At 32.8% G+C, this 61859-nt stretch overlaps 2 protein-coding genes across 4 annotated transcripts; one reads left to right on the top strand and one right to left on the bottom strand.

Annotated features, from left to right (window-relative positions):
* Positions 1-13897: 13897 nt before the first annotated feature.
* LOC132743284 (acetylcholine receptor subunit beta-like 2) lies at positions 13898-49434 on the top strand. 3 transcript variants are annotated; one of them, XM_060731821.1, is made up of 9 exons: positions 13898-14119; positions 19768-19907; positions 20686-20730; positions 21267-21376; positions 22760-22865; positions 24293-24417; positions 25637-25752; positions 26207-26398; positions 48306-49434. In XM_060731821.1, the coding sequence occupies exons 1-9, from the start codon at positions 14059-14061 to the stop codon at positions 48800-48802; spliced, it is 1392 nt and encodes a 463-aa protein (XP_060587804.1). In that variant the 5' UTR covers positions 13898-14058; the 3' UTR covers positions 48803-49434. The 3 variants fall into 3 exon arrangements, with proteins under 3 accessions (XP_060587804.1, XP_060587805.1, XP_060587803.1); XM_060731822.1 differs by lacking the exons at positions 22760-22865; positions 48306-49434 and adding exons at positions 22371-22476; positions 27039-28397; XM_060731820.1 differs by lacking the exon at positions 48306-49434 and adding an exon at positions 27039-28393.
* Positions 49435-55105: 5671 nt separating this feature from the next.
* LOC132743275 (uncharacterized) lies at positions 55106-60757 on the bottom strand. Its single transcript, XM_060731808.1, has 7 exons — positions 60658-60757; positions 59833-59994; positions 58815-58891; positions 58433-58504; positions 57449-57656; positions 56823-57003; positions 55106-55730 (listed from the first exon to the last, which is right to left on the bottom strand). Exons 1-7 carry the CDS (start codon positions 60677-60679, stop codon positions 55346-55348), a joined length of 1107 nt encoding a protein of 368 aa, XP_060587791.1. The 5' UTR covers positions 60680-60757; the 3' UTR covers positions 55106-55345.
* Between the last annotated feature and the right edge of the window lie 1102 nt (positions 60758-61859).

Raw genomic sequence — 61859 nt, 5'->3', positions numbered from 1 at the left:
AAGCATGATCAGTATCAAGTTCAGTTTTGCATATCATTGAGACATTCGGGTTCAATGGTATTTGTCCTTGTGTCTCTAATGATTTTGTTTTCGTATGCCCAAAAAATGGTTTGCGTATCCTGTTGTGCACCTGATCGTCAGTCCATCTGTTAGCAGTATTCGTTTTTGAACTGGTGGAAGGAAATTGTTAATACGATTGAAACGATGTGCGGATGCAGGTTTGACCTTTGTCAGGTCAAGGTCACAGTTTTTGTATCACTTTCAAAACTGTCTGCTTTGTATCTTGAAGCAATAGAATGAAATTCAAAAAACATTTTGGCAGAAATATTTTTTCTAATGAAGCGATGTGCACGGGTATGGTCCGTGAACTAGAACTTGGATATGTAGGATTGCCTTATTGATCTTTACAAATCCAATATGAATCGTGCCCCTGGGTTCAATATTAGCTCAGCCCAAGGGGTCACATAGATTTATTATGCTCCTCGAAGGGTGAGTATATAGTCCCAGCTTTGTCCGTCCGTCCGTCCGTTATTCTTGTCTTGGACAAACATTATGTAACTTTGAAACAACAAGAGGTATCAACATGAAACTGTGTAGGTAGAGAGATCGTGTTGAGTAGATGTGCAGTGCACAAGAACCGTAACTCTGCCTTGTCAAATTTTGGAATTATTGCCGTTTGTTTATTTTTGAACTTTGTCCCAGACGTAACACTAAAATTATAAGAGATATAAACATGAAATTTTGTAGGTAGTACATATATTTCATTGGGTGGAAGTGCAGTGCTAAATAACCATAACCATAACTCTGTCTTGCCTAATTTTGGAGTTATTGCCCTTTGTTCATTTGTACACTTTGAACCCGGACATAACTCTAAAAGTATAAGAGATAACAACATGAAACTATGTAGTTAGATAGACCTCATTGGGTGGAAGTGCAGTGCTAAATATCCATAACTCTGCCTTGCCTAATTTTGGAGTTATTGCCCTTTGCACATTGTCAGGAGCGCAAGTCAGTCATTATAAGTTGGATTGCCTTCAAACTTGGCATGCATGCTTCGACCCGAAGTGCAGTGCACAAGAACCGGTACTCTGCATTTCTTCTTTTTTGAGTTATTGCCCTTTGTTAATTTTCATACTTTATTTTTGTCCGGGCCATTTCTCCTAAAGTATTAAAGCTATGGACTTGAAACTTCATAAGATGATAGGTTCCCATTAAGAAGAAGTGCAGTGCACAAGAACCGGTACTCTGCATTTCTCATTTTTTTTAGTTTTGCCCTTTGTTAATTTTTATACTTTATTTTTGTCCAGGCCATTTCTCCTAAAGTGTAAAAGCCATATAGACATGAAACTTCATAGGATGATAGATCTCATTAAGAAGAAGTGCAGTGCACAAAAAACGGTACTCTGCATTTCTTTTTTTTTTTGAGAAATTGCCCTTTGTTAATTTTCATACTTTATTTTTGTCCAGGTCATTTCTCCTAAAGTATAAAAGCTATTGTCTTTAAACTTCATAGGATGATTGATCTCATTAAGAAGAAGTGCAGTGCACAAGAACCGGTTCTCTGCATTTCTTCTTTTTTAGCTCACCTGTCACTTTGTGACAGGATAAGCTTTTGTGTTGCTTTTCGTCCGGCGTCCGTAAACTTTTACTTTAACTTTTACTTTTACTCTTCATAAACCACTAAGCCAATTTCATCCAAACTTCACAGGAATGTTCCTTTGGTGATCACCTTTGAAAATTGTTCAAAGAATTTAATTCCATGCAGAACTCTGGTTGCCATGGCAACCAAAAGAAAAAACTTTAAATATCTTCTTCTAAGAAACCCAAAGAGCTAGAGCTTAGATATTTGGCATGAAACATCTTCTAGTGGGTGTCTACCAAGTTTGCTCAAATAAAAGCCCTGGGGTCAAATTTGCCCCGCCCCAGTCATTGATTTTTCCTATATGCATATAGTAAAAACTTAAAAATCTTCTTTTAAAGAACCCAAAGTGCTTGAGCTAAGATATTTAGCATGAAACATGTTCTAATGGATGTCTACCAAGTTTGTTCAAATAAGAGCCCTAGGGTCAAAATTGGCCCTGCCCCAGGGGGTCATTGATTTTCCCTATATGAATATAGTAAAAACTTAAAAATCTTCTTTTAAAGAACCCAAAGAGCTAGAGCTAAGATATTTAGCATGAAACATGTTCTAATAGATGTCTACAAAGTTTGTTCAAATAAGAGCCCTGGGGTCAAAATTGGCCCAGCCCCGGGGGACAATGATTTTCCTTAAATGTGTATAGCAAAAACTTAAAAATCTTCTTCGAAAAAAAACCCGAATAGCTAGAGTTTAGATATTAAGCATGAAACGTCTTCTAGTAAGTGTCTACAAAGATTGCTCAAATAAAATCCCTGGGGTCAAAACTGGCCCTGCCCCAGGGGTGTCATTGTTTTTAAATATATATGTAAAGAAAAAACTTAAAAAACCCAACGAGCTAGACCTTAGATGTTTAGCATGAAACATCTAACGGGTGTCTACCAAGTTTTTTTCGAATAAAAGCCCTTGGGTTTAAACTGGCCCCACTCTGGGGGGCCCGACTTCAGGGCCATCATTGCCCTCTTGTTGAGTTATTGCCCTTTGTTAAATTTCATACTTTATTTTTGTCCGGGCCATTTCTCCTAAAGTATAAAAGCTATTGTCTTTAAACTTCATAGGATGATTGATCTCAATAAGAAGTGCAGTGCACAAGAACTGGTACTCTGCATTTCTTATTTTTTGAGTTATTGCCCTTGTTAATTTACATACTTTATTTTTGTCCAGGCCATTTCTCCTAAAGTATAAAAGCTATGGTCGTTTTTAAACTTCATAGGATGATAGATCTCATTAAGAAAAGGTGCAGTGTACAAGAACCGGTACTTTGCACTTCTTTATTTTCTTCATTTTTGTCCTGGCCATTTCTCCTAAACTATAATGTTGTTCACAAGGCGACACGTCCGACTCGCGGAGTTCTAGCTAGTAATTTGTTTCACTTTGAACTTTGTCCGAGACATAGCATAGCTCTGAAACCATAAGAGGTTTGTAGGTAGATTGATCTCATTGAATAGAAGTGCAGCGCAAAAGAACCTTAACTCTGCCTTGCTTAATTTTAGAGTTATTCCCCTTAGTTCTTAATTTTGGAGTAATTGCCCTTAGTTCATTTTTGTCAGGGACATGACTGAGACTTCAAGAGGTATACTTTTCTGTGTCCAAAACCTACTCGGGAGGGGGGAAGCATCACCCGGTTCTTGTTCAGACTTGTATTTGAAAAACATCGGAAACTCATTATGTGAAACTATGAGGCGCAGAGCTTGGATATTTAGCATGTTGCATAACTTTGTGGACCACAGAATAACTGGTATAAATCATGTCTCTTTGGTTAATACTGGCCCCGCCCCTGGTCACTTAGATATACTCATGTTTGAGAAAACACATTTCGGTCTTTATTGAAACTACAGTGGTAGGAGCTAAGATATATAGCATCACCTTTGCAAAACTGATCATGCTTCTGGGGTCAATATTGGCCCGCCCCGGGTCACTTGATTTATATAAACTTAAATAGGAAAACATATTTAAGTCCTATGATGTGAAACTAAAAGCCAAGAGCTTATTTGCCATGTAGCATCAATTTGTAGATTTTTATTTAAGTTATATTCTGACCCTGCCCCTGGAGTAACTTGCCGTATGTAGACCGGGGTATAGGAAAACACATCTTATCTTTTTGTGGATACATACTATGCCTCTATATTTGGCATAGAACCGACTGATCAATCACCCCTCAATACAACTACTTAATAAGGCTATCAGCAGATGACATAATCACATATTGCTCTTGTTTGTGAGTTGCAGACATTTGGACCGGTTAAAAACGTGGGCAATGATCAGAAGTTTAGTGTATGCTGGAATTATCCGAGAAACATTGTATTACAGGTAGATTATGAATAAATTCAAGTTAGAAGAATTCCTTTACTTTTATTAGTCACAGATTTCCAAAGTGACAAGCTGCATTTAAAAAGAGAACCTATTGTTTCAGTAGGATTAACCACTATCATTTTGCCGAATGTTAAGTAGGAAATAAACTCTGAAAATTTCCTCTTTATCTAAACAAATTTTTGATGCTAAATGATATGCATTATTATTAGTTCGTCTTGGAATCAAATCTACTAAGAACGTTTAGCTTGTTTTTCATGTAGTGGTTTTATGAAGCCTCCACTTAGAAGTAAGAGCATACCGTGATAGAAACAATCTGTATATTACAGTTATCACTTCATGTAAAGAAGGAATAAGCCAGGATTTATTTTACTTGAAGGCCGGTAGATGATCCCTATCTCTTTTGAGGTCAAAAAGTCAAGGTCACTGGCTTTGAGCACTGAAAGCTTGTCCCACTTATAACTAGATAACGCATTGGCCTACAGTCCTGAGATTTGATGTGGAGGTTGGTAATTACCAATAGATGACCCTCCTTGACTTTGACAGAAATATGTCAAAGTTATAGGTCAGCGTAACCTTGACCACAAAACGCATGTCGGACACGTGACTGTTAAACACATGGACTCAATTCACAAATGATGGTGTGGAACCACAATAACTAGAGAATACTATGGCCTAAAGACCTTTGATTTGATGCAGGTACTTTACAATGACTACATGTAGTAGATTTTCCACAAGGTTTTTTAGGTCAAGGTCATTATGACCTTGTCAACACAAAACGTTCATGAATAACCATAGATTTTATGGTCAAGAGCACAGTGACACCTGTAATACTTGTCTGTTCTAAAACTACTGGAGACCTTTCCAACCACTTGTGTATAGCAACAGATCTATTATAAAACCCCAGTTTCCTCATAGAGTTTGTTAATATTTTTACTATGTATAGGTTAGTGTTTGATAAAAATAATTAGTCAAGAGTTCCACAGGCACACGAATGAATAGTACTGTTAACCACACACTTTATTTGTAATTAGTGTTTGAAATTATTTCTTGTCCAATAGGATTGCAGTATTTCAAATGAATCGCTACAAATTTACTTTGGTAAATCGGAAAACTGTTAATCATATAATAAATTGACTGTTTATAAAAATAATTTAAAACACTAGGCTGGTTAAAATTTATTAGTACGAATTTACAAAATGAAATTGGTCGCGGTTTCTTTGAAAAAAATTCACTACAATGATATGGTCGTCTATGGGAAAAATCAAAAATGGGGCGTTGCAATCGCTTGGTGGTTGCTTTTGTATTTTGATATTTAAATCTCATAATTTATGACTGGAATGTTCTATAGTTTAAACTCGGCGAATAGATTTTGCAAGTAAAAAGTTCTAAATAATCGTCTAAATTACTTGGTATCTCTGCCCGATGCCTTATGCCTTCTCAGCGTCCATGCACTCCTTTCCGAGGGAAGTCAAGTCATTATCTATGAATATTTATTTTATGTCACGAACCCCAATGACGTTAAGCCGTTTGGAATCACTATGATGTTCAAATTTTAAATTAAATTTTTGGATCCAATATCAATCCAATTTTTAGCCTCATTTTCAGAGTCCAAAAATATCTACGTGTATATCAAATACATATTCATACTCCAGTAAACATTATATCAAATCCTTATTGTACTTGAAGTTACAAACTTACACAAAAAGTATGTCAAATATTAGAAGCAATGACGGTGTGAAATAAAGAGGGAACAATACTAATTCTATTGGACTCGAACACAGCTATAGCGTCATGTCCAATGTAGGTTTGACAGCTGTGTACTCGACCAATTGAGTTAAGTATTGAACTCAACAATATATGATAACCTTTTCAGTTTGACGAAACTACGAATAGACACAAACGACCGTAGCAATCAAATGCAGATAGTAAAGTATGAAGCAGTGTCCTATAGCCGCTGCTGTGTTCAGTTGTTGTGCCGAAAAATATTCATCAATACACATCTTTTGTGCCTTAGCATTCGGATCTTTGACGACTTGTAGATTGTTCAGTCCAAACTCGGTTGTTTCATTCTCAGTCAGCTTTATTGCAGGACAATACAATAATATTGTCTCGTCTATAGACTCTTTACGAGAACAGAATGCCGAAACTTTGCTCAAATCTTTGGAACTAGTTTTGACATCGATTTCCCCAAAAATGATGACTAGTGCAATGCGAAACTTCTGTGTCCCGTAGCTCAACTGTAGATAAACGTTCTTCCGGATAGCAATCTGCCTGATCCTTTCTAATAAAATATTGTACAGACATTTTTCATTTGCAAACACTTCAAATCTAAAAACCATTTGTGTTGTTGAATTTTCCCCGGCAAATATTGTTGACTTACATATCCCACAACTAATGTCGTCTCCTATTTCGCGAACAAGACGATTTTCGAGAGCACGCAGAAGAAATGCGTTGGCGGTTATATTTCCATAATTTTAATCGTTACTTTTAAAATTCACCCAAAAGCTCCCCCTTTCTATTTACTTAAAGAGTGTTTTGCAACTTTCCGTTTAGGGAATGTGTCCGGGGAAACAAAAATTTGTTTTCCCAAGTCACTGAAATTTATACAAATCCCTTTAAGCAACCCCGGTCAGTTCCCTTTAAAATTAAAAATTTAAACGAAATGATAAAAATATAAATTCAAAAAAACCCTTTCGTTTTTGTTTAGAGAAACCCTAAAAGTTATTTTTAAAACTTTGCCCCCCTCGGCCTAAAAAAAAATTTCCAAAAAGGGGAAACCTGAAGTTTTTCCCCGGGCCCTTTTCCAATTTGGACGGAAGGGTTTTGAGGGGGCCCCTTCCGGGCCTTTGAAAAATTAAAACCCATTTTAAAAACACAAACGGGAAAAAACCCTGGGGAAGGAAAAACTGGAAGCTAAAAAAATAACTTGGCGGGGGCCAAAACCTTAAAAAAACCCCCCTTTAAAATTTAAAAATCCAAATGGATAAAGCCCCCGGGTTGGAAATTCATTCTCCAAAAACCTTGCCTAAAACCAGGAAAAAAAATTTTATTTTTCTTGGGCAAAATTTTCCCTTTAAATTTTTAAATTTAACAAAAAGGGGAAAATTTCTGCGTTTCCATTACCTTTAAAACATTGCGGGGAAAATTTTGGGACTTCCCTTAAATTTAATTGAGGGTTTAAAAAATTGTGACTCCCTTAAAAGCAAAAAATTTTTTAAATTTAAAATTTTGGATCCTACCCCAACCATTTTTAACACAAAATTAAACATGAATAAATTTTTACATTTTTTTTTCATAAAAAAGTTTTACTGTTTTGATACACTTACCTTTATAAGGATCCCATATATTGGGGAAAATGACAGGGCCCCTTTTTTCTTCTGGCAAAGGGTTCCTTCTCCCCAAACATTTGACTCAAAATCAAGAATAAAATTAAATGAAATTATTCCAGATTTAGAGCCTTTGTCGTCTTCTAGAATTTCGCAAGTATCAACTCTCTGTACTTTGGAGTTTACGTTACATAAAAAGCAATAAACGTTTGCAAAATAGAAAACGCCGCTGTCTGAAAAAGTCTTAAAAATCTTATTCTGGTCGTAACTGTTAACAACACATCTTTTTCTCATTTCCTTTTTCATAACATCCCAAGTCCTTAACATTTCACGTGGACATTACAAAGTGACGAATACAATATGAAAACCCCCCATACGTTTTGGGCTGGGGGGAAATGACGGCCCCAAAAACAATTTTCCATTACAAATTTTTTTCTCTCTTCAAATTTGTTGAGAGGTTTTTGTCCAAAAAAGGGGAAATCCTTCAGTTTACAACAAACCCTTTTTCATGACGGGAGCTCCAAAACGTCATTACATTTGGCACAAATGTTTATTTTCGGTTTCACCTTTTTTCCCTTTTTTGGGATCATAAAAAATCACAAAGTCCTGAAAACCCTGAAAAGGGGGGGTGGCAAAACTTTGATAGGCTAGAGGGTTTTTTCCCAAATTTAGAACAAATTTCCAAAGACATGGTCCAAATAACTGTCAATTCCTTCTCCAAAAAGGCCCCCATTTTTTCCAAATGCCTTTAAAAGGCCCACAAGGGACCTTGGCTCAACCAACCCTGACAACGGCATGTCCGGACAGCAACTTCCGGTCTCAAAGCAATCACTTTCACAAGAGCATGCCTCGCAACAAGGCTCGTATAATTCATTCGGTATTTCCTATAAAAATGTTAAAGTATTTAATTATAGCATTTCAAATAATTGTATGAGTATTTACAAAAAAACTTGTATATTTTATTCGCATAGATTTTACCATCCATAAGCATCCCTACTAAACATGACAAAAATGTTAGATACGTCAAACTTTGAAAAACAAGCATGTTCTTTTAAATCGGATATTTTTAGGAACTGACAAATTTTACAAAGAGTATTATATATATTATAAAACATGCCTGTTAACAAGACAATTGTATTAATTTTTGATTTAAAAAAATCAAACTTGGCAACTTACCTTCAGGGGCGAAGATTGACAGAACTTGCTGTATGGACAAAGGTTCCTCAAACTCAGCGGATGGTCAGACGACAAAGTTGTTTTGTTTAAAATTTTCCCTTTTGGCAAAAACCCCAATAAATCAACGTAAAGTAAAAGATTTAAAAAAAAATTCAAGTTTAAAACCTTTTTAAAATTAAAAATAAAATTCATTATTTTAAAATAAAAGGTTTATATTTACCAAATTTAGGAAAACATACCCTGGGGATATAAAAAAACAGAGTTTCCGTTTGAAATTTGCCAATCTTTGCTTAAGGTCTTTTTTTAGCATTCCAAATCCTGTCTCCGGCCCGGTTTTAAAATTAAATTTTGTATTCCCCCAGGCTTAATTTTTATAAAAAGGGGACAAAATAAACACAATATCTTTTGGAACACACCAAAACATTTGAAAATTTTTATGGTGACACGGGTGTAAAAAGACGAGGAAAACATTTTTAAACCGCACCTAATTTGGAAACGTTAAATTTTTGAATTTCAAATAGCATTAAAAAATAATTTAATTTTTGAAAAAATTTTTAAAATTTTTTAAAATTTTCTTTTTATTGGCCCCGCCAACAAAAATGCAAAAAAACCCTTTGGAAAGGGGGCCCCCAAAAATTTTTTGGGGAAAATAATTTAAATTAAAATTTTTATTCATGCCCCCTTTTTGAAAAGTCCCTTTTAAAACCCTTTTAAATTTTAAAAATCGTAAAACTTTTTGACTTATATTTTTTAAAAAAATTAAATCTTAAAATTGTAAACTTAACGGGGGGAAAAGGAAAAAATAAAATGTTTAAACAATTTTTTTTTGTTTTTTTTCACAAAATCAACACAGTAGTGAGTAAAATAAGAAAAACTTTTATTTAAAAAAAAATTTAAAAAAATTGTTTGTCGTTTGTTTTAAACCAAAAAATTTTTTTGATACTATCTCGGCGGTCGTTTAACCTAATATAACCGGTTTCCTGGATAACTAACCAGTAAATACCAATTTTCCCCCGCAAGTGCTTAACTAAATTACGTTATGCCAAGTTTTAGAAATAAGTTAATACCTAAATACCATTTAACTTTTTATTCAATGTGCAGAAATCTTAGCCATAATAATGGGTATTATAAAACATTAAAGTACTAACCTTTGATGGCATTGATTATAGGATATTCCTGTTAGCTGAGTCGATGTAACATTCGGTTAAACAGATCTAAATATATTTCCTACCTTCGACTTTGATAACATATACTTTTGAATGGGATTCATGATTTATAGTAAACTAAAGTTAAGTTAAATAATACGCATTTCTTATTTTAAAAATGGTTTACGTTTTGAATATTATTAACTTTCCTTAATTTGTGTATTACAATGGACTTGTAATATTTCGAATATGAACTCAGTATTAATGGCACACAATTAGCAACCTATAGTATCATAATGTTTAGTAATGGAGAGGGTATGCCACGAGCCCTTGATACCTATTTACAAATAAAATATAAACTGTCAAATGTTCTCTTCCTGGCTTCCGGAATAGATGTAAATTATTATCTATCTTTGAAAAAATATGCTGGCAACACAGGAGAGAAAAAATCGAGTACATAAATTGTGTCTAAAAACACAAGTTCAATTTAAGTTCGGTCAAAAATTGTATATCACTTTATCACAGATTCGCACATTGCAATTTGTTATAACATTTGAATATTTACAGTCTCACATAATCGCAAGTGTTTTGTCCATGTATCGCCCTAAGTGTCATTAACTTTCGTATGGTGCACTGCTGGGTTCATGTCGTGGAAGGTTTCGCCTTGTGAAACTTTTTTTCTGTCACGAAGGTATTTTTTTCTGTTGCAATTTTACAAAAGAGCTAGACATAGAGAAGACAACACATAGACAGTGATATTTTATGAATGCCATACCTTTATAAAGTTGTCTCGCCGTAATGGCACCATTATAATATAGATAAAATGTAAAATAAACTGTTATATAGTGAAAAGCGATATATTATAAAGTTCGGATACAAAAATAAATTTTAATGTATAATATTATCTTACATAATCTTAGCGTGTCGGATTATGGCTATTACTATATTGGATTTCCATTTTTTTCCACACACCTCCTCGATTAAAATACAACTGACCTGGTTTGAACTAGCAGGGAAATCAACACTTACTCATTTTAACAATTTTTAGGCGCCGGCGGACATCAGGTGTGTACTGCAATGTTTTTCCTTTTTCGCCTGAAATCTGTATAGCTTTTTGACTGTTCCCTGGATATACAATATCATTTTAAATAAATTAAATGAGGGATAATTCACCTTATTTCAAGCAGAGGCACGATGATGCATTTAAAGCCGGAGCCCGTAAAAACAACGAAAAATTAAGTAATGAAAGGTATTTTGTAACAAAATAGCGAGGATCTATTTGAAATTAAATGTGTCTTCTGTGACAATTATCGTGTTTGTGTGTTATGTCGTGCAACTATAACGGCTGTAAAATGCTGGCCAGTTCCTCATATCTTTTCCAGTTGGCTTTGAGGTTATTTGCTCATTTATATAACTTTCAGGAGCAAATAACTTTATAACAAGGGCAGATTCTCTCCACAGGAAGCTGACCACCACACGCCTTAACTGTTTTTCATCAATTTGTTTCAATCACGAGTTCAACCGTCCTCAAGTTCGCCGGTTTGACATTTTTATGCAATTCAGATATCGCTATTTTGTGTAAGTACAATACCGGAAATAGTATAACAACAATGCCTATAACGAATTCTATTGAATGTTGCCCTCACTTACATACATTTAATAGATCCAGCTTATATACAAATATACTATTATGTAAATTAGAAAGCCATTATTTTACATTTTACTGATCTTTTTTAATACATGCGCAAACAAATTTGAAACGTGAAATATTAAACATAAAGATACTCTTTAAGCCTATGAAATAACATATATTCATGAGTGTTTCGACAAACATATGCATAATTAAGTTTGACCTTTTAACCCCTTAAACAATGCACTCAATTGATGTTTGTCTTTGAACGAGTTCAGATAAATTTTTTGGGCATTTTAGGAAAGGCGCGTTCTTTTATTGATTAATTATGGAATGTATCGAGCTCCTGAGAAATGCTACAAAGAAAATTGATATGAAGAAATTGAATGATTGATTGGTTGGTTTGATGATTGACTGGTTTGTTGATTGATTAATTGATTGATTGATTGATTGATTTGGTTCAATGCTAAAACTAGTGAATGAATTAATGATGAAAATGACATTTTAGAATGTGGTTTATGAAGAAGTAAAATAAGTAAATCTTTTTTCCATGCATTAAGTAAGATTACTTTAAGAGATATTGTCTAATTGATTTTTGATATCAGTTTTGATAATTAGTTAATAATTTATAGATTAAAAATAACTGTCTTTGTAAATAAGCTGATAAAAGGATGCTAAGAAAAGATCAAATTATTATTCCACAGACATGCAATAATAATTAAGTCAGTTTTAAATATAAATACAAAATCTAAATCATGATAACACATTAAGCTATTTACATTATGTTGTAAAAATCTCTTTTTTGACTTCTGAAAGTATCCAATATCAGTGTCAATAATTAATTGGTCAAATTTAAGTCACGTGGCATTTTTCCGAGAAGGTATACCTATAAAATATGTCAGTAAACATATTGTTATATTTGTGTATATTACAAAAAAAGACAATTAATTTGGGTCAACACTAATATTTCAACATGACTTACAATGGGACAATAATAAAGCCGTACTATTAAGTGTTTTGCAAACATTGCAAACATAGAAACTGCTTACCAAGAAGTGTGGGTTAAACAAACGTTTTGAATATAAAAACGTGTTCAAAATTTTACTGTAAATAATTTTAAAAGGCTCTATATAGACCTTAGAACTCATGCGATACAATCCTTAAAATATGGTAACTGAAGGAACGGACATTTTCGATCAATTGGAATCATGACATCCTGACCTAAGACACTAAAACTTATTCTGAGGCTAAGGAAACCAACTCTTGGTATAAACATTCCATGTAGAGTCATTTAAGACAAAATAGAGAAAATGCTCCATTCCAATTGGCTAAAACGGCGGTGTTAGGATAAAATGGTCAATTCTGTTAAATTGTATCACCGTTCAAGCATGGCGGCAATCACTGCACCTAATTTCACAGCATGTCAGTCTTTGGCTTGCACCAGAATTCAATTCATAATAAAGTAAAGTTCTCGGGAAGCTTTTGAAAAAAAAATACGTTTTGAATCTTTGCATATTCAAACAAATCAGTAAACTGTTCAATTCTGGCTTTCTAGTTTACAAAAATTGACAAAAAATAAAAACTCAGTGGAGTCTCTTTAAAAAAGTGCAAAATTAGTTTATGTTCTTTAAATATTGGATTTAGAGCATGTTTAACTATCACCACCTGAAGAAAGTAGCACTGAATGTAAAATAATTTGTCATAAACGCAGACAAATGTAAACAAAGTGGTATTTTGCTTTCCATACAAACATATTAAGTCGCAAGTGATTTCATTTTTCATGATTAAAGCCTTAAAGGTAAAGCATGTTTTGTTCTAGTAATGCAAAAAAAATCTAATGCAACTGCCGTACCTTGCTCATTATGGTTCAAAGTAGAATATCTTTTCAAATCGATTTTGAGCCGGATATTTATTTTACAAAATAATATCTAAACGTTTGATCGTTAGTGTCTTTTTCCTGTTTAAAATTTAGAAGTTAGATTTGAATTTTAATGCTTCGATTTTTGTATCGAGTATCTATCATGCCACGGATCATCGTGTTAAGTTTGCGCTGTCGTATAAAAATAGATATTTCATTTTGTATCCCAACAGTTGCAAAGCAAACAATAAAGTCAATCTTTCTTTCAATACACTAATCATCTGATTGCATATATGATTTTCTTAGTCGCCCATATAAAAGTTTATTTCTAAACATTCCTAATTTCTTAAACTTCCAGCTTCCTTTATTTTAAATTGTTCATCATGAATTTTAGGATATTAAGATGAAAATTTTAAATTACTCGCTCAACAATAAAAAAAATCAGATAATTGACCACACTGCTTTTTATGGCTTTGAATTTTTAGATATTATTTAATTTACCTATCTGTTGCACAGAAAACCGTATATTCTGCATTTGTGTTACTGTTTAAAGACTGTTTAAGCATTATCAGTGAAACTCAGAAGAGACAAATAAGTTGATTTTTCTTGCTCTGGGTTTCTAATGTATCCAAAAAGTAAGATAAATTTTACTGAAAAACGCATGTGTGGAACTTAGAACACGATGTTTTAACAATTGATGATTTAAAATAAAAATTAAACAAAAAGTAACAATGAAACTACTAACAATTTTAGTGGCCTCATATTTTTGTTTTGTTTCTATTTACCAGACATTTATCGAACACTCCTGTTTGGCTCCCGTTATGGGTTGAAACGATTCTGCGCAATGATTAGTGGAGGGTCGTCAATCCACCGGTTTGAATGGCTTTGTATTGAAAACATTTTAAAATTGTAAAAGATTTCGAATCACTTATGTTGAAATTTAAAACTATCACAAAATTAAAAGAAAAAGAGCAATGTTTCTTTCAACCCTTCTAATGTGTCTGATAGGACTTCTGGGATGGCATTCTGGCAGAGGTAAAATAAACGTTTTCTTTTTAACATTTTTTTTCTCTCCTGAATTCTTTGAATTTCCATTGGTTACGAACAAATGTTCTTTTTATGCAGTTATATTTTTATTTACTCATCTTTTTTAAGATTAAAGAACACCTAGATTAAACTCTATATTATTATTTTTCAAAGAATTTCTTATATAAATAAATTGTTCTATAATTTTAAAAGGGAACAGTTATAATTATTTGGTGTTAGTATTTTCCCCGATACTAACTTTGATTTGAATAAGTAAATGCTTCATTTAAAGCAGCACGCCTCCAGATTCATGCTTATTTTCATAAAAATTTTGAAAATGTAGATCTATTAGAATTTTTTTTTTTGTAAAATGAACAAAGAAAATAAAGTTTACATTGCATGTAAATTATCAAAAAGATTTCAAAATATGTATAGATCGCTCTTACTGCGTTAGTAAAGCAGTAAAAATATGGTAAAAATACTGCAAAACCGGTCAACAATCACACATAACATGGAAATTTTTAGTTTGAACCTTTTTGCTTTTCTTAAAATCTCGGTACTTATATTCTCAAGTTTGATTTTAATGATATATTTTAGTTCATCTGGAGGCATGCAGGTTTAATGATTGATTGAACTTTCAATCATATCGTATCAGCCAATATAAAAATTCAGTAAAATTAACAATTACATAGCATGAAAATTGAACACATATATTGCATGTTTTTATATATAAATAGAAACAAACATTAAACTTTTATTATCAGTTCAAGAACGAATGTTTCTAAATATCAATATAACCGAGTTTGAAAAGGTAATTTAATGCAAGCATGTCCCTTTATATATTAATGATTGGTAAAATAAAGTGTAAATAAAATATAAGCTATAGCAAAGAGATATAGATAGCAATTAAAGTTGATTCCCTCCAGGATATTTTCAGGTCATACAGAATTCCTTTTTTTTTCTTCCCCTTTTTTTCCATACATTTTTCTTTAATTTTCAATCTTTTATTAAAAGTGAAGCCTCGAGCTTATAAACGTTATTAAAAACCATTTCATATTTCAAAAAGAAACCTTTTTATAAACTACGTTATAATTTTGAATATTTGTATCGATGTATGAAAATAATATTACACTTTAATCTTATCATTATGCATGTAAGATTGATATTTAGATTAATAATTGTAATTTCAGACAAATGTGATTTTTATCAATATATGAATATACTGGGAAGAACTGATTCTTATTTTGTCGAACATATTTGGTTTCACTGTGCACCTATTACTTGTATATCAATTTTACACGTATTTGATGCATTATAATTTTAAACTAAATTATATATTTCAAAACGAGTTGTTTTTTTTCACCCCATTTGACTACATGTACTTTCGGGACAGTTAGGCTATGTCGTTTTTATTGCTTCCGAGTGATCTCACCTCTTTACCATATTTTATTACTGCAAAATTGCAGCGGTCAAGTGCTGCGTGGAGGCGATAAAATATGCAAAATTGCCCCGTACCTAACTTCATTGTTGTTATATTTTTCTGGTCATTTGCAGCGCATTAAGTGATAAAGATTGAATACCGCTGAAGCCTGTACTTGAGGGTGGCGTGAGGGATTTGCACTTTTCAATTATATTGGATCCCTCATTAACAGACTGAATCATTTTGTTGCTTTTAGTGATTCCGAAGTGTTTTCCCTTTACCAGATTTTATATACACCAAATAAATGTTGCAATTAGACTGTCACAGCTGTGAGGCAAAGCATTGAACTATTTACATACGATATTATAAGTTACGCAATGAAGTTATCTTTACTAACGCCAAAATAAGAATATCTATCATTTAGATATGATTAAAATAAATGAATAAACAAATAATACATGCCATTTTGGCTATCCATGTCTGTGATTAATATAATTATAAAATAGAATAAAATTATAAGAAAAAAAAACAAAAAAACAAAACTTGAAATCATACGAGTAAGTATTACAAAGATTTTTTGTTATTTTCTAAGGGCCATTATGCATCCGAAATGTTATCATTTTTTTCTGAAAAACTTTTTTAATTTTGATTACTTGTATTATTTGAAATATATATGAGCTATATTTTTGCTTCTTTTGTTCTCTTGGCAATTGTAATAATCATTGTGAATCAGTACTAGTCATAAAAACTCAAAATACTATTTTGTTTACATTACATTACTGTATGGTCAGTGCTTCTTTCTTCAGTTGCTTAGTGAAATAATTTTTAAAATTAAAAAAAAAAATTCTTAAAACGCAAAGTTTGACATTCAAAAACAAAAAACTATCCCCTTCTCATAATTTGCCTTTTAATATTAGCCCGCAAAACATAACTGAATGACAAATGTATTCGTTGAAAATTTAAAAAGATAGTCGTTATGCTTTGAGAAATACTATTAATAGAAGAAGGCATTTTGATTTACCCCTTCGGGAATTAACGGGGGGTTTAAAATCACAAATGTTGATTTTTTGAAAAATGTTAATTTGACTAAACTTAATAGAAAAACGTATAAAATCACAATTTTTATGAAAGAAGAATTTACATATCAACTAATTTTAGAAAAATTCAAATCACTTAAATTAAAAAATTTTAAAATGTTTAATTTCCAAACTTGAATAATAGGGCTCTTGTCCAAGAGAAAATTGCCGATCACTTGGATGTTTACAACAGCAAAAAACAAAAATGTTTCCATCTTTTTTAATTTTCTGGTTTTGCCCTATTTGAAAACTTTATGTTAAAAATCAGCTATATACCAAAAACTTTTGAGATAGTTTTTTTTAAAGAAACAAAGTTAATTTATGATTACCCGTCATTGGATCAGATAGAACAGATTGTGGGCTGAAGCTGTGCCTTTATATCACTTAATTTTTTTCAGGAGAATGAAACTAATTAAAGTCCAAATCATAGACTAAAAAAGGGTAAAAATATTTATTGAAACGGTCTTAAGGTAGCCCTATAGTTGGTCATTAGTCCTAGGACTTAGGACACAGTTAGAACTTTCTATGAAAAAGAGCCTTGTATTCAATCCATCTATAGCCAAAAAAAGATTTTTTAGTAAAGAAATCACAATGTTTACAAATAAACAAACAAAATTTCCCTCTCATTTTTGTCTCAAAGATTAAGCCATGCATGATGAACAATGGTATTTCAAGAAAATCAAACTTGTGAAAAAAGCACAGAGATTTAAAGAAAAGTAAAACTATTCATGATAAAAGTAATATTTTAAAAGATATGTGGCGATTAATGACAGATTTTGCAGTATTTTTTGACCATATTTCTATTACTTTACGAACTCTGTAACGGCTATTTTTGCATATTTTGACCTCTTTTCGGTAATTAACATGGGTTGTAAGTGCTAACTGCAATCTTTGTTCACTTCACAATAGTTTACTTTTTAATGCATTTTCAAAATGTTCTTGAAAAATGAATCTAGAGGAATGTCGCTTAAAAAAGAAAAGAAAAATCAGATAATTATATAAAAGTAGCACAGATAGTAAGATATGAGTGAATTGTATCTTATATCTTTTTACATCTAATATACTTGACAAAACGTTGCAATATCACTAATTTAAAAAAAAATGTAAAATAAATGAAAAAAAAAGATTAAAGTTTACTGTGAAATTGAACATATAGTGCCTTGTCAGAGAGAAAACCTTTGAGCTTTCAATGAAAAAAAATGCACTCAGTATACCAATGAAATCTTTCTGATCGATGTTATTATTATTAATATTAACAAATGTTTTAAATTTTATTATTACATTTGAATCTTTGATCCGTTAGATACATCGATTTTTAAGTGATGACACGTACCAATCATTCAGATGTGCTAACGTAATATTTAAAAAAAGATGCCGGAAAAGGATTTTCGATAAAACAAACCATTGGATGTATTTTTGTATCAATATTTACATATTCGAACGCAAATGAGCACACCCTGAATTTCTCGCTGACAGATATCTTTGAATACCATCCGTATGAAAGAATTCGGCATTTACAAATAAAGTATATGGCTTAATGGATTAAATATTTGCTCTAATATAATCTATAGCAGCGACAGTGTTTGCATATCACGCAATATTGCTTCGGAAAACAACGAAGTTGGTTTAGATATTAAAGATTTCTAAGAAACGGAAACTACCAGAAAAGGAGCTATTTGTAAACCATGTTGAATTGTATAAGTTTAAACCTTTAAATGCATTGTTACAGAAATTGTCTGAATTTGTTTAGTAGCGAAACATATACATAAGTATAAAAGTACCAAAACAACATACTTATACTATAGATAGTCGTATTAAAGCACCAGGCCTCCACATTAATGTTAATTTTCATGAAAAGTTTGAAAATGTTTTAAAAAGTAAAATATTGTGAAGTGAACAAAGAAAATAATTTTAACATCGCAAACAACATTAACGACCTATGTATTAAACAGTAAACTATTGTGAAGTGAAGTAAAGAAAATAATTGTTATATTGCAATTTGCACTTACAACCAACCCATGTTACCTAAAGAGGTCAAAATATGCAAAAATAGCCCTTACTGCGATAGAAACGCAAAAGAAATGTGGTGAAAAATACTGTAAAAGCGGTCATTAATCGCACTTAACCTTTTATCTTGAATATAGAGTGCTTTAATTAAAAGAACTGAAAACATCAAAGCCAACAAGCAGCTGTTGTGCTTAGTATAAACAGAAATAGAATTTACGTAATAACGTAATGAAAAGTCCATTGAATAATTATGTATTTAATGCATATAGACGGGTTTTTTTTATTTACACTAAGAACATTTTTTGTGACAATACTAACACAATTATGAACAGTCTAGACCATTAATATTCCAGCTTATTTGCATAATGATGATTGGGAATATATCTTATCGGTTTACTTATTTGCTTACAAAGAAAAGTAAATATTTGGATCTTAAAAAAGTATGTTTGACCTCGTCATTTATTTATTTTCGGTCAAAAAAATGTAAAAAAAAAGAAAGAAAAAAGAAAACTCGGACAAATATCAGATCTTTTGGTACCATTGCACCAGTATTCGTGGATATTTTCCCCGAGTGATAATTAAATCATCATTTTAGTTGATTGTGCTTTGAAAATCTGCAAATGCATTTGGAATTACTAGAACAGAGTGTAAATACATTTCAAGCCTAATTATACTAGTTATAAGCAAATTGTTCGGTGAGATTTTAGAACTAATTGCACTAATTACATAAGGCTGATATGCATGGCAAATTGTGTGCAATTAAATTAATTGATGAAATTCTATATATAACATTCATCGGGTCATTAAAATTGTATTTATTGAATGTGTGTCACTAGTCTTGTCTCAAAATAGATATTTAAAATTGATATTTAATTGATAGACATTCCAAGCTTCCATTATTGCAACTGCTCTCATCAGAGTTTGTGAATATCAAGATGAAAATCAAAGCTCCAACAGTGTAAAGCCTGGTCAGATTTGGACAGCGCGATTTCAACATCGTACTTTCGTGTTTTCATCATCGTTTCATCAGGACGAAATAAAAGAATCCCAATTGTCCAAACGGAACACCGTATTAGACAAATCAATTTTAGAAATTAAGAAAGATAATGGTTTATACATTATATAATAAGTACTTATATGATTTTATTTTACAGTGAGTTGTTCTTATAGCACAGGTGGAGAAACGAAAATTCGAAAAAGTCTTATATATATTGACTCATATGATCCTGTGTCAAGACCTTCATCACAGACCCACATAAAGGCTGGACTAAATATCTTCGCTATAGACGAACTGGTACGTGTTTTTAGAACGAAAAAATAAACCCCTCTGAAAGCGCCATACACGAAACTTTTGACCTTTTACCGTTTATTGTTTATATTGTTATTAAAATGATTACAGAATACCTAGAATTAAACCGATTGGACCATGCAAGAAATCACCGTCATACTAAAATAGCTCGGTTAATGTAAACGAATATCTAATCGTATGCATTCTTTGTAAATTTTATTCTTTTAAGAAACTACCATAAGGTTATGAAATCAAATTAATTTTACTTCTTTAATTTTTTATAAAATTATTTTATCAAAATAATATAGCTCTCTTATTTTAGACTATTACCTAAACTTCCACACATCTTGGTATGAGTCAAAATATATGTATTTAATAATGAATGAGTCTGTGCCTTTTCAAATATTTTAATGTTTTGAATTGCTATATAGTTATTTTAGTCAGGTACGTAATTTTCTTTTCTTTCTATTCAATACTACAGAGTGTTCAGAAAGTTGTATTGGAAATTTCAGGAAATATGTTACACGCGTGCAATCAATACAATATATTTTCATTTTCATTTTGCTTTAATGTATTTTGCATCGTTGTCTGTTGTTGTTATTGCTGTAATTATTATTATACGAGCTAAATGGGCGAAATGATATTCAAAGTATAACAATAACGTAAAGATAAAACTAGGAATCATTTCCATTTAACATGCATTATTGTATGAACTTGTGCTTAAAAGACCTGAAGAAGTTTATCTGCAAGAAACAAATTTATATAATATGAATTTTACTTTTAGAATTTACAAGATCAAAAGCTGACCTTGGCTGGATGGATGACCTTTGTGAGTATGCTTTTTTGTCTGAGACATTGGCAAGAAAACATTACGCTTCAAGGCCGCTACAAAATGCCGATTCTTTTATTTTGTTATTGCTTGAATTACATAATAACTAGAAGACTATGTAACTTTAAAATTTTATTTATGTTTCAAAGAAGTAATAAAAAGCCTGAATTATTTCTTACATTGTCCTATGTAACTACACTTATTTGCTTTTGGATCCATTCCAAAATCCTCGCTGATCGGACAGGTTTCAACCTTGGTGTTGTAATTTCTTTTGGGGAGGGGATGGGTGGACCGGTTTAACATTTATATGATGAATAACAATGATCTGTTCTACTAGTAGAAAGATTGATTAAATCATATGGTTATGCGATATTGCATCAATTATCTCACATCTGTAAGCAACAACATCTAAAAATAATAATTACCTGGTTTGCTGTCACGTATGATACTAAATACTATTAACTTTACTCTTTGTGGTAGAACAAACCTACCATTATTGACTAAAACTAAATGCACTTAAAATTTTGTGGCAATAGGAATGGCATGACGATAGAATTATGTGGAACACCACCGAAAATGATGATATAAAATACATTTTTGCAAAGCCAGAGAATATTTGGAAACCTGAGTTGATCATTGATAACGCGTAAGTAACAATCTAATTCCTTTTTAAATCAAAGCACAGAAGGCGCTGAATTTGTTTGAGTCTCAGAATGTCAGAAAGGTGAAGGTTGTGAGATTATAAACCAATTTGTTTTTATATAGTGCCACCAATGCTTTCCAGTGTTTTAACTGTAGTAAATTTGCAATAAGACTAATTGCAACACTGATAGTCAATTCAATGTTTATTTGACTTATTTTTTTTTTTGCCTCAACTGGGATTTGAACTCCAAACCTCTCGATTCAGAAGCGAGCGTGCAAACCCCTCGGCCACGGTGAAGTTATATATTAAGAAAACCATATTATTCTAAATTAGGGTTTGTAACTCTTATTATTTCGACGCTAAACCTGTTGTTTAACACAGATGTAAATAATCATAGAGCTTACTGTAAGCATGTATATCTATAAAGAATGAAACAATATTAGAAATCTTCGACCATTCGGGAACTACTTTGCTTGAAAATAAATGCGCCTGTCATTTCACAATCTTTACGCTTTCATCTCCCCTGAATTTTTCGGCGTTAGTGTACATATAAAGGGAAGTAACCGCATCAAAAAAGTGGACTACTTTAGGCATTTGCAATTAACAGCATTAGGCTCTGAAATTTCGCTACCATTATTTGTTTGGTCTGACGACCCAAACAAATAAAAATTCTTTTTAATGAATACAAATCGATATTAAAACAAGGTATCGTTGCCTGTTATTGAAACAACACCAATAACTGGTGTACCATATCCCATGCTGCTAGCACCTATTTTAGAACGGTGGCTGTATTTCAGGGAAATTTGAATACAATATAGATTTAAAACGATATTTGTGCTGCTTTTAAAGGGTGCACAATACTTATAATTTTGGTTGCATACTTTAAACAACCATTGTTTCTTTTTTTATAAAACATGCAATGGTATTATGAAACCGACATTCTTTTGAAAGTTCTGAGTAGGCTTCGCCAAACCTTGATGTTTTAATATCGTCATAGATTGGAAGATCTTGGACTGATTAGAGCAGAGGATTTGTTGTTGCGGGTGAAAAATACCGGAAGCGTCGAGTGGGACCCGCCCGTTTTGTTTATCACACATTGTGAGGTAATAATGTTTGGAATATACCTCAAAATAGCATTGCAGAGTGGTGTAGTTAATTAATGTTTAGGGAATGCGTTGACCACTTGTTCGCAAATTTCCGCATATTCCGCCATATTCCATATCTTATACAATTCAAATGAGCGTCGCTATGACCTGATTAAACAACAAGTCTTTGTCAACCGAACGCTTTCATGTAATGTATCAGATACGGAAAATGAACGGAAGTTTACGGAATTTAAATTGTTTAAAAATGGCAGGAAATAAAATTTGATATTACATGTTACAGACTAAAAGATCTGGATATTATTGAAAGTCAAGCACTTCTTCTGCGCTTGAAATACGATGGTACGATAGACTGGGAGCCCCCAAAGTTGTTCATTACACACTGTGAGGTGGGTTCTTCTTCAACATTATGAAGTCGTTTTCATATATAAATATATTTCCCAGCGACCACGTTCTTACTGAATATATTATGCCAATTTTGATTTGTGTCAGGCTGTTTAGAGAAAAGCAAAGCTGAAATTGATAAATAACTTAAATGTCAAAAGTAATAAAAAAGAAAACTTACTTCTATTCATTCAAATTACCAATCACCAAATATCGTCAACAATTTTTTGTTTGTTTCATTTTAACAGTCTAAAAAATACATTCCTTCCACATGCAAAACTGCTTTTGACATTTGGGCATATTTAAGTATCCTACGAGCAATAAATACCGCATGCTTTATGAAAACTTGAAGAGCAATGGCATCCATAAGCCCGAAGAATAAGTAAACAACCCAGCGTTCGTAAGAATTCCAAGTTTTCCAATTTCCTAGCCACTTTTTGAATGTTTACACATCTGTCAACACTTATTCATTGTCTGTTACAACCCTCAAATAAGTTTTCTTCCTTTTAAAAAGGTGTATGACTAACAAATCCAAATGACATCCCTCTGAATCAAACACAATTAGTTTCCTCCAGTGAAATACACAACTTTTAAAAATGGCGGCCGCTAAAATTTCACAAAGCCAGGTCTAATATAAATTCTCAGTAAGTAACAGAAATATGGATGGATGGTTGGACTTTTTCTCCTACTATAATTGTTTGTTTTTATTATTAAAACAAGCGATCATTCATATTTCCTTTTAATAAAATGAATAATATCACCGCCATTTAACATTGATTGTCGAACTTATTTTCGGCCCAAGACTTCTTGTATTTAATGAGAGATTTGTCTAAATGGGACTCACAATGGGGGAAACAGATTTTAATTTTAACGTTAATATTAAGGAAATTTCGTTTTAACTTGTTTTTAAGCATAAAATAAAAAGAAAAAAATTTGTTTGTTGTGCAAGATGTAATTTTATTTCATCTCCTGAACTTTAAAAACAGTATTCTAATACTGTTTTTAAAGTCCACTAGATGAAATAACAATGTATGAGTAATAACAATATTAATAAATAAATATTACTATAATTATGAATATTGCACCATACAAAATTATTATGTTCATGTTCGTTTTTATGTTTTTTTTTGTATTACTATTGCTTTACTTTAAAATAATAAGCACGTGTGTTTTTGATTTTTAAAACTTTGATATAAACAAAGTTATAATCTAGCTATGTTCTGACCACTGCAAAAAATGTCACGTTCAAAAATTGTGTGATTTGCACAGTATGGCAGAATGCTCAGTCCGTTTTTGCAATTCTACCGACTATAAAACATCTAGTATATTCACGTATAAATGCAATGGTTGACTTTTTTACCTAATGGAGTATTTATAAAAGCTTTTTTTTCTTACATTGTCTGCACGAAATTTAAATTTCTATTATCTTCAGGTGGATATTACCTACTATCCGTATGATACACAAAAATGTGCCGTGGAACTGTTGAGTTGGTCTTATACCATTGATGAAGTCATTTTAGACCATCTGTTTGAAGAAGTTAACCTCGAAGACTTCCAGTGAGTAATTTCCTATAATTTCACTTGATTTCGGGAACATTAAGTTTCGTAGTTTTGTCACAAAGAACGTGTTCGTGGGTTCTTGTCAGGGGCTGCGTACTGTAAACGTTGCCTTTGCCTTGTTGATCTTTGTTCTCATTTTTTAACTGAATGGACTGTCTCGTTTTCCAAAAGATAAAATGTAGAATATATGATGCAAATAATCTTACAGCAGACGAAATGAAATTTCGTTAGATCTTTGATTCTTGGAAAAACGTACCCACCGAAACCACGAAAATAAGTGTCCCACGGATAGTATTAATTTTGCAATACTAGAATGGTCCAATTTAAAATACAACATACTTGTAAAATTTCTAACGGGAGAAGAGTTTGGAATATATTAAACAGATATGTTAAGGGATAGTTTTTGAATGAGTAGTAAGTTGGACACACCCAGTCACCTGTCTTCAATCCTCAAAAAATAATCCGTGATTATGCTGGACGAGAAAGGATAAATTAGATATAGATATCCTTTTGAGGATTACTTTAGTAACTAATTATTAACCACCCAAAAATTTTTATGTTTTTATTTTTTTGCTAATTCCTATAAATACTTGCTGTGTCTATTTTTATATTTACGACCAGGTTTATATTATTATTAAAGCATTTAACAATACAGTTCCCAATAAACAAAATTGATGTCAGTTATTTTACTGTATTTCTAAATCTATTCACAGGCAACAAATTTCTATTTCAGCGGAAATAAAAGTATTGGTAGTTGATTTAAAGTTACTTAATTTTTTTGTCATTTTTATTTATGTGGACTTTTAAAGTATTGACAAAAACTTAAAAGACGGACTTGATTGAGCTGACAGTTGATTTTAGTGGATTTTACGGTATTGTTTTTTTTCTTTGCAGAATGAATAAGTATCAGTAAAAGGCTTGAGCATAATTACCGCCAGCAAACAAAAAAAATATATTTCAGCGGACATTTAAGTACTGGCACTTAATTTTTGGGTTGGGGCGGAGGGGGCTTAATTAACACTATTGACCGAAAAATGCTGGCGATCTTATATGTAATGACATATAACTTAGAATTGTTACACTAAATTTCGGTGAACTTAAAAGTATTGACTATATATATATATATATATATAAACAACAACAATGTCATCGAGAAAAATACTATTTACAGAAGATGTAATTGTTCTAATTTTAAGTAATTATTCATTTATATCAGGGAACACGGGGAGTGGCAGATTTTGTACACGCGTATCGAAGACAGAAACTTGACCGAGCATCTTCCTGATGGAACGTTGAGAGTCTACCCTCAGCTTAACTTCTGGATTGCACTACGTAAGTGTGTGTGTGTGTGTGTGTGTGTGTGTGTGTGCGTGCGTGCGTGCGTGCGTGTGTGTTTGAGTTTGTTTATGCTCGCCACAGGCTGCCCGTATGGGCGACTTCCCCCGAAGAGTGCTAGTATTAGTCATTTTATATTTTGGAGGAAATTGCAAGATACAGATACAGAAAAATGTTGCCTTAAATAAATGTCACGTGATCACCCATGTTTTGAGAGGTTTTGTTGTTGTTTTTGTTGATGTCTTTTTTTAAACTGTACACATCTTTATATCATTCTTTACTTACCGCAAATGCTACAAACATATGGTGAAAACTTTACCATATACAATTGTAATAAAAAGTGCTGAATATCAAAAAGCGTACGAAATTCGCCATACTGAATTTCTTATAGCTCAAATTTGTTTTTACTCTGTTATTTTCACTCTCATTAATTAATGTTTATTTATTGCAGAGAGACGAGCGGGATTTTACAACTTAAATGTTATAATGCCGATTGTCATGACGTCATTTTTGGTCGATTTGGTGTTCCTGGTACCCATAAGTTCGGGGGAGAAAATCACGTACATTCTCACTGAGTTTCTTGCACTTCTGGTTCTTCTCACAATCGTCATACCCCCTACCTCCATAACCGTTAGTGTGTTAGGTAAATATTCTTCTCTAACCCTTTAAGCTGCATGCCTCCAGATGAGCCAAATTATTTCTAAAAAAATGTGCCAAGGTCTTAAGAAGAACAAAAAGATTCAGGATTCAAGTAATAATTTACATGTTGTGTGCGATTAATGACTGATTTTGCAGTATTTATCGCCATATTTCTACTGTGTGATTAAACGCAGTAAGAGGTAAATATTTGACCTCTTTTTGGTAATAAACTTGGATTTTACCTGCCGTTAGCAATGTGTAAATTACTGTCTTTTGGTCACTTCACACAATTTTGTACTTTTGATTACACTTTCAAAATTTTACTTGAGAATTGGCGTGCTGCTTTAACCATCACACAAATTCAGCAATGGATATGAAAAAGTTCATTCTAAGTTTCTGGGATTTCAGTATAAAAATATATATAAATTGAGCTACATATATGTACTGATGGCTGGCAAAGACTGATCACTTTCGGTTTATAGCTTTTTATCTTGGAGGCGCACGAAAGATTATTTGTCCTATCCAACTTAAGGAGAAAGATAAGAAGAAAACACTTTGATTTATATACATTGTCTACATGTTTATTTCTAAACAATTTAATGTATCAACTATATCTATCTATGTCAATGTTCTTGTTATTTCAGCGCTATGGTTGGGCTTTGTGCTCATTGTTGCAGCAAGTGGTATTATGTCAACAGTCATCGTCTTGTATTTATACCACAAAGAGGGCTCCCCAGCAAAGGGCTCGTTGATATCAAGGATATCAGTATGCTTTGCTAAAGTACTGTGTTGGAAAATGGCAAGCGTCGGGCTCGTGGACAAGATCGATAAATCTGGGGTGCGTCAGATATCAGTTAAGTCCATTAAACTTAGTGATATAAGGCCACCAAGTTACCAGGACTTGAAGAAGAGAGGTCTGACAACGGCAACGAAACCTGATGTTAAAACAGCGTCGCCAAAAGTCGCAAAGGCCATTAAAGATGAAGACGACAACGAAGATGAAGAACGTGACATCACATGGAAGATGGTCGGACTGGTTTTTGACAAGTTCTGCTTCTATCTATACCTTATATTTACAATTGTAATGAACTTCACCTTTGTTCTGGCACTCTCTGCAGGTGGCCAGACATCTGCTAAATGAACAAAAAGACGGTCAATGTTCTGCTGTAAAAAGCATTTACTGGTATTACATGTTACGGAAACTTAAACAACAATCATATATTTTTTTAGTTATTACATTTTAGTATTGTAGTAGTTTCGTTTTACATGTATCTACGATTTTTGTACTGAATAGGAAAGCCGGTTTGGTTGATTAACCAAACATGTGCTAGAATCGACGTAAACATGTGATTTTCTGCTATTGCAAATATAAACATGTTCAAATTTTAAATTTATTGAACTGTTAAGAGAATCATTGGTTTAACGGCAACATATATAATATTTATATTTCTGGCTTTGTGTGTCTCCCTTTTTCTGAGAGAATTTGTTTAAATAGTGAAAAGAGTGCATTTACTTAAATACACAAAAAGTTTAAATATTCTATTGTTTGCAGACGGCCGGATATAGTTTTATACAATGCTTAATGTAATACATTTTTAGCATGTACTCTAGTCTTTATTATGATAGTTATCAGACATTTGTATTTGTTAGCTGTAACAAGAATTAAAATGATAAGACTATTAAAGGAACTCCACGGAGGCTCAAAAAAATAAAACGTTTAATTTCAAATGTTTTCATATATCAGCTGGGGCACTTAAAAAAGAAAGATATGTAAAAGAAAATCAAGAAATAAACTCAGAAATGAATTGAAAATCGTATTAAAATGCTATTATTAGCCTGAATGAGTGAAAAGCGTTGCAACGTTTTCAGGTTTTATGTCATTCTTTACAATTAGGTTAATTAACTGGAAAATTGAGTGAGCGATAGGACTGAAACTTTGAACACAAGTATTTGGTCTAGAACTTCATTAAATGGAATATTTATCTTGTAATATTATTTCAAGTTCCATCATGTAAGTGGTGATGTCCTTATAAAGCGGATAGTGGCTCTTTTTGCATCAAAATGTGTCAACAAGTCGAATCTGTGTTAATTGTAGGACCTTGAATAAAGAAATGCATTTTACATCGCTGTTGTAATTATAAACGCTTACAGGATTTTAAAGTACTTTTTAGTACACTTTTTATACAATATATAATGCCTTGACAATAAATTTTAAAGGTGATCCTTTTATCACTGCTATGACACAAATGTTACATATAATTATTTATTTTTGATTTTGTTTTCGCTGTTTAGGGTTGCTATTTTGGTGCGTTATTTTCCAGCATTTTCATATTTATTTTATGTTCGTGAAGTTGGCAGCCTAGCAGCCTAACAGCCTGAAGTTGGCAGCCTAGCAGCTTAGTAGCCTGAAGTTGGTATCCTAGCAGCCTAACAGCCTGAAGTTGGCAGCCTAGCAGCTTAGTAGCGTGAAGTTGGTATCCTAGCAGCCTAGAAGCCTGAAGTTGGCAGCCTAGCAGCTTAAGAAAACTAAGAATAGTACAAACATGAAAATCGTCGGAAATACATTAGTTACACTTCTTTAAATAATTCCAAGCCGTTTTCAATATTGTGATCTTTATTTTCTAAGATGTTGAACTTTATCTAGACATAATTTTTTCATTCTGACGCTTCGAAATTTGTGAAGTTAGCAGCGTAGCTGAATAGTACAAACATGAAAACCGTCGAAAATGAATCGGTAGCACACAATTTCACGTCTTAATTCAGTATCGCGTACTTTATTTTTTTTTTCAAAACTGAACTTTGTTTTTTTTTATTTTGACACTTCGAAATTTATGAAATTAGCATCCTGGCAGCCTGGCAGCCAGAAATACAAAACCAAAATCATGGTAACACATTAAGCTATTTACATAATGTTGTAAAAAATCTGTTTTTGACTTCTGAAAGTATCCAATATCAGTGTCAAAAATGTATTGATCAAATTTAATTCACGTGGCAATTTTCCGAGAAAGTATCTTTAAATTATGTCAGTAAAAATATTATTATAATTTTGTATATTAGAAAAAAAAGACAATTTATTTGGGTCAACACTAATTTTTCAACATGACTTACAATGGAACAATAATAAAGCCATACTCTTAAGTGTTTTGTAAATATTGCATAAAAAGAAACTGCTTACCAAGAAGTGTGTGTTAAAAGTTATAAAAAACGTGTTCAAAATTTTACTGTAAATAATTTTAAAAGGCTTAAAATAGACCTCAGACCTCATAAGATACAATCCTTAAAATATGATAACTGAAGGAACGGACATTCTCGATCGATTGGAATCATGGCATCCTGACTTTTGACCCTAAAACTTATCCTGAGGCTAAGGAAAAAAATCCTTGGTATAATGGTATAAGTGACGATAATGATTACTTCCCTGCAAATTTGTAAGAAGATAAGAAGACATGTCAGCCATTGTCGTTTTAGACGAGGTTCAACGTACGCGAATCAAGTCAAGTGGTTTTAACTGCCCCATTCCAATTGGCTAAGACGGGCGGTGTTAGGATAAAATGGTCACATCTGTTTAGGGGGCAGGGGACATATTCGAATGATGGCCCCGGTCAATTTTTTTAATAACTCAGACATGGTGTTTTGAAGGTACTGGCAACTTCTGATATTTCTCTGTCATTGTAATTATTTCTTGTTCGTAACTAGCAAATGAACATAATTTTTAGGTTTTTACCCGAAACTAAGCATTTTGTTAGCTTTGTATGTATTTGTGACTCTCCAAATGGAGGTGAAAAGTTAAAAATCAAGCTTTGACAGTTGGCGCCAAACAAGTAAGAAATTTCGGATAAATTTTGTGAATAATCTAAACGTATGACAGACACTTTATTGATCATTTTTATTGATCATTTTTGAAAATACCATAGCTTGCACTGCGTGTTAGTGATACGTTTATAGGAATCGGGCGCATTCTGGGGTATGCTGCACCTTCATGAAGATTGCCCATGTTGGTTTATTTTAGGTGTGTTTTTGGCTGGGTGGGGGTAAACATAATGTGTGGCACTACCATAACGATCAAACAAAAAAGTAACGATGAAACAACAGAAATTTTAATGGCCTCGTATTTTGTTTTGTTACTATTTACCAGACATTTATCGAACACTACTGTCTGGATCCCGTTATGGGTTGAAACGATTCTGCGCAATGATTAGTGGAGGATCGTCAAATCCACCAGTATGTATTGAAAACATTTTAAAATTGTAAAAATGAAATTTAAGTGAAATTTAAAACTATCACAAAATTAAAAGAAAAAGAGAAATGTTTCTTTCAACCTTTCTAATGTGCCTGATAGGACTTCTTGGATGGCATTCTGACGGAGGTAAAATAAACATTTTCTTTGATCATTTTTATTCTCTCCTGAGTTCTTTGAATTTCCATTGGTTAAGAAATAATGTTCTTTTTTATGCAGTTTTATTTATTTAATCGTATTTTTATAGTAAACAACACCTAGATTAAACCCTATGTTATTTTTTTCAAAGAATTTCTTATACAATAAATTGTTCTATAATTTTAAAAGGGAGCATTCATTATTATTTGATGTTAGTATTTTCCCGATACTATCTTTGATATGAATAAGTAAATACTTCATTAAAATTTTCATATTCATATCGTACCAGACAATATAAAACTTTCAGTGAAATTAAGAAAAAATGCATACATGTAGTATGAAAATTGAACATATACATGTATACATTGCATGATTTTTTATATATGAATAGGAATAAAAGTGGTCAAACATTTAACTTTTATTATCATTTCAAGAACGAATGTTTCTAAATATTTCTAATATAACCGATTTCTAAAAGGTAATACAATGCAAGCATGTCTCTTTATATGTAAATGATTTGTAAAATAAAGTTTAAATAAAATATAAGTCATAGCAAAGGAATAGAAATTAAAGTTGATTCCCTCCAGGATATTTTCAGGCCATTGAGGAATTTTTTTTCTACACTTTTTACTTTAATTTTTAATATTTTATTAAAAGTGAAGCATCGAGCTAATAAACCATATTAAAACCGTTGCATATTTCAAAACGAAACCTTTTTTATAAACTACGTTATAATTTTGAATATTTGTAACGATGTATGCAAATAATATTACATTTTAATCCTATAATTATGCATTTATTATATATATTTAGTTTTATAATTGTAATTTCAGACAAATGTTATTTTTATCAACTAATGAACGTAAAAAACCGTGCAACAAGCACAAGTAGATACTAGGAGGCACTGATTCTTATTTAGACCATCGCGTTTACCTATTATTTTATATCAATTTTACACGTAATTGGTACTATTAATTAAGTTTAAACTAAATAATATATTTCAAAAAGATTTTTTTTCACTCTATTTGACTGCTTTTGGCTATGTTGTTTTCATTGCTGCCAACTCTTTACCAGATTTTATTACTTCACAATAGCTGGTGTACAGTAAAATGTTGTCCTGTATCTCACCTCAGTGTTGTAATTTTTGCTTGTCCTTCGGGACCTTTGATTGCAACACATTATGTGTTGAAGATTGAATAGCGCTTATTTTGTCATTATTATATCATTCATGAACAGACTCTGCAATTTTCATGTAATTTTGTTATTTTCATTGCTTTCAAGGGATCTACGCTTTACCATATTTTATACACATCAAAGAAATATTGCAAATGAATTAGACTATACGTATGTATAACATTTATGAGGCGAAGTATTGCAACTATTTACGTACTCTTAAAACATACGAGTATGTAAAATAGAATTAAATTAAAAAAGAAAACAACAACGACGACGAAAAATAATAAATAAATTCAATAAATGCAAAACAAAAATATAATTCACACAATTCAGGCAGATGCAATATTCGTTTCTAATGATTTGCTATTTTTCAGTGCTTTAATATTATAGGATGATTAATTTATTACACTCAACTATTTCATATCGTGTGGTCTTAATTCTTTCTTTCTATTTATCCTTTTTTCCTTGGAGGGCTTCGAAATAAAATGACATTTTACAATCACATGAGTTAACTAAAATAGGATACTTGTCCAATTAAATATATCCCCTCCAAAGACTCAACAAAAGGTTCCTGATGGACTCTGTCAATTCATTCTTTTAAATATTTTTGTCAAACAAATAGTTAATTAGACAATATGTCACGTGAAAAACTCATATTACTTTGTAAAAGGTCAATGTCGCAGCAGGGGTTTATCTTTCTAATATTTCTGATAATTTCTTAATATTAAAAGTGCAGTTTCGGCCTTTTGTTCATAACGTTTGCATAATTATATTAATATGATACGTCTAAATATACGTAAAGGTTATCGATTAGAATTAGTAAGTACCTAAAGTGCGTTTGACCCCAAAGTGCGGTGTTACACTGTACGTTTGTTCAAAATTTCTAAATCCAAAACAAAATACGAAAGATTTAATTAAAAACGTTAACTTAAAACTAAAAACGATGAAAATGGTTGGAAATGTAATTAAGTGCTTATATTGTAAAAACAAAAGTCCTCAAGCTTTATTTTTTTCTAATTACATGTATGTTAGTGTGTTAACCATACATATATTTATATTTTTCAAAGCTGTATGCCTCAAGATGAACTAAACTATTAAAAAAAATAAAAAGGTATTGAGATTTTAAGAACAGTGAAAAGATTCAAGATAAAAGTAATAATTTACATATTATTTGCGATTAATGACCGATGTTCAGCATTTCTTACCATATTTCTATTGCGCTACGAACTCAGAGTCGGGTAATTTTGATTTTATTGTATATCACCTCTTTGCGGTAATAACATGTGTTGTAAGTGCTAATTGCAATGTAAAAAATATTTTCTTTGTTCAATTCACAATAGTTTACCTATAAATACATTATCAATATTTTTATGAAAAATGGATCTTGGGAAATGCTTCTTTAAAAAGAAAAGAAAAACCCGTTGTATAAAAGTAGCGCAGATAGTAAAAATCTGAGTGCATTATACCTTGTGGCGCCGTTATATGTCGCAACGCTGCTAAATGTCGCACATGCCGCTAAATGTCGCACGATTACCGCTAAATGTCGCAACCGCTGCTATATGTCGCAAAATCGTCTGCCGTTAAATGCCGCAAAGGTAACGTTAAATGTCGCACAAATTTCAATTTCTGTTAAATGTTGCAGCGCTCTATTATTACTAATAATAATAATAATTTTTAATTTTTGTTACAATTTAAAAAAGTGTTTTCAGTCATACACGTTTCTGGTATGTTATAGATGTTTGAAAATAAATATGAAAGTGGGCGGAGTCAAATTCATATTTATATTTAGTGACTACTATCAGATGTTTTTTTTCTCTGACAGTTTATAACTTCAGTAGTTCATTTCATTATAAGAAATTTATCTTAAAATAATAATTATGTTATCTTTTCTGATGAAAACATGAAATTGAATCTGACTGATGAATAATAAAAATGTTATTGCATACATTTATAACCTAGCACATGCTATATTATTCCAACACAAAAACAAGAAGACAAATTTGATTTGATATTTTATTTAAGGTTTGGCGAAATTTTGTCAAATGGCTGATGAGGAAAATTATGACTTCGAAATATCGGTAGAACTTAAAAGTAAATGTTTCAAGTATGCCCCGACATAGGTCACATACTTTTATGATAGAATATGCATTAAACCTATCATTATAAAACACCTTTTATTTTAATAGAAATAAATCACCTGTTCATTAATGTTCAAACAATGATCACCCGAATTTCACAAACGTGTAAATTTAACGTCAGCGTAGTCAACAGAAGCTTTAAGTGTCTATGTCTTTTGTAAGCATACTGTGCGTATGGTGAAGCTCTTAACGTCTTCCAACAACATGAGCATCATCTACGTGATTCCAGTCATGACGAAACTCCCAGAATATTTTAATCTGAAACATAAATTAAACTTTCGGCAGTATATGACAGCACATAGTTCATGGAGGGAGGGTGTGGTATAAATTGAAATGATCGAAATTGACGTGCTACCTTCTTCGACGTTGCTATCCGAGAAAGAGGCAGATACCACATTGTTCGGCTACTTATACATGTATAGGAGAGCCAAAAATAACTCATAAATTTTAACCAATCGAAACAACCGTACTAAAGTCCGTTTTTGGATGGAATAAAGAGTTCAATCTTTGGCGATTGAACTGTATATTGTGTAAGAAACGAAGACCGGTCAGTAGGACCCTACTGGTCAATGTCTAGGATCAGTAAGTTTTTATACCAAAATGTTCACAAGTGACAACAGAAAACGAAACTGTATTTTGTTTTTACCCAAATGGTCGGATAATCAAGAATTCCTAGACAGCGTCCAAGATGGCTGCCAAAATTTCGCAAAAATAGTAATTATCATTATTTGGCTTATTTTTTAGGAATTTCGTAGTAACTGTTTTCACATATAAATATGATAGAAAACACATGTTGACTGTAAATATATGGTTCCGACTCGTGGAAAATATATGGAACTTTATAATATTTCGTGAAGATAAATTCCAGATGTCATTAAGTACAACAATGGCATATTTATATCAATCGCATTGACACGTACTTTAATTGTAGCACACAACACTTGATTATATTGGAAATTATGTAATATACAGGATATGCTTTATTCATTTCCCATTGGATTATTTTCATTAAGATAAAGACTCCTTTGATACTGTTTTTATAAGTCTATATTATTCTATATAAATAATGAAATGTACAAAAAAGTGTAATTGTTAACATAGGAAAATTTGTATATTAAGCGATGCAACTGAGAATTGAATCTACGGTATACTTTGTTTGAACAAAGAAACATATAGATATGTATAATTTATATTATTACCCCTCACTTTTTCGGTAATGTTAATTTCCCAAAGGCTTCTGGGGGTTATTTTTACTGTTAATGCAAGTGTACTACGTGACTCAGAATTTTGTAATGTTACAGTAACAGTATTTTTTAACAGTATAAAATCTGGTCACGTGGTCTATTTTCTAAATAAAATGAAATAAAATGGCTTCCAATTTTTCTCGATTCATTACTATTTTCTAAATTTATCACGTTATGTCACCACCGAAGTAACTCGTGAAATATAGTTCTTTGCACCCTATAGTTCTTTTCGCGTGTAAAATATCTTTTTGTTGAGTAGTCAAAAAGTAACCATCCGTTTTCAACGGAAGTAATTGTAATGTGAATAATGTTGTGTCAAACTGGAACATGCAAACGATATAAGCATGCAACAAAGGATTATTTTACAATTTCTAACCAGTGAAACGTAACAGATATGGTGGACAAACATAGGATATCATCCTTGTAAATGCAAAGAGAGTGTTCTGAATAAAAAGGATCAGATTTCACAGATCATAACCGTATAAATGGGTTAGTGTTTTGTTTTTTTAAATAAAACGCAGCTCATTGTATGTTTATGATTTGTAGATATCATCGCTTGCATAAAGACTAAAAGAAAAAGAAAGTAGACCTACAGTACACTTTTAGTTACAGTTAAGTAATTGTTACTCTTGGTTTATTTTTGAAGGTATTTGCAACCAGCGAAGTGTTATGAACTCTTTAGTGTTAATAAGCTGGTCATTCACCACAGAAGAGCAAGGACAGCCAATTTGAATCGCAAATCAAGTTCTGATAGCTGTCGAATGAAACAAATATATGTTTTAAAAGGTTCTAAAGTTAAAAGTGTTTAGCTGACAATGAAATTTGTTTGCTGTTATCATTATATTTCAAAGCATTCATACTATTGTTTTTCTACACATGTCACTTCTATTAGTAATATACATTTAATAAACTGAAATGTATTGTTTATTTCTAATAATGTCAATATACACACCGCTGTGATATGTCTTGTATATATTATGTTTATGAAACTGCCTAAAATTTCAATCCGTCTTAAAATACAAGTAATAAAAACAGCATCGAAACACAAGGACACTGATTTGTACGATTGAACGTAGTCCCCGAGTATTAATCAGATTGCCGAGTGTTTTTATGTTCTTTCGTCAAACATTAAAGCACGTTCCCTGTTGTCACAATATGAAACCCCAGAAAAAAGTTACTAATGAACGAGCATCTGAATATGATATTTCTGTGGCTTTCCCTTTCTCTGACGTCACAATAAGTAAACCTCAGCAAAATGACCCAATCAATGGGCATGCTTTGGAGTGCGTTTGACTAATACCTGCACTCAAGTTTACGTACTGTGCATGTATATGTATACGATTTAACTGCATGTATATGTATACGATTAACCAACTTATGTTACGATCACTAATAATGGCTTTTAATACTAATTATACCTCATTGGTTTCAGAACTTTTAAGTGTTGAAAATTGAGTAACTCTCACCGAAGCTAGGGGCATGAGGGATGTTGCACATGTACAGATTCAATCAATTCGAGACTGCAATTTTCTTGTAATTTTGTTGTGATTATTGCCTCTGAGGGACACCCTTTTGGACTACTTTTCTGGAAATTAATTTCAACAATACCAAACTAGCAGAAACGGAATACAGGATGTTAATGCACTAGATATATTTTAAGGTGGATCACTGTTAATTTCTCTCTTTCTTATTTAAAAGCCAGTTTGAAAACAAAGTGTGAAAGTTTGAAAATAAAATGATGCTTTTTTTTTCTCACTAAAAGTACTATGTGACTTGGTCCATAAACTTTGATTTACAAATACGAATGGGTCTATTGTGAGCATTGTCTCGCAAACAGATTGTCTTAGTGAGCATTTGTGCCAAGTTATTTCAAATGCTTTGGAGGTGTAGCTATTTGGCATGATAGGTCGTCCTAATTTGGTGAACATATGTTATTTCAAAAACCCTTGATGATGAGTTACTGACCGGACAGAGGGGCGAGCCTTCTTACGTATCCCTCATTTTTCTTCAAAAAGGCGGGAGACAAAAATGTAAGCAAATGTGTTGAATCACCGAGGGGCTTTTTGGCATAAACTGTGGTCGTCAGTTTATAATAACGACTTGTATCATAGTTTGGAAACCTTTCTGTTGAAATTGTGTCTGGGTTAAATCGTATACATATACATGCACAGTGCGTTAACTGGAGTGCGGGTATTAGTTACCCGCACTACAGAGCATGCCCATTGATTGGCTCATTTTTGCTGGGGCTTACATATTGTGACGGCAGAGAAAGGGAAAGCGACAGAAATGTCATATTCAGATGTTCGTTCATTGGTTCATTTTTGCCGGGGTTTCATATTGTGACAACAGGGAACGTGCTTTTATGTTTGGCTATGATACAAAAGAGAAAGAACACCAAAACACTCGGCAATCTGATTCATACTCGAGGGCTACGCCCCCTCGTACAAATCAGATAGCCTCGTGTTTCGGTGCTCTTTCTATTACTAAGATGACTTCATTCCAACCTATTAATTTAGATACTGCAAATCATTTCCTTCAAGATAGATAGTTTGTCCCCAGATTACCATAATGATAATATTAACATAATACGACCAGCTACTTGTTTTACATGTACTAAAATTTTGCGACATTTAACAAAAGTGTTGCAACTTTTAACGATAAGGGAAAATCGTGCGACATTTAACGTTACCATTGCGACATTTGACGGCAGATGATTTTGCAACATTAGCGGCGGTTGCGACATTTAAGGCAATAGTGCCACATTTAGCGGTAAGTGCGACATTTAGCGGCAAGTGCGACATTTAGAGGCGTTGCGACATAAAACGTTGCCCTATATAAACCTTTTATCTTTACATCTAATTGACTTGACAAAACATTATAACATCGCTAAATTAAAAATCAAAAAAAAATTAATTGTAAATGTCAAAAACGAAAAGGAAGCGGAAAACATGATAACATGATTAAAGTTTACTGTCAAGTTGAACATATATTGCATTGTCAGAGAGGAAACCTTTGTCCAGGACACAAATGATCAGTTTTGCACCAGCACAGGTAAATGAGCAAAATATTTTGATTCAGGATTTTCGACCTTTTCATTTTCGGCCTTTCTCATTTTGACCTATTCACTGTGCTCGTAATTGAGCTTTCAATGAAAATAATATGCCAAACCCTCGCTAGGACGTAGACATGACTTTAGAGTTCAGAGACAACTATGATATACAAGTCCTAGCTTTTATTAAATAGACCCCTTTGTTATTTTACATGCCCAGATTTCTTACAGGTACACCTCTAGGTAGGTGGGAAACACTGAACGTGTCTCTGAGGGTGTTGCCAAGGATCGAACCCGGGACCTCAGGAATGACAGTGGTCTGACCAAGCGAGCTTTTACACCACCTACTGCATATCTACACAATAAACCAATTAAATCTTTATTTAAATACAGAACAGAACAACATCTTTATTTGTAAACTTGAGCTCTACGCTCCTCGTCTATAGAAATACAATAGATATAATACAAAAGTCAATTCAATTAAAGCATGAATACAGAGTGAGATATATAAACTTTGTACATGTTTTAACAAATGCTTCTAATTTTATTAAAAAAAATAAAATCCGTTGGATACATCGATTTTAAAGTGATGATAAGTAACAATCATTTAAATTTGCTAACATAATATTTAAAAAAAAAAGATGCTGAAAGAGGAATTTCGATAAAATCAACCATTGGATGTATTTTTGTATCAATATTTACATATTCGAACGCAAATGAGCACACCCTGACGTCCTAGCTGAAAGATATCTTTGATCTTTGAGTACCATCCAAACGAAAGAACTCGGCATTTACAATTAAAGTCTATGGCTTAATGGATTAAATATTTGCCCGTTTATAATCTATAGAAGTGACAGTGTTTGCATATCACACATTAATGCTTCGGAAAACGACGAATTTGGTTTATATATTAACGATTTCTAAGAAACGAAACCTACCGGAAAAGAAGCTATTTGTAAACCATGTTGTATTGTATTAGTATAAATCTTTAAATGCATTGTTACAGCAAATAGCTGAATTTGTGTAGTAGCGAAACATACATAAGTATGAATGTACCAAAACAACATACTTATACTATAGATACTCGTAATAAACCACCGTGCCTCCGGATTAATGCTGATTTTCATGAAAAAATTGAAAATGTATTAAAAAGTAAATTATTGTGAAGTGAACAAAGAAATTAATTTTCACATCGCAAACAGCACTAACAACGAATGTATTAATCTGTCAACTATCGTAAAGTGAACAAAGAAAGTAATTGTTACATTGCAATAAGCACTTACAACTCATGTTGAAATGTCGAAATATGCAAAAATAGCACTTACTGCGTTAGTAACGCAAAAGAAATATGGTGAAAAATACTACAAAAGCGGTCATTAATCGCACTTATCCTTTTATCTTGAATATAAAGAGCTTACATCAAAGACAACAAACAGCTGTTGTGCTGAATATAAACAGAAATAGAATTTACGTAATAACAAAATAAAAAGTCCATTGAATAATTTTGTATTTAATGCATACAGAAGTTTTTTTTTATTTACACTAAGAACATTTTTTGTGACAATACTAACACAGTTATGAACAGTCTAGACCATTAATATACCAGCTTATTTGCACAATGATGATTGGGACTATATCTTATCGGGTTTACTTATTTGCTTGCAAAGAAAAGCAAATATTTGGATCTTAAAAAAGTATGTTTGAATTCGTCATTTATTTATTTTCGGTCAAAAAAGTAAAAAAAAGAAAAAAAAGAACAGAAAAAAAACGGACAAATATCAGATCTGTTGGTACCATTGCACCAGTATTTGTGGATATTTTCCCCGAGTGATAATTAAATCATCATTTTAGTTGATCTTTTTCAAATCTGAAAATGCCTTTTGAATTACTAGAACAGAGTGTAAATACATTTCAAGCCTAAACAAGCAAATTGTTCGGTGAGATTTTAGAACTAATTGAACTAATTGCACTTATTACATGTGGCTGTTGTGCATGGCAAATTGTATGCAATTAAATTAATTGATGAAATTTTATCATAACATTCATCGGGTTTAAATTGGTATTCACAGTTGTATTCAAAAGTGGTAGTCAAAAGTGGTATTTAATTGTTATACCTTCCCAGGTTGCATTTCTGCAACTGCCCTTCATCAGATTTTGGGAATGTCAAGATGAAAATCAAAGGTTAGTCGGCAAACAGTGTAGAGCCTGGTCAGATTTGGATACTGCGATTTCACCATCGTACCATCGCGTTTTCATCATCGTGTTATCGTACCATCGCGTTTTCACCATCTTACCACAAGGACGAAATAAAGATCTCAATGATTTTATTTTACAGTGAGTTGTTCTTATAGCACAGGTGGAGAGACGAAAATTCGAAAAAGTCTTATATATATTGATTCATATGATCCCGTGTCAAGACCTTCATCACTGACCCACATCAAGGCTGGACTAAGTATCTTTGCTATAGACGAACTGGTACGTGTTTTAGAACGAAAAAATAAATCCCTCTGAAAGCGTCATACACGAAACTTTTGACCTTTTACCAATTATTGTTTATATTGTGATTAAATTACTTCATTCATTCAGGGATGTTATATTTCCGATCCTTAAATATCATTCATCACAACCTAATTGTTATTCTTGTGGTATTTTAGTTCTTTATATTCGGCATTTTTCTTGATGGGTGGTTCCAGTATTCCTCACTTGAATACTGTTGAATCACCCTTAGGATATGCGGCCTGCTTTTTAACTTTGTCTTTTAGTTTATACAAATCTATTTTAGTTCGATTGTGTTTGAAGCTATAAGCTTATTGAAACACTCTCGAATCCGTTCCTGGAACCAACCAGTACTAAGCAATGAATGTAAAGTTTATTGCCCCTTGAAACAACGGCTTTACCCTGACAAAGTTTGAACCCACGCGGTCAGCAATCCTTAGATTACTAGTCCGACGCGTTAATCACCCGGCCTCGCCGCCTCTTTTGATGTCTTATCTGTGATATGCAGGCTTCATAACCTCTGTTCCCTTTTCAAAATTCAATTTTGTTTAGTTTTGTCCATTGTTTTCTCGTTTAGGACACAAGCGTTTTATTACTTGGGGACCATACGCCGCTTTTCATTGAATGGCACTACTGTGTCACATTGAAGGTTCCATGATAACCGCCGTATGAACACATCTGCGGATGTTTAAAAAATTTACGATTTCATGTTTAAATGTTGAATTCTGCTTAAGCCGGTGCTAGGCGGCGTGGAAAGTAGTTTGCACTTTACAGTACCGTCCATGAACAGGCTCAATCAAACCGAGCAACATTTTCAATTTTTGCCGTGTTGGGCTTTCTTTAGGGATTCTTATTTCTCTCTATTTCAAAATACCTAGAATTAAAACGATTGGACCATGCAAGAAATCACCGTCATACTAAAATAGCTCAGTTAACGTATACCAGTATCTAATCGTAGACGTTCTTAACAAAACATCCTTTAAGAAACGGCTATAATGTTAAGTAATCAAATTAATTTGACTATTTTAATTTTTTATATAATTATTTCGTATTATTATTCGAGTATTACGCAAACGTCCACACAAATTGGTATGAGTCAAAATATATGTATTTAATAATGAATGAGTCTGTGCTTTTTAAAATATTTTAATGTTTTGAATTGCTATATGATTATTTTAGTCAGGTACGTAATTTTCTTTTCTTTTTATTCAATACTACAAAGTGTTCGGAAAGTTATATTGAAATTTCAGAAAATATATTACACGCTTACAATCAATACAATATATTTTTATCTTAATATTGCTTTAATGTATTTTACATTTAGAATTTGCAAGATCAGAAGCTGACCTTGGCTGGATGGATGACATTTGTAAGTATGATTTTTCTTTTCTCTTGTCTGAGATACTGGCAAGAGGACGTTTCGCTCTCGGGGCCGCTACAAAATATTTGCCTACAGTTGTCGCTTCTTTCGTCGCACCACACTGTAGAGGCCATATGGCGACTTTCCGTCTTTACTGGTGGAGGGTGACTCCGTGTATTATATCAAGCACCAGCGGGCATCGGAGACAAATTTCTCCGACAATCCGGAGTCCCTGGCGAGATTCGAACCGACAGAATAATTCGATTTGTTTGCTTTATTTTATATAAGCATGAACGGTAAAGAATCATTCAAGTGTCTATAGATAATATCCAATTTATAGAAAAATTGACCTATTTGTTTCATTTAATCATATAAATATGTGATATTGGATAAATTAACAACAACATGCATACATAATAATTCCCTGGTTTGCTGTCACCTATCATCAAAATACTACCATCATTAACTCTTTGTGGTATAACAAACCCTCCAGTGTGGACCACGTCACATTAAATAAACTAAATACACATAATATTTTGTGGCAACAGGAATGGCACGATGAAAGAATTATGTGGGACACCACTGAAAACGATGATATAAAATACATTTTTGCAAAGCCGGAGAACATTTGGAAACCTGAGTTGATGATTGATAACGCGTAGGTAACAATTTAATTCCTTTTTTAAAATTATTTTTAATGAATACAAAGCGACATTAAAACACGGTATAGTTGTCTGTTATTGAAACACCACCAATAACTGGCGTACCATATCCCATGATACTAGCACCGATTTTAGTACGGTGGCTGTATTTCAGCCAAATTTGAATACAATATAGATTTAAAACGATAGTTGTGCTGCTTTTAAAGAGTGCACAAGACTTATGATTTTGGTTGCATACTTTAAACAACCATTGTTATTTTTGTTTTGTTTTTTATAAAACATGCAATGGTATAATGAAACAGATATCATTTTGAAAGCTCTAAGTAGGCTTGGCCAAACTTTGATGTTTTAATATCGTCATAGATTGGAAGATCTTGGACTGATTAGAGCAGAAGATTTGTTGTTGCGGGTGAAAAATACCGGAAGCGTCGAGTGGGACCCGCCCGTTTTGTTTATCAATCATTGTGAGGTAATAAAGTAGAACTAAAAAGTGGTGTAGTTAATCAATGTTTAGGGAATGCAGTGACCACTGTTTAGGGAATGCGTTGACCACTTGTGCATATTCCGCCATATTCCGTGTCTTATACAAATCAAATAAGCGTCGCTATGACCTGATTTGACGACAAATCTTTGTGAACCGAACGATTTCCTGTTATGTATGAGATACGGAATATTGACGAATTTTACAGAATTTATACGAGACATAAAATATTTAAATATGGCAGGAAATAAAATTTGATATAAATTTGATATTACATGTTACAGACTTAAAGATCTGGATATTATTGAAAGTCAAGCACTTCTTCTGCGCTTGAAATACGATGGTACGATAGACTGGGAGCCCCCAAAGTTGTTCATTACACACTGTGAGGTGGGTTCTTCAACATTGTGAAGTCGTTTTCATATATTAATATATTTCCCTGCAAAAAATTTCGACTATCACGTCCTGAAAATGTTATGCCAGTTTTGATTTGTGTGTTGTAATTTACATTCACGTCAATTTAAAACAGTCAATTTCGAGTGCCGTATCCCATTTCCATGCAGTAGCACGGATCAATGGCATAAAGGGTCTTATCCCGAGCCAAAACACACTATTAAATAATATTCTTTGTAAATAGTCATGTGAAAATAGACATACTTTGATATTTTGTATCAATTCTTTATGATTATTACTGTCACCTTTGTATATTTCATTATAATTATTAGATTTTATTGAGTTATAACAATTCAAGTATTAACTTGGTCAAATATTTAGTAGTTGCTAGTTCGATCACCAGGCGGAGCGGATTTTCTCCATGATTTGTAGTTGGTCACTTTTGGAGAAATTGCTAATTACTGGAAAGTTATCCAGAAAAATCGGTAAAATGGAGTGTAGTAACGGGTTAAGTCCTAAATTTGATAGGGGTTATTCAGTCATCAAGGTGGTGAAATATATGTATTAAAACTAGCAAGTAAACCCAAGCCAATTAAAGTTCATGTATGACGATATTGATAAATATTACTATGAATGATTAAGTAACTGCACCGTACAAAATTATTATGTTCAATGTTGTTTTTATGTTTTTATTACTATTGCTTTACTTTCATTTAAGAAGCAGAAGTATTTTTGATTCTGAAACAAAGTTATAATCCAGCTGTGTTCCGAACGCTGCAACAACTGACACGTGAATTGCACAGTACGGTAGTATTCTCAGTCCTTTTTGCAATTTCTGCCTCTTTATGCTTACTAAATCTACAAAAGGACTATGAACTCAACAGAATATATTTTGACGTTAAGGGATATTTCTAAAAGTTCAAGGTTTATTTGTTTTTCTTACATTGTCTACAGAAAAAAAAATCTATTATCTTCAGGTGGATATAACCTACTACCCGTATGATACACAAAAATGTGCCGTGGAACTGTTAAGCTGGTCTTATACCATTGATGAAGTTATTTTAGACCATCTGTTTGAAGAAGTTAACCTCGAGGACTTGCAGTGAGTAATTTCCTGTAATTTCCTGTAATTTCAGTTGATTTCTTGAACATTAAGTTTCGTATTTTTGTCACAAAGTTCATGTTCGTGGGTTCATATCAGTGGCTGTGTCATTGCTTTGTTGATTTTGTTCTCATTTCTTAAAGGGAATTCAATGAAGTTTTTTTATATAAGGGATTAGAACTAATTTTTCGAGATTAATATTGCATTTGATAATAGTTCATATGCAAATACTAGAACATTCTCTATCTTCGATTATCCGGAATACGAGTAGTTATTCTAATCGTGAAAAATGACCCAAAGCTGAAAAGCGTAACAACGATTTTCTCACAAATTGGGCTAAAATACAACAAAAAAGTAAGATTTGGAAATTTCACGTTTTTATGACTTTGGACCTCAGTGCAGTTCCTTTAAATTCATGGACTGTCTATTTTTTCAAAATGTAAAATGTGAATAATGTGATGCAAAATAATCTTACAGTAAACGAAATTGAATTTCGTTGGATTAAATTTAGTGAGAGGACGTATCCACGAAAACCACGAAAATAAGTGTCCCACGAATATTGATAATTTTGCATTATTAAAATGGTTCAATTAAAAATCCAACATACTTGTGAAATTTCCAACGGGTCAAGAGTTTGATACATAATAACGGATTTGTTAAGGGGAATAATAAGTAAAAAAGTGTTAAACAGATTTAGTACGCCCCATTTCATCGCCCTTTTTCCTGGTATTAAAGCTGAAAATAACCAGGACGAAAATAAATAAAACATAGGTATATTTTTGAGGCGAAAATATAGTAATAAATTAAGTAACTAATCAGTAACGACCCCAGATCTTTATCTTGTAGGTTCTTCCTTTAAATACTTCCTGTGTTTATTTTTAAATTTTAGCCCAGATTTATCCGGTTGTCAATCAACAGAATTTATGTCAGTTATTCTATTGTATATTTAAATCTATTCACAGTTTCAGCGGAAATAAAATTATTGATAGGACTTAAATTTGTTGACATTTTTCTGTTTGTAATTCAAAGTATTGACAAAAACTTTAAACGAACTGGATTGATCTGACAGTTAATTTCAGTAGACTTCACGGTATTGATATTTTTTTTGCGGAATTGATAGTATCAGTAAATTGTATCATATTTTGGGGACCTTTCTGTTGAAAATGTGTCAGAGTTAAATCGTATACATATACATTATAAAATTATAGACATGCACATTGCGGTAACTGGAGTGCAGGTATCAGTTACCCGCACTCCAGATCATGCCCATTGATTGGTTCATTTTTGCTGGGGTATACTTATTGTGACGGCATAGAAAAGGAATGCGACAGAAATATCATATTCAGATGCTCGTTCATTGTTTATTTTTTTCTGGGGTTTCATACTGTGACAGCAGTGAACGTCTTTTTATGTTTGACTATGTTACAAAAGAGAAAGAACATCAAAACACTCGGCAATCTGATTAATAATCGGGGGGCTACGCCCCCTCGTACAAATCAGATAGCCTCGTGTTTCGATGCTCTTTCTATTACTTACCACTAGCAAACAAAAAAAGACAATTTATATAAGCGGAGATTTAAGTACTGACCCTTAATTTGGGGCTGGGGCGGAGGGGGCCTTAATTAACACTGTTGACCGAAAAATGCAGGCGAGCTCAGAAGTATTGACATATGCTTTAGGCGGTATTAAAATGATTTATATCAAATTTATATTCATTTATGTCAGAGAGCATGGGGAGTGGGAGATTTTGTACACGCGTATCGAAGACAGAAACTTGACCGAGCATCTTCCTGACGGAACGTTGAGAGTCTACCCTCAGCTGAACTTCTGGATTGCACTACGTAAGTGTGTGTGTGTGTGCATGTGTGCGTGTGCGTGCGTGCGTGCGTGCGTATGTGTATATTCGCCGCCGGTTGCCTATATGAGAAGAGTACCAGTATTAGTCACTTTATATTTTGGAGGATAGTTCAAGATTAAGAAAGATGCCCAAATTCCAGAAGCTTCTCTTTGGTCTTTAACGTGCCAAGTGTTTAAGCACTCATACACAGACTCATCCGAAAGACTGATAAGTAATTGTAGTTAACCTGCCCGGGAATCGAACCCACAATATCGATATTACAAATCTCGCACTCTTACCGATTGAGCTATGCGGGCTATCTGCTAGAAATAAATATTTCAAGTTCTGTATCCGTGTGCGTTATCCCGTGACATAAGTTAACGGTAACATTGGGTCAGTGCTGATGGCCCATGGCTAAATAAGGCATTTGCGAATATTTCGTTATAGCTTTCAATATTTGAATGAAAAACATATACCGTGTTCCAGACAAACGTGTTTGCCAATTGCATCCTTTGGCAATATTTAATGAATATATGCGGTAACATTCTGCCGCAATTTCTACTAATATATTTAGAAAAGATCAAGAGCTACTCAGGAAAAGCATATTCCAATATAACCGGAGATTATTTGCCTGGAACATGGTTTTTATTCATTGTTAAAATGTTAAAAGATACAACAAACAAAAAAGTATTCGGAACAGCATAAGCGGTGAACAATTGTTGCCGTAAACAAATGTCACGTGATCGCCTACCCTGTGTATTGTATGTCGGTTTTTTTGCTGATGTTATTGGTTCATTTTCTTGAGGTTGATATAAAAGTATGATGTCTTATATAGCTCACGTAACCTTTTCTTATTACTCTGTTATTTTCACTCTCTGACATTGATGTTTTATTTATTGCAGAGAGACGAGCGGGTTTTTACAACTTAAATGTTATAATGCCGATTGTAATGACGTCATTCTTGGTTGATTTGGTGTTCCTCGTCCCTATAAGTTCGGGAGAGAAAGTCACATACATTCTCACTGAATTTCTCGCGCTCCTGGTTCTTCTCACGATCGTCATCCCTCCTACATCCATAACCGTTAGTGTTTTAGGTAAATATTCTTCTCTAACCCTTAAAGCTGCATGCCTCCAGATGAGCCAAACTATTGAAGAAAATTAAACATAAGTAAAACGTACGAAGGTGATAAGAAAAACAAAAAGATTCAAGATTCAAGTAATAAATTACATGTTATGTGCGATAAAAGACCAACTGTATGGACATGTCTATAACACAATTACAGCATTGAATCTGAAACAATCCATATGAAGTTTTAGGGATTTCAATATAAAAAATATATATAAATTGAGCTACATATACTATAGAGCATAATCAGATTGTGCAGGTTAGTAAAAACTGATCACTTCCGGTTCAAGCAGAGTAATATAGTTTTATATCTTGGAGGCGCACGGAAGATCATTTAGTCGGTCTAATTTGAGCAAACAAGACAAGAAGAAAACAGTTTGATTTTATACACATTTCGACATTTTTTTCTAAACAACTTTATGTATTAACTGCATGTGTACACCTATCTATAAAAGTGTTCTTGTTATTTCAGCGCTTTGGTTGGGCTTTGTGCTCATAGTTGCCGCTAGTGGTATTATGTCAACAGTCATCGTCTTGTATTTATACCACAAAGAGGGCTCGCCAGCAAAGGGCTCGTGGATATCAAGGGTATCAGTATGCTTTGCTAAAGTACTGTGTTGGAAAATGACAAGCATCGGACTGGTGGACAAGATCGATAAATCTGGGGTGCGTCAGATATCAGTTGAGTCCATTAAAGTTAGTGATATAAGGCCACCAAGTTACCAGGACTTTAAGAAAAAAGGTCTGACAACGGCAACGAAGCCTGATGCTAAAACAGCGTCGCCAGAACTCGCAAAAGCCATAAAAGATGAAGATGACAACGAAGAAGAAGAACGTGACATTACGTGGAAGATGGTCGGAATGGTTTTTGACAAGTTCTGCTTCTATCTATATCTTATATTTACAATTGTAATGGACTTCACCTTTGTTCTGGCACTCTCAGCAGGTGGCCAGACATCTGCTAAATGAACAAAAAGACGGTCAATGTTCTGCTGTAAAAAGCCTTTACTGGTATTACATGTTACGGAAACTTAAACAACAATCATATATTTTTTTAGTTATAACATTTTAGTATCTTGTAAGTACTTTCGTTTTACATGTATCTACGATTTTTGTACTGAATAGGAAAGCCGGTTTGGTTGATTATCCAAACATGTGCTAGAACCGACGTAAACATGTGATTTTCTGCTATTGCAAATATAAACATGTTCAAATTTTAAATTTATTGAACTGTTAAGAGAATCATTGGTTTAACGGCAACATATATACTATTTATATTTGTGGCTTTGTGTGTCTCCTTTTTTCTGAGAGAATTTGTTTAAATAGTGAAAAAAATGCATTTACTTAAATACACAAAAAGTTTAAATATTCTATTGTTTGCAGACGGCCGGATATAGTTTAATACAATGCTTTCGGTAGGCTGAAAATACATTTTTTTATCATGTACTCTAGTCTTTATTATGATAGTTATCAGATATTTGTATCTGTTAGCTTTAACAAGAATTAAAATGATAAGACTATTAAAGGAACTCCACGGAGGCTCAAAAGAATAAAATATATAATTTCAAATGTTTTCATATATCAGCTGGGGCACTTAAAAAGAAAGATATGTAAAAGAAAATCAAGAAATAAACTCAGAAATGAATTGAACATCGTATTAAAATGCTATTATTAGCCTGAATGAGTAAAAAACGGTGCAACGTTTTTTTTTTCAGTTTTATGTCATTTTTTACAATTAGATTAATTAATCTGGAAAATTGAGTGAGCGATAGGACTGAAAGTTTGCACACAAGTTATTGGTCTAGAACTTCATCAAATTGAACATTTATCTTTTAATATTATTTCCAGTTCCATCATGTAAGTGGCGATGCCCCTTTAAAGCCAATAGTGGCTCTAGTTGAATCAAACTTTGTCAATAACTCGAATGAGTTAATTGTAGGAGCTTGAATAAAGTAATGCATTTCACATCGCTGTTGTAATTATAAACGCATACAGGATTTTAGAGTACTTTTAAGTACATATATAACATTGGCAATAAATTTGATAGGTAGCTATGACACAAATTTTACATATCTATTTTTGATTTTGTTTTTGCTGTTTAGGGTTGCTATTTGGTAAATTGTTTTCCAGCATTTTTCATATTTATTTTGTATAATGAAAGTTGAAGAGTTAACACATTACTCGTAGTGTGGGGTTTACTCTTTCTGTGTGTGTATGAGCGTGTGTGAATATGCGTGCGTGTACTACATTTAAAAAAACCCATTTATATATGACGAATATAAGATGAAGAACGTATATTTTAATCTGAACGTCATGACAACTTATAATACGTTTATTTTTTTTACATATAAACCATAGAATAATGTTGAAAAAATAATTTTGTCGGAATATGTATTCAACGGAAATATGTGATATTTCCGCTCATTCTCAATAAAACACAGCATTTGATGTTCCACTGGGTATAGCTCTTATGCGAAGGTTTTTCTAGAGGTCAAAATGTCGTTAGAAAGGTGGCTGCCACTTTGTTAATAGGGACTCTCTCAGTTTTACATTTCTATCTGTTATTTTTCTTTTACAAGTACCATTAATGCCCTAAAATGTAACATAAGTTACTGTCGCCACCTAGAATTTTCAACTTTGAAATTGTGTTTCAGAAAAATAAGTTCCAGAATAAACGAAACATGTGCAATTAGTCATTGCTGTTTGTATATGAACTTTGATTATTGGTAAAAATTATATTTGACTGTTAAAATCTCATTGATATAATGAATGATCAAATGTCGCCAAATGCATATAAATAAATAGTGACAAACCTAAAACAATAAGAAGTGAAACCAAAATTACATAATTGAATCGATGCATGCTTAATAATACAGCATATATATAATTATAAGTAAAAATAAGCTTGCAGCCACTCAAATATCATTCTATTTTCGGAATTTTTCATTTTTCATTCAAATCTTTTCAACGGCATGTTAAAAAAAACATTCGTTACGATTATTTAAGAGTCAAGCCATTCAAAGAAGAATCCAAACAAGTAAGAAAATTAACATGTGTGTAACTCTGATATATTAACCACAAATTATGGCGGGTTAAACGGTCTTGCGTCATTTTTAACCCACTTTCAATGTAAAAATGAAACATACGTTACAGAAACATACGTTATCACTTTTTCAAAGTAAGTTTATCAAAAGGTAAATTGAAGTCAGAAAGCACGTATAACAGCAACATAAACTTCAATTTGACATTTGTAAGTAAATTTTGTTTTGTTGGTCGATTTTTAACTTGTTTAACCACAGTGAAACAAACGTTACTTTTATCATACAGACTTTATATTGTTTACACATGCATATATAAAAACATAAAACCGCATTTTTATGACAGTATAATGATGTACATTTGATTCCTAAATAAAAAAAAGTCGATTTTACATGTAAGTTTCAATTCCGTGATAAAGTTCATAAATAAGCGAGTGTGAAACATACGTTACTCCAATTTACAATTCAACAATTTTTGAAAATTAAAGATAAAGTTGGGATTAGCATGCCTGTTAGTAACGGTTACCTTGTATTAGATGTAAGAAGATTCAAAAGTGTTTTTACAATGGAAAGATATGTTAATAATATGTTGATGTACCAGCAGAAATGTTAAAAATATATTACAAGATATTGATGTTCTCAGCAACAACTAATTCGTTTCTGCAAAGAGCTTACTGGCCGTATTTCATTCTATATATAATAATGTTAAAATAATATACATAAATATATTTTTTTTACAAAAAATAAAATAATTTTCTCAAACTTTACTTGCATTTGAATAAAATGAAACATACGTGACATCCTATATGGGGATAAATATAGAACTGCTCAGCAATAAATTTTCCAAATATTAAGAAAGTGGAAAGTTGAATGTTTTGAGAAAAAAAATGCTAATACAAAAAATGTGTATGCATTCGACCTCTCATATATTATATATGATATTTATCCTTTGAATGAAGACATAAAATAATCATTTCCAAAATTGACTATTTTTGCTTTCTACGAATATTTAACTTTGAAGAAACTAACTGAAACTTAGCAAGATACCCAACTTCCTTGAATTTTCCTGGGTTAGAAAGTCCCTCTAGATAGAGAATTTACAGATTTTGGATATGTTTTACAGACATTTGTTATTAATATGCAGTCAATATGTTACATTATTAGATTCTGAAATCTACGTTACCGAAGAAAATACAGTGTCATTACCGAAATAAATGCCATCCTGTTATATTATAGTTTCTTGTTCAAAATATTTCTAGCAAACTTGCAAAATACCCTAAACTTTTACTTCAGCGATAAAAAATGACACAAAGACAACATTAAATTTTTAATATTTTTCAACCTCAAATGCTTTATTTTATTGAGAATGGGCGTTCATGTTCAGATGTGCCAGGTATGTTTTAGGAATTTCATGTAAAGAAAATAAAGTATAAAATAAAGTTTCCTTTTAAAAGGAAAGGCTTGCACAGTTGTGCCTTCATCCCAACATATTTATTTGTTTTTATTTTTGTAAAAACGAATATTTTTGTCAAAACGATTTGAAATCTATTCTCTATTGTATAAAACTAATAAAGAAAATAATCAATCGTAAAAATACTAACGTGAAGATCTATCATACTGGGAATGGAAACAAAGTGTGCACATTTCATTTAATTAATAAGCATGTTCCCAGATACGATGCGCTATCTATAAATCATCACGTGGTAAGGTTAATGAATATGCATGGGCTATTTTTTAGATTACCTCACCAAGTTCAGTAGATCTAAATATAACTCGATCATGCACTGTGTGATTTGGACCACCCTTTGAAGAACGGAATACTACTACAGTCAACATTCCTCTTCATTGTGTAAAACTAATACAGACAAAAACAATTATAAAAGAAACTAACTTTTGCGTCTTGAAAAAGAATTGAAACGGAACAATTTCTGTTTATAATTTATTACGGTTTAAATTCAATAAATCAAGTAAAAATACGAATCCTATTTATATAAACAAACTGGGATTACCGAAGTAACTAAAATAGCTTTAGATTTCCGTAATATTACTTCGTCTGATTCCGCAGTATGACGGAATCGCCCGAATTGTCACGATTGCAATCGGAAGTAACATCGGCTATTATCATTAATCCGAAGAGTGACGGAAAAGGCCGAAAAGTTGCGATTGGCACGATTTCAGCTGGTTTCCCGTTCAATCATGCACTTATAAATGTAAGCAGAAAACCACCTAACCGGAACAGGTTTTCCAAATGAAATGGCTTGCAGCCGTGGCTGCAAGCCAATAAAGTCTGTGGTCAATGATTATACTGTGTTTTAATTGTGTATTCAAAGAAAACCAAAGCAAACAAAATGATCCTATGTAATATCTTTTTCAAGCCATATATTAACTCTAAGTTAGTGAAATGTACAAAATGATGCTATGTGAAATGAGTGAAATTTGGACAGAAATGACCGGATACCCCAAACCATGGCATAACGCTCTTACAGAAATTATCTTCAGTTCTTTTAAAGACAGGGAAGTAGAAATTCAAATTCAGGGGCAGATAACTCTCAAAATAGTTCGTCGTCTACTCGCTAAAAACTGTCTATTATCTAAGATCATGAATATTTTTATGGAAACTAGCAGACACATGCAAAATACGGACTTGCGTGGTCTAGAACTTATTCTTCAATGAAAACTTTCTGTTTTTGTAACTTATAACAACGAATGCAGTAAATGGTTGCGCATTTTTTTTTTAATAATACGCAATCTGAAGTAATTCCACGAGGAGTAAAATGCAGCCACATCCACCCATCAATTTATTGCTGCATGAAGACTTTTATTGTACAATAAACGAGGACATCAGAATTAACGTACCTGTATTCAGTCAAACTTGTAAATGATACCCGACGTATGAAAGCATCTGCAGATCTTTCTAGTCATCTAAATTCAAAATTTTACTATTTCATGAATTCTGCTTAAGCCGGTGCTATGGGCGGGTTCGCCGAGATTGCAACATTTTCAAATTTGACGTTTCGGTCGTTTTTAATGGATTACTTTTTTCTATTTTAGTTTTATTTAAAAACGCTCGTTTAATTTTATCGGCTTTTCCTCTGTTATAATATATGGCACTGAGATAAAAACAATGAGGATCCGATTAAGTTTAAACAACTTGACCCTGCAACTTACTGTCATTTTAATCAAACAATGTAGGCCTCCCCTAACGGTAATATTTATATTAGACACATGTCCTATGCTTCAGGAATGACGTCATGGGAGTCCTGCACGTGATTTGCCTCAGAGCACGCGTACTGTTCCCCCTTTCAATCATATATTACCATTGACTTTCGTACTTTTTCAATTAGCCCTGTATTGCAGTGCAAACCTCCTAGTTCAAACCAATTGGGATGGACAAGAGCTTGATGGAAAGCCTGGAGCCTCTAAGTCAATATAACGCAAAGTACTTAGCGATGACCCTATAAACTAATAAACAAGGTCTGCCACAGTGTTTTGCTTTGTACTGGTTACTATTTACTGTCCGTCAATCTACCCTTAAACCAACACACGCCAGACAATATGACCATAAACTAGTTCGACACACACGTGGCATAATCTAAATATAGCTGAAATTATTAATACGAGCATGCGCATAAAGTAATAGTCCTGATGGAGTCCATTGGGGAGAAGTGGTTTAATACTTCACAGATATTTGATGTAAAGATATGTATTTGTTTAAAGAAACTCATGCATGAAAAAGAATCAATTCAAATAGTAACGTTAATTAACTAGATTTCTATCGACAAGATCTATCTTAAGATGTTTCTTTTATGTGGAAGCATTTTTGTAGAATAAGTTTGCACGATAAATCGTTTGTAAGATAAAGTCTGTCTTTTAAGAGAGGCCGTTAGATCTTTGCCTTGCCTTGCATGGATAATTTTCTTTCTTTTTTTCTGCAGCTTAATGTCACCTATTCAATGGGCATGGGCTATCTCCTTTACGGCAATATAGGTCACATGGCCATAGCGGTTGACTGAATACAAACGACCAATCCTGAATTTCAGGAGACACATACAGACTGAATCTAGCGGTAGGTTAATGACGCAGTCTTTCTTGAAACAAATGTTGGAATAAATTTAAATCAATCGTCTTAAGTATATGTAACTTACCGTTAATACGACAGTTGCCCTTAGAGTCTGCATCTTACATACTATAGGTTAAATCACTTACAAGTTGTTTGCCCAACAAAACAATTCGACACACTTTAAATCCATTTATTTCCAAATATATTGCATTCATTTACAGTCAGTAAAGCCCGGCCTATTTCGTGGATATTCACACGTAGTATTTCTTTAAAAAGCAATCAGTTCACAAGATTCGAATAGCTTATAGTCATATTGGCGATTTCTTCTTGATGATTATGTATCACGGAATGTAAGGAAAAGTGAGGAAATTGACCGAATTTTACTTACTAGAGAACGAACAACATTATAATTTACTAATTACAATGAATCAAATTAGTAACTGTATAAACAAAACTCTGAAAATTGAAGTGGAATATGTTCTCAATGAGATAGAAATGGTTCCTATCAGTGGCCACCCAATTCATTTCATTTTGATTGACTGATCCCAAACCAACCGCGATCACATTACGACTCATTTGATGCAGTTGGTTTATAGCAACGTCCTCCTGATGATGATTGAAAATATTTAGAGCGTGTGCTTCACTGATGATAATGACGTCATCAGGCACGTGCGCCCTATTGCCTTGACGAAAGTGGTCGAGAACGTACTGGACTGCCACAAGATTATTTGCGTTAGATTGGTAATGTTGAAACCTGATGTTCTGCACAGCCGACAGGACATCTTGTTTCGTCGTGTATCTGAAAAGAAGTCCAAAATTGAAGAGGGTGTAGATATAGATAGGTTTGTTTTATTAAAAAAAATAATACATTAGCTTTTCAAAGAGAACATATATCCACCTTCTTTATTGTTTGGCAAAAAAATTGATGGAAAAAACGATTATTTTCGGTATGATAATTTAACTTGATTTGAAGAACGTTCGAACATTTTCTTATATAGAAAAAAATAAATGTTATTTGCGATATAAAATATTCGCTACACTAATATTGGGCCAAATGTCCTATTTAAACAGTTGAACAGAAATGGACACTCTTAAATAATAATTGTTTTCAGTGTCACTTTGTTTCTTTGGTTTAGTTTTGCGGCGCACCATCAAAATCTTGGTAATATGGCTCCGAAAAAGGAAAGGTCATTTTGGCTAACCTTGGATATGAAAAACTGAAAGCAACACCAGGGTTCGGAACCACCTCCCCTGCTAGAGCTAAGAGATGCATAGACTCAAGTAATTCAAATCCATTTAGAGCTAAGAGATTCATAGACTCCAGTGATTCAAACCCATTTAGACGTCTCTTACGATCACGTAGGGTTAAACGGTCCCTGCAATTCTGATGTCTCGACCCTAAAAACCAACCCCTCAGACATAAGGGAGATACATCCAGTGTCACTAAGTTGTAAGATGATTATGGCGCTTTGAAGGGTAATGAACAACTGTGTAACTGCTTGATTTTTGCCGGAGCTGAACAACATATTTGATTACCATTTCAGCACTTGCTCTGAAACATGGTTTGAAACTAGTTTAGTTTAGTGTGATTGTCAGGTTGCACCACTTCTCGTTCACGACAATGCCTAACACATGGCCGTGCTCACTTACAAAAACAAAATTCGTTAATTCTCATCAGAAAGATGCAATATATACAAATGTATCGGAGAAGAATCGGCTCTATGAGAGGTTCTTACTCACAGTGATTTCCATACATTGATAAACACAACGCTCTTGACCACCGAGCCAAACAATCACTTTCTTAGGATTTACTATAACCCCTACACGGCTAAAGTGTATATAAAGAAGAAACAATGGGTTTATAAGGTTACTAGAAGTTATTGTCTTGTACCTATCCAAGTCCCAGAGTTTGGTTCCCTGCTGTAAACCGAACGTTCCTAAAGCGACCCTTGTTCTATCCGGTCCAATATCAATATTCTGGAGGATTTCATGCAGTGTGCCTTTTATAGTGCTGTAGTACAAATATAGATCTGAGCTATCCTCGATCATGATAATGATGTCTCGACTGCAATCTGTAACATGATATCCAGAATTACGAGAACGTTTAAATGTTGAATTCTTCTTAAGCCGGTGCTAGGGGGCGTTGACGGTAACCTCACATTTTCAGTACCGTCCATGAACAGGTTAAATCAAACCGAGCCTGCAACGTTTTCAATTTTGTCGTTTTGGGTGCTCTATTGGGATTCTGTTTTAACACAACAACGTTGCGCTAGGAAAGCAAATTTTAAGATATTTTGAATTCAAATATCATTAAAAACAAGCACATTTTCTTTTCATCTTACTTTTAAGGTAATAAGCAAAATGCATAAGATCTGTTTAATTATCGCCCTGAAAGCAATCATCTTTCATGACAAGAACGGTCCTTTCAAACCATACTACTCTAAGACTTATTCTTATATTTCCAGAAAAAAGTTACATATATGTTTAAATCAAAGGCATATTGTTATAATTACTTACACGAGGTTGTAGTTGTATGATAGACATGAGGCCTTGTTGTGGGACGGTAAGTTGTAGTAGGCGTGGTTTGACGAGTGGTAGACGTTGGTTGAAGAGGAGTATTGCATAAGTCAGTATCACAACAATGATGATCTACCGAAACACCGCGTGATTTTAATTCGATGGCATTCGGGGAGTTTTGATTCCTCTTTCGGAAAACGGAACAAATCTGAAAGAAAATGTTAAACTAAAACAATACATGTACTAGAAAAAAGTGCATTACCGTGGAAATGTTAAGATTCAGTTCTCATTAAAGCATGTCATAAAAAACATGAGTTTGCGTGCGTGCGTGCACTTGCGTGGGATGTTTTTAAAAAATTAAAAACAATGTAAAGATAAAGAAGCAAATTACACTTTTTCTTTCCAAACCCCAATGCGTGCAGTCCGGGGAAAGTCCCCGGGAGGTAAAGTCAAGCCACTTAAGTAACAGAGATGATTGGTTGACCTGTCGTGACTAACTCTGGAGGGTGGCGTTAACAAGGGTCGTTTCTGTTATCGTTGTTCGGAAAGCTGATGTCTTGGCAGTGTTGTGGACTCCTTCACCACACCCCTGAACGGAGAACGGGCTCCCAGAGGATTCAGCATGAAAAAGACGTTCCCGATGAGACTACTATAGTGGACCGGCAAGGATGCTACAATCTCTGACATATGGTTATTCCGGCACCGAGTATACTGAGTAAATAAACTCAAAACACAAAGATTGACACTTTAGACTTGATGCTCTATTTAATTGACTTGTTCTTGAAGATTAAAATGCTGGATGAAAGTTCTCAAGCTACGTGTTTCATCTTTTTATTATTTTTATTTATTTCGGAGATTAGCACGCAATGGACCTTTCAATCAGTAAGATGCAATAGTATATTTTCGGATGTTATGACACCTTTTTCTAGACCCTCGCCGTGCTATTATCGAGTGAGATATCAAAATTGTTTTATCATTTCTTACCGGTGCCCCGGAACATGACAATTTGTATTTGTGAGTTATCCCTGACCCAATCACTGTCGTCCGCAAACACATCTAAAACACCATTAACACATTATGACATAAATCTTATGTACAATATACAAACAATAAGCAAAGAGTACTTTTCGCATTCTATTAAACCAAAACCATTTTGCTTTGTCCCTTTATATTGACAGACTGATATAACTCCCTAATAAATATCAATCAAAATAAAACACTTTGGTAATGTAATGAGCAATTTAATGATTTTCATCAACTCTATCTTGTAATTGTTTATTCCTGATGAAATACAAGTATTGTAATTTAACTTTATCTAATACATGTATATAAGATTGGATAATTCGTGACAATAAAATATGTCTACCTCGCCTGTCGCACACGTGACTGTATTGCAATTGCTGACGTCAGAGGTTGTTGTGTTACAGTTGTAGCATGTTACAGCTGCAACAAACAAAAAAGGCAAATGGTGTAACAAGAATAACCAACTTTTTTATATGACTTGTCGGAACTACACATGCATACACACATGAGAATGTCCTGTTTAAAATGTTGGTATGCCCCGTAGCTCTACTTGGTTGTTGCTCTAACCAGAAATGTAGAATTATGTAAAAACAATAAGCAAAGAGTACTTTTCACATTTTAAACAAAATCATTTTGCTTTGTTTTGTTATATTGAAAGACTGCTATCTTGTAGAATTGTCGTTAACGTTAAGAATTTTGTCTTGTTGATCTATGTTGTCATTTTTATTGTGGCTGATTTTAATCAAAAAGGATGGTCCATATGGACGGGCGATGTTTTGTTTTGTGTTTGCTTAATATTTGCCTGTACTGTATGCATGTATCGTAAGTCGATCTAAAAAAAAAATCTTCTTCTACTATTGAAATAATTTTTCTAGTGTTGTCTGTCTAGCTACTGTAAGGACAAACATTTCTACAAATTGGTATAAATCAAAGCAACTTTTTTGCTTCTAATCAACCACAACATGAACATAAACAAGATATAAGTAAGTGATTATTCATAACAACACTTTTCTCAATGTACCAATGACCCAAACTTTCAACATTAAAATTTGAAAAAGCAAATGCCCAAATAAACATTAAAAATACGTGAAAAAATCTTTTTTAAATTTTTTTGTTAAACTAGAAAATTAAAATTTTGATTTTGCATATAATAAAGCAAAAGGCGAAAACAACCGTTTATACATACAGCAATATATATAACCTGTAAGGAATATTTATCACGAACTTATGATACAGCGAACATCTTTTTTTATAGAAAAAAAAAAACAGCAGCCGTGTAAATAAAACTATATAAATGTCACAATACAAAGTAGTCTATAACCCAGACTGCAAACGAAGATCCTATAAAAACTATTACTTACGACACATGTTGCAATATTTTGGACAAGCTGATTGCGAAAGTACCTTGTCGGAGCAAATATTTGAATTTTGCTTGGCCATTAGTACGCATGCGTCGTGATCTATATCTTGACATCCGCTTCCGGCTCCATTAACAAACCAAAACGAGGATGTCAACAGGAATCCTTTATTATAGATAAAAATTTAAATGCATTTATAGCGATTTATGTTTTGACATACGTTAAACGGTTACAATTTAGCCCAACGCTTTATAACGTAGTTTGTCTTGATCAATATCACTACGTCAATATCACTTCTACATTATATTGACCGTCAATCGCAACACGTGGAAGTTGATAATCACAATGTCTTTTTTTCTTTCTTTCTCTTTCTTTCTCTTTCTTTCTTTCTTTTTTTCTTTCATTCTTTCATTCTTTCTTTCTTTCTTTTTTTTTAAAGTCACATTGACACTTTGTAAACGTCAAACGACAACTTTCCATCTATGGTGGGGAAGAAAAACCTCAGGTGCCATTCCGTACATTAATGTTATTTCCGGCACTCGTGAATACTTCAGAAGAATCACCGACGTTCCCGGAACTAGCTGGGCAGCTTTCTTACATGAATTTGTAGCAATTTCGTTGACAGAAATACAAGTATAACTAAAATGATACAAAATTTCTTATCAAAAGAAAAATAAATCTGTTGAAACGTGATCTTATATACCGATTTATTAGTGTACATTTCTATGTAAATTGTTTATTATATCACTTCTAATGTAAAAATTATAGCTGACTTAAACTGTAAATGAAAATTGTAAATGCTTTAGTACGAAAGGTAATTCTGCTCACCAAATAAAAACACTGATTCCATTTGAAGTTAAAGTTACGTTGCCAATAATTGCACTTTGGAATATGCAGATAGTACAACCTTTACGCAGATAGATAAGGCGAAGCATGTCTAAAAATATCCATATCAAGATAACAGTTGCTTAAATAATCTAAAATGTTTAAAATTGTTCTAAATACCTAATTTTGTTAATTACCTTAATTTCAAGTTTGTTTGTATTGTTTGTTTTTAGCTTACCTAGGAATTTAATGAGATGTGCATTGAATGTCATTGCATTTTGATTAAAATGGGTCCAGTCTGTGGCATTACTATGTCAGATAGGTTAGAAAAAGTAAGATGTGTTCGTTCATCAGAAAAAAAGGTTTTAATGGTTAAAACAGTAGGATTCATCGTTCATTTTTATTTGTTTGGGTCGTCAGACCAAACAAATAATGGTAGCGAAATTTCAAAGCCTAATGCTGTTAATTGCAAATGCCTAAAGTAGTCCACTTTTTTGAAGCGGTTACTTCCCTTTATATGTACACTAACGCCGAAAAATTCAGGGGAGATCAATGCGTAAAGATTGTCGCATTAATTTTCAAGCAAAGTAGTTCCCGAATGGTCGAAGATTTCTAATATTGTTTCATTCTTTATAGATATACATGCTTACAGTAAGCTCAATGATCATTTACATCTGTGTTCAACAACAGGTTTAGCGTCGAAATAATAAGAGTTACAAACACTAATTTAGAATAATATGGTTTTCTTCAGGCCGTTAACATATAACTTCACCGTGGCCGAGTGTTTTGCACGCTCGCTTATGAATCGAGAGGTCTGGAGTTCAAATCCCAGTTGAGGCAACTCATTCTTTTTTATTTTTTTTTAAGTCAAATAAACATTGAATTGACTATCAGTGTTGCAATTAGTCTTATAGCCAATTTACTACAGTTAAAACACTGGAAAGCATTGGTGGCACTATACAAAAACAAATTGGTTTATAATCTAACAACCTTCACCTTTCTGACATTCTGAGACCCAAACAAATTCAGCGCCTTCTGTGCTTTGATTTTTCTATGGTTTGCTCTGGTAATCTTTAGTGAGGTTCACGACAAAACTGTTTGAATACTTTAATGTAGAGCCCATTAAGTGTGCTAAATATATAGTTTGGTGCCATGAACGGAAGTCACCTTGAGGTCAAACTATCGTATTGTAGCATGGCCAGCGA

Source organism: Ruditapes philippinarum, unplaced genomic scaffold (genome assembly GCF_026571515.1).
Source record: "Ruditapes philippinarum isolate M1 unplaced genomic scaffold, ASM2657151v2 ctg331_1_1_1_1, whole genome shotgun sequence".
Taxonomy (NCBI): Eukaryota; Metazoa; Mollusca; class Bivalvia; order Venerida; family Veneridae; genus Ruditapes; species Ruditapes philippinarum.
This window is presented reverse-complemented; position numbering and strand designations above follow the sequence as displayed.

What these genes read in the sequence shown, in the direction of transcription:
- LOC132743275 (XM_060731808.1), bottom strand. Translation starts at nt 60,679, where the DNA reads ATGGAATCAGTGTTTTTATTTG. An exon ending in GGAATCAGTGTTTTTATTTG is followed by an intron (nt 59,995 to 60,657) that starts GTGAGCAGAATT and finishes TCTATAATAAAG; the next exon opens with GATTCCTGTTGACATCCTCG. An exon ending in AAACTCTGGGACTTGGATAG is followed by an intron (nt 55,731 to 56,822) that starts GTACAAGACAAT and finishes ACTTCTTTTCAG; the next exon opens with ATACACGACGAAACAAGATG.
- LOC132743284 (XM_060731821.1), top strand. Translation starts at nt 14,059, where the DNA reads ATGTTTCTTTCAACCCTTCTAATGTGTCTGATAGGACTTCTGGGATGG. An exon ending in TGTTCATTACACACTGTGAG is followed by an intron (nt 22,866 to 24,292) that starts GTGGGTTCTTCT and finishes TATTATCTTCAG; the next exon opens with GTGGATATTACCTACTATCC. An exon ending in TAACTTCTGGATTGCACTAC is followed by an intron (nt 25,753 to 26,206) that starts GTAAGTGTGTGT and finishes TATTTATTGCAG; the next exon opens with AGAGACGAGCGGGATTTTAC.